We start from the raw sequence: 72,089 nt of genomic DNA, 5'->3' as shown, positions 1-72,089 counted from the left end.
CCGAAGGGATGGATGCCCCCGACGCAGATCGTTCTTCAGGATGAGCTGCTTTGCCGCGTCGGCCTCATACCGGCCCTCGAACAGGGTGAGTGGGGTCGGTGTGGGGCCCACCCTTGCTTTTTATGCTTCTGTGTTTGAACCTTATTTTATTTCTTTTGCTTAACTCCTGCTTCGTTTCTTTTGCAGACCGATTTGGCCCGGAACTGCCTGTCTCCGTCCTCAAGAGGTTGGGACTTGACGAGAACGGGAGAGTTGTTGAGCTGCATCCTAAGGCCGCGCCACGTGATCGCAGACCGGCCCCTCACGAACTTATGGAGCAACGATTGAAGGCACTTTGGATGTGGCGGCGGCTCAGCGCAGATTGCCGTGCGTCGCACGGAGACCAAAAACAACGTCTACGGGCGGCAACGGCGTCGGCTCGGCTCGATCTTGTCCCCGTAATCCAAAAGGAGCGGTGGTCATCGTTGATGTTGAAGAGGAGGTCACCGTTGCGGAGGGTCCTCCTCCTTCAAACAAGAGAAAAGAGGCAACGCCTTTCGCATTCTTTATTCCGATCTTAGGGAAAGAAAAGGGGTCAGGCCCCTCCAACCAAGAAGGCCAAGGCTGGTACGGATCTAACCTACGGCTCGTATTTAGCAGGTTCATTAGGCATTCCGATGACGGGCTTTCGACATGTCAATGAATATTGACATGGATGCTTTGTGCGGATTTTTGTAGATCCACGCCGCCACTGTCGCTCTCACCGAACGACAATTGGAGAAGCGGCTGTGCGGACGGGTGATAAAAATGCCACCGTCGACTCCTCATCCACGAAGCCTTCCCCCTTGACTTTGGGTGGAAGGCATAAGGTTGTCCAAGAAGCTGGCGAAGTGGACTGAACTAGCCGGCGCTCATATTATGGAGCAAGAAAAGGTCATGGCTGAAGCTGCCCCTGCGCTTGAACGGCTTAGGCTCGAGCTTGCTGCCTCTAAGAAGGAGGCCGAGAGGTCGAAAGAAGACTTCCAGGCCGCCAAGAAGGACTTCCTCGCTGAGCAAAAGCTTAGGGAGGACGCTGAGAAGGCGGTCCTAGCCGAGAGGGCCAAGGTTGAAGCTGCATTGGCTGATGCCGCTAAGCTGCGGGAGGAGCGGGACAAATTGGAGGGCGGCTATAACGCCGTGGTTGGGCAAAAGGAGAGGTGGAAGACTCTTCATTCGGTTGAGGCGAAGGAGCACAAGAACACAAAGGCTATCCTTGCCCAGGGGGAGAAGGACATTGAGACGCTTAAAACCGTCATTATCCCTAACATGTGAGCCCAGTACCGGGACCAGGCCGAAGATGCTACCAGGGATGTGATCAAAAAGCTCCTTCCGGAAGGCGACTTCCCGTGGCAAGAGTTTGACCGGCTTCTGGATGAGAAGGCCGCTGCTGCAGAGGCAGAGGCTGCGGAGAAGGCAAAGGCGGCGAAGGCCGCTGAGGAGGCTGTGGAGAGGGCGGCCCGGGATGCCAAGGTGAAGGAGGCCGAGAGAGGAGGCGAGAGGGCAAGGGCACGTGAAGCGCAAGCCTTCTTTCGGGCCGCCCACCAAAGATGATCTGCTGCGCTGCCGGTGGCGAGCAAAGAACAGCATAGGGAGACGGGCGGTCATCACAGATTCACCCGGCCCTTCGGATGACTTTAGTCTGTTCGGGGGCCAACTATTGAGCCTTTCCTCCCGCCATCCTTTTGGCGCTTCAAGTCTCTATGTCTCGTAACCTTTTGTTGTTCCTTCTTTTTGTAAGCTTAGGTAGGTTGTGTTTAGGCTATCCCTATGGGGACGGCGTCGACTTGTTTTGTATCACCGTAAACATTTTTAGTAAAGTTTGTCCATTTGCCTTCAGTTGTCTTCTTACGTTTTTAATTGAGCGCTTTTTTTTTTTTTTGTTTCTACCTTCGGCTTGGCCGAGGCAGTTAGAATGCGTAACTCAAATGTACTTAACGTTTTTAAACATGTTGGAATGTCGGTCGCTTCCTCCCTTCACTCTCGGTGGCCGAGGCGGTTGCGCTTCCCAACCGCCGTTGTGAACATGCTAGCGTATCGGTCGTTGTGTCCCCGTCACTCCCGGCTTTGGCCGAGGCAATCGAGGTTACGGCTCGACGGCGTTCGTATCTGTAGACATGTTGATCGCTTCCTCTCGCCACTCCGGATTAGCCGAGGCGGTCAGATTTGCGTTTCTCAACTGTACTTATACGTTCCTAAGCATGTTGGTCGCTTTCGCGAGTATCAACTGCTGTTGGCAAATCGCGTTTCCCTCGTCACTCCCGGCTTTGGCCGGGGCAATCGAGTTTACGTTTCGACTGCTTTCCGTATCTATAGACATATTGATCGCTTCCTCCGCCACTCCCGGATTGGCCGGGGCAGTCGGATTTGCGTCTCAACTGTACTTATACGCTCTTATACTTTGGTAGTGACTGCCCGGCTTTGGCCGCGGCGTCTACTCTGGTACGACTACGGAGGGGGCTCTTCATTTTGATGGAAAACTTGGATCACTCTTCATTAGATATAATCACGCATTGGGATGCCCACAACGGTCTCGGACATCTCCGCCGCTATATGAAGTATTTTCTAAGGTTGTCTGTGTTCCAGTGGCTCATTAGAGGCACTCCCTCCATGTCTTTCAGCCGGTATGTCCCCGGCCTCATTTCTTCAACCACTTTGTAGGGTCCTTCCCAGTTGGCCGTCATTTTACCATGGATGTTTCCTTTGTTTGTTGCGGCCGACTTTCTTAGGACTAGATCTCCTACTCTTAAGTCCCTTTTGTGGACCCTTCGGTTGTACGCTCTTCTCATTCGGTTTTGATAGACTGCCAAGTTGAGCCGTGCCGTGTCTCGACTTTCTTCGACCAGGTCTAGGGAGGCTCTCAGGCCTTCCTCATTTTCGCCTGGGTCAAAGGTTTGCGTTCGAATGTCGGCACCGCTGCTTCAATTGGTAGGACGGCCTCAGACCCATAGACTAGGTGGAATGGACTGTACCCTGTTGCTTCTTTTTCCGTGGTTGAAGTGACCACGGGGACGCGGGTAGTTCATCAGCCCATCTTCCCTTTAGATCTTCAACCTTCTTTTTCAAACCGTTCAATAATGTTTTATTAGCTGCCTCCGCCTGCCCGTTGCTCTGAGGGTGGCAGACGGAGGAGTATGCGAACTTGATACCGAGCTTTTCTAGCCAGTTCATCACCATGTCACTCCAAAACTCTCGGCCGTGGTCAAATACCATGACTTGGGGTAACCCAAAACGAGTTATGACGTTCTCCCAAATCACCTTTCTTACGGCCGCCGTGGTCTTGGCAGGTACCGCGACAGCCTCGACCCATTTGGTGAAGTAGTCAACAGCGACGATTAGGTACTTCCTTCCTCCGGAGGCCGTCGAAAATGGCCCTAATAAATCCATCCCCCCCTTTGTGCAAATGGCGGGGGCTAAATCTTGGTTGAAAGTTTCGGGAAGGTGCGTGTATCAGGAGCATGCATCGACAATTCTTGCACTTCTTGGTCTTAGCTCTGGAATCCTCAAGCATGGTAGGCCAGAAGTAGCCGGCTCGGAGAGCTTTGTGGGCTAGCGTTCTTGCCCCAATGTGATGTCCACAGATGCCTTCGTGAATCTCTCACAAGTATGAGCTCGCGTCGGCCGGGCCGACACATTTCAAAAGTGGTCTTATCACGGACCTTCTCTATAGTTCTCCTTCGAACACCAAGTACCTTGCGGCGATCCTCTTTATCTTCCGAGAGAGACTGCGGTCCTCCAGTAACTCTTTTGTTAGTTTGTATTTCATTATCGGAGTCATCCACGTCGTCTCGGCCGATGTCGCCGCCCACCATGCCGACGGTCTCGGTGATGCTTTTAGCATTCCTGATATCCACCAGCACGGTTCGACCGACATTCTTGATGCTTGAACTGGCAAGTTTTGAGAGAGCGTCGGCTCGGTTGTTCTCGGACACTGGGACACATTGTATTTGGAAAAATTTCAATTTTGCGGTGTCGCTTTGACCTTTTCGGGTATCTCACCATCCCGTCGTCTCGAGCCTCATACTCTCCTCGATTTGATATGTCACTAGGAGTGAATGTCTTCAACACAATATGCTCCGCCCGTGCACTCTAGCTAACTCGATTCCGTTATCACCGCCTCATATTCGGATTCGTTGTTTGAGGCCGAGAAGGTAAACTTCAAGGCGTACTCAAACTCGTCCCGTTAGGGGCTGGTGATAAGGATGCCGCTCCCGAGCTGTTTGCCGTGGAGGACCCGTCGCTGTATACTTCCCACACACCGGGATGTGATTCTTCTTGATATGTGCACTCGGCCAGGAAGTCTGCAAGTGCTTGCCCCTTTATCGAAGGTCTTGGTTTGTACTGAATGCCAAAACCGGAGAGCTCCACTGCCCATTTGATAAGTCTCCCTGATTTTTCGAATTTTTTTAAGGCTTTCTCCAATGGCTGGTCGGTTAAGACCGTCACGGGATGTGCGTCGAAGTAGGGTTTTAACTTCCTTGCGGCAACGACGACGGCGAAGGCCGCTTTTTCAATTAGTGGGTAATTTCTTTCGGCGGGCAGCGTGATGTATGGTGATAAAGTAGATTGGGTGTTCTTTGCTTGTTTTCTTCCGGACGATTACAGACCGACCGTGGCCGAGGTAATCGCTAAGTATAGGTATAGCGTCTCCCCAAAGATCGGCCCGGACAGGGTCGGCGGTGTAAGAAGGTGAGCTTTCGGTTGCACGAAAGCGTGCTCTGTTGCTCCCCCGGCTAAAGTCTTTATTCCCTTTCAAAGACCGTAAAGAACGGAGTGCTCTTGTCGGCCGACCGAGAGATGAAGCGGGCAAGAGCCGCCATTCTCCGGTCAGCGTCATAACCTCTTTTCGATTTCTCGGCTCCGGCAGGTCTAGTATCGCTTGGACTTTCTCTGGATTGGCATCAATTCCCCTGGCGCTGACAAGCACGCCGAGGAACTTGCCGGCCCGGACACCGAAGTTGCATTTCATTGGGTTAAGCTTCATCTTATATTTCCTTAGTGAACAAAATGTTTCGCTCAAGTCGGCCAAGTGCTCGCTGTCAGACTTGCTTTTTACAATAGCATCGTCGACGTAAGCCTCGATGTTTCGCTCTTTTTGATCTTGAAAGACTGTTCTGCACCCGCTGACCGAGTCAACATATTGAGCAAGGTCAAAGACATCCACAGCAAGTCAACGTGTTAGACAGCCTAACCGACGCAGCCTGTCGGCCTGTCACTTGGGTCTCAGCTAGGCAAACTAGCCAGCCGGGAGGCATATCCGCGTACTCACATCCAAGTCCCCTCGGCATGGAGTCAACTAGGCCAGCCGGCCTGCCATGGGTCCCTCGGCCGAGGGTAGAACAGTCTTTTCACCTGCTAGCCACTTGGCCACTTGGCCACTACGTGACAAAAGGTGAAAGTCTATAAATACTCCTCAATCCTCATTGAGAAAACGATCCACAATTCATCCTAAAAATCACTATTAATATGGTATAAACTCCCTTATCTCTCTACAATATACTTTGCCAAGTAACACACAACTTAATCTCTTTAAGTTTACTGACTTGAGCGTCGGAGTGAGTACGCTCGGTACCAAGCCGAGTCCTCAGTTTGTTCATCTTTACAGGAGAGACCGAGAGGAAGAGACAAGCAAGGACATCATTCAACAAGCTTACGTAGTCACAAATCCTGCTCCGGAATCACACCCGGAAAAGTCATCTTAACAATCATGAAGATCATCATGACTATAGCGTATTAATGCGCTTCTAGTGCTACTTCGTTAAAAACCTTGCTAGGAAAAACCCATTTGGATAAAAAACCTAGTCGAAGGGAAAAAGAGTGCAACTATCATTTCTGAATTCATTCTCTTCGGGAGAATCAATCTGATTGACAATTCATCTTTGAAAAAACATCGATCTTTCTTGCCAAATCTTATTACTGTATGGATTGACATCCTTATTATAGATTTTCGCTACTGAAATTCATTCATATATGAATTTCCATATGCTCAACTACAGGTTGAGACAACCCAATTTATTCAAATAAACTCTTTAGTATTTTGAATATTCCCTTATGGAACTAATCACGATAATCTTTCAATCGTATGATAGAGGTTTATATTTATAACCAAGAGTTTTCAAAACTCAATTGATCAAGCATCATCATTTAATGGTCGTTTATAAGAGGTTCCTACAGAGAGTTATCCTCGTTGGAGTGTCTTATAAGATAACATTTCTGCTTTTAATAATATAACAAGTTAAAACAATATTATGAAATATGTACATGCATTCATGACAGGAAACCTATTTTTTAAATAATATTTATAAAATAATGCAATGATGGATATATATATAAAATCTAATATACAAATAATGTGTGGGAAATATCGGTATACTTCCTCTATAAATTTTAGGATTATAACGAAATTATAATAATAAAAAGCGAGTCATAAATGAAATTACATAAACAAAAGAATAAAGATATGAATCAACCTTTGGTCCTAGCAAATTTGGCCTAAGAACAATATCGAATTGATATTCTCCTAATTGTTGCACCCAAGATGCTCCGAGAAATGCCTCTCAATTTGCTAGAATGAGATCCCCAAATTCACTAATTAATTTTAGGGTTTTTGTGTTTTTTTGATGAGAGAATTGTTAAGAAAAATTAGGTTAAAAATAATCTCCCTACTCACCTATTATAACCGAAATAGGAGAGATTGAGGGAAGATATTTTTTTCCTTCTTTTTCTTGTTTTGACCACCGAAAATAATAAGGAGAATTATCTCCTTATTTTTGGTTTTCACCAACTACCAAAGTGAGGAGAAAATCTTCTTATTTTGGTAATCCTCAAAATGTATAAAATGTGTATTATTTTCTCAATTGTCTAATTTATGTCGACATGTATTAATAAGTCTACACACAACAGTTTGTAGTCGATTTATTAATACCGGTCTGTCAACATTTTATTATGACAATCTCGTATAATATATACTTTAACTATAAATATCGCATATTTATAATTAGCTAATTAAATATAACCGATTACGTTTAATTACGAATTAACATCTTAATTCGTTCAAGGTAACATTATATACATTAATTAAATATAACAGTTTATATTCAATTTACGAATTGACAGTTAATTCGTCTCAGCTAATATTATTTAATTGTATTAAATAATCGTCTCATCATCACATTGACTAACTGTTTAGTCAAATACATGGACTGACCTTTTAGTCATATAAGGCATCAATGTGATTATATTTCCATAATCACATCTCTCAAACACATCCTTTACGTGTGACTTTTAGGGACCAGTTGATCACCGCCATCAGAATGATAATAACGTCAAACTTCTAGCAAGCCAACCGTTATTAAGTAATCGTTAATCAACTGATAAAATACTAAGTATACCCTTGAGAACCTATAAGAGATTTATAAATGTTATCACACTAATTGTGGAGGGCACAAGCTCCAACAATCTCCCACTTGTCCTCACAAGTGTATGTGCGATAACCGATTCTCATATCCTATAATTTCTCCCACTCAATGTAAAACAATTTGCAAAATCCGTATTCACAAAGGTCGTTTTTACAAGTGATCAATATCAAGAGTGGTTTTCCCGACTAGAGAGTAACTTAACTGATAAACGAATCATCATTCGAGCATGGCCATGCATTTCAGTTACAACTCCTCGAGTGGCCCTAAGAAATAACTAAACCTGATAAAGGTTGGATATTTTCTTCAACTCGAATCCTGCAGATTTAAGCACAGTATGAAATGACCAAAACAAAAAATCTGATTAGCCTCCTGTTACGGCAGACCATGAGAAAGAAACCAAAGTCACCCAAAAACTGCCTTAATCTCAAGAGACAGTCGATAGTCAAAAGAATCGACTCTAGGAACACAATGGATGCCAATCCATGACCTGGCACCGAATGTTTTTAAACATTTAGGACTCCATTACGTTGTCACAATGTCCTACGAGGTATCGTTATAACTCGCATCTGTGATCGATCAGCCAACCGTTTGACTTATGGCTCGTTGAACCCACCATCAATCAACTTCACAAAATAATAGCCAGAGTTATCAGCTCATGTAGGCGATTACGGACCAAAACAAATATAATGTAATTCAGTTCACTTTGTGGCGTTCAATGTTGTCGTACAAACCACATGAAACCAAAATATGAAATAAAACGATGAAGTTATAAATAACATATGAAAAAGATAATGTATCGAATTCATAATCAACTACTACAACTCAGGAACACATTTAATTCTCATGGAAATAACGTGCCCTATATGCTTATCATATGTTAACGGTTTAGTGAGAGGGTCCGCGATGTTGTCATCCGAAGCTATCTTGTCAATCACTATCTCCTCTTGCTCCACGTAATCACGAATTAGGTGAGCCTTCCAATGTACATGTCTAGACTTGTTGCTAGACTTAGGCTCCTTGGCCTGGAAGATGGCACCTCTATTGTCACAATAGATGGTGATCGGATCATTCGAACTAGGAACTATGGTTAGTCCTTGTAAGAATTGACGCATCCATATGGCTTCCTTTGCTGCTTCCGAAGCGGCATAGTACTCGGATTCAGTAGTAGAATCTGCTACAACATCCTGTTTGGAACTCTTCCAGCTGACCGCAGCACCATTAAGAGTAAAGACGAATCCAGATTGAGATTTAGAATCATCTCGATCTGTTTGGAAGCTAGCATCTGCGTAACCGATTGCACATAGCTTAGTGTCTCCTCCATAAGTCAATACCCAATCCTTAGTCCTCCGTAGATACTTTAGGATGTTTTTAACAGCTATCCAGTGTGTTTCACCTGGATTCTTTTGGTACCGACTCGTCATACACAATGCATATGGCACGTCTGGACGTGTGCATATCATGGCATAGATGATTGATCCTATGGCTGATGCATAAGGAACACGACTCATGCGCTCAATCCCTTCAGGTGTCGTGGGTGATTGAGACTTGCTCAAATGCATTCCAGACGTCATTGGAAGGTTCCCCTTCTTGGAGTTGGTCATGCTGAACCTTTCAAGAATCTTATCCAAATAAGACTCCTGACTCAGTGATAACATCCGACGTGATCTTTCTCGATAGATACGGATTCCCAATATGCGTTGTGCCTCACCCAGATCTTTCATCTGGAAATGGTTCTTCAACCATCCTTTAACCGAAGATAAGAGAGGAATGTCATTCCCAATCAAGAGTATGTCATCGACATACAATATCAAGAAAACAATCTTGCTCCCACTCGACTTGATATATAAGCATGGTTCCTCGACTGATCGAGTGAAACCATACTCTTTTATCACCTGGTCGAAACGATGATTCCAACTCCGAGAAACTTGCTTAATTCCATAAATGGAACGCTTAAGCTTGCACACTTTCTTAGGATTTTCAGGATCTATGAAACCTTCGGGTTGTACCATGTACAACTCTTCCTCCAAATAACCGTTTAAGAAGGCGGTTTTCACATCCATTTGCCAAATTTCATAGTCATGAAAAGCGGCAATCGCTAAGATTATCCGAATGGAACGCAGCATAACTACGGGTGCAAAAATTTCATCATAATGCAATCTGTGCACTTGAGTGAAACCTTTTGCCACTAGTCGTGCCTTATAGGTATCTGGTTTCCGTCTACAGAATGCTTTATTTTATAAAGCCATTTGCACTGTAGAGGTTTTACCTGATTAGGTAAATCAACAAGATCCCATACGTTATTCTCATACATGGAGTCCATCTCGGATTGCATGGCTTCAAGCCATAGCTTTGAGTCGGAACAGGTCATGGCACCTTTATAGGTAGCGAGTTCATTACTCTCTAGGAGCAAAACGTCATTCTCCTCGACCATACCAATGTATCTGTCTGGAGGATTAGAGACTCTACCCGACCTCCTAGGTTCCTGAGGAATGTTAACCGTATCATCAGTTGAAGGAACAACTTCCTCCATCTGTTCCTCGGTTGTTGGTTCTTGAATCTCCGACAGCTCGAAGGTTCTATTACTTGTCTTGTTCTCGAGAAATTCTTTCTCTAAGAACTTTGCACTAGCTGATGAGTCATAATTATATACATATTTATGCCTCCCCTTAATTGCTTTTGATACGGTTTTCGTGGTAGTTTATAGCATTTACATGCCTTTTAAGTTAGAATGTTGATACTTCCGCCTTTTGATGTTTAATGCAGGAATAATGCATTTGAGGAGCAAAAGAATGAAATGGGCATCGCGGAGTGAGCATGAAGGGATACACGAAGCATGGCACGAGAATCCATAAGAACGAAGGAAGAGAAGTTAAGAAGAAAACACGAAGAAAAGAGCTTCTTATTACAAGTGCCTACTTTGAAGAGCCATATCTTGAGTTTTAAAACTGATTTTCAAGTGATTCCAATTGGAGATGACAGCCTATCCTCTTAACTTTCCAACGCCGCGAAAATCACTTGTTTCTGACAAGTAACGAAGAAATGGCGTCCGTTTGAAGTTCAGTGCGCGAAGCAGGAAATTGGTGCCTCGATCGAGTCAGCCTTGACTCGATCGAGGAACTTCATGCTCGATCGAGTCACTCTCGACTCGATCGAGGAACTAACCTAATCAACTAAATTTCGCAATGTCGAGAGTTGGGTGTTCTTGAACTTTGGTGCCTCGATCGAGTCACTCTCGACTCGATCGAGGAACCTTCCAGTTTTATAATTCCCGCAACTTTCCTTAAGTCGGTTATGTATTGCTATAAATACCAAAACTCGTACCCTAAGTTATTTTATGCCTTATTTTACATAGGTTTAGTATAGATACCTTAGAAAACTCTCTCAAATACTTAGTTTAGTTTATTTATTGTTCTTAGTTTCTTACTTCCGGATCTAGCTATTTACGGTATTGTTCTTAATCTTTCCTTTATTATTAATCATTTATTTCATTGTTCATCTTTTATGCTTGCAATCATGTTTCTTATTATTGTTATTGTTGTTCTTATTTCTATTATGCGTAGCTAAATCTCTTATCTAGGGTGAAAGGGGATCTAGGTTATTAGAAAAGGGGTTACTTATGAATTGATTGTTAAAGTGCTTTCTATTGTTGTTCAATTATCGTATTACTTCTAATTAGTTGATTACTGATCAGAATTGATTAATTAGTCTTGCATAAACTAGGATTATCACCGACCGGGTTAAGACTAGTATAGGCCACGATAATTGAATTAGACCAACTTAATGATAGCGATCGCATGTTAAGTTAGATCTAAAAAGACATATTAGAATCGACCGATCATATGACTTTCGACAATATAAATTGCTCAATCAATAAATTAAATCCTACCCTTTGATGACTACCTAGTGAACCCAAATCCCTAGACTCTTTAATATTATTGTTTATCATCTTTATTTAAATTGCTATTAGTTGTTTAGAAATCAAACTCAATCAAACCCCATAAAATTGTTACCTTTAAGACATATTTAAATATCAACAAACTAGATAATCACCGCCTCCCTGTGGATTCGACCCTAACTTACCACTAGCTATTTTGTTAGTAGTAGTATAGGATTTATTTTGATTAAGGCAAACGACTGAAAATAACCTTATCACTAGCCGCAACAAAAACTCGATGTTCGGTAGGCGAATAGAAGTAATGACCAAACATTCCTTTTGGAAAACCAATAAAGTATTTCTTGACCGATCGCGGGCCGAGCTTATCCTCGTGTCTCCACTTGACATAAGCCTCGCAGCCCCAAACCCGAATAAAGGACAAGTTAGGGACCGTTCCCTTCCACATTTCATATGGAGTCTTGTCGATGACTTTAGATGGACTTGTTAAGTATAAGAGCGGTGACAAAAGAGCAAAACCCCATAATGAATCAGGTACTACCGTGTGACTCATCATGGATCGAACCATATCAAGTAATGTTCGATTTCTCCGTTCGGACACACCATTTAATTGAGGTGTTCCAGGTGGAGTTAACTGTAAAACGATTCCACAGTCTTTAAGGTGTTGATCAAACTCATTTGAAAGATATTCGCCACCCCGATCTGAACGGAGTGCTTTAACCTTTCTTCCCAGTTGGTTTTCAACCTTATTCTGGTATTCCTTGAATTTTTCAAAGGACTCACTTTTATGCTTCATTAAGTAGACATATCCGTATCTACTCAAATCGTCCGTGAAAGTGATAAAATATCTATAGCCATCTCTAGCGGTAATTGACATAGGTCCACATACATCAGTATGTATGAGTCCTAATAGGTCACTAGCGCGCATTCCAACACCTTTGAAGGAAATTCGAGTCATTTTGCCGATAAGACATGATTCACACGTGCCAAATGTAGAAAAATCGAATGCGGGAATAGTCCTATTCTCGACGAGTTTCTTTACACGTTTTTCATTTATGTGTCCCATTCGACAATGCCATAGATAAGTTCGATCTTTGTCACCAACCTTTAATTTCTTATTATTCACGTGTAATATATCTGTGGTTTGATCTAAGATGTAAATTCCATTCATGGAAACTGCTTTGCCATAAATCATTTCATTAAAAGAGAAAATACAGCTATTATCCTTTATTGAAAATGAAAACCCGTCTTTATCAAGTACGGAAACAGAAATAATGTTCTTAGATAAATGGTACATAGTAGTGTGATTATATAAATATAACTCAAAACCACTTGGGAGTTGGATTACGTATGTTCCCTTTGAGACTGCAGCAACTCTAGCTCCATTCCCGACTCGCAGGTCCACATCACCCTTTCCGAGAGGTGTGATGTTTTTTAGGCCCTGCAAATGATTACACAGATGAGAACCACAACCAGTATCAAGTACCCAAGTTCCGAAACTTGCATTGTTAATCTCAATCATATGAATATAAGATGACATACCAACAGGAGTGACGCGGCCTGCTTTTATGTCCTCATGGTACACGGGACAGTTCCTCCTCCAATGTCCAGTCTTGTGACAATGGTGGTACTCAATGTCACCGCTCTTGCTCTTTGTCTTGCCTTGTTAGCCACTAGTCTCACCAGGCCCACTCTTACCATTTCCTGGCTTCTTAAACTTTGGCTTTCCTACAGTTAGGTCGCCGGGAGCTTTGCCCTTACCCTTATTCTTGTTGGAAATCATGAGAACATCTTACTTCATGCTCCCACTCAATTTCATATCCTTCTCGGTCTGTACGAGAAGTAAGTGTCATTCATGTAGTAATTTGCCCTGAAGAGGGCAAAACCATCATGAAGTGAATGAAGCATACGGTCAATGACTATGCTCTCACTGATTTTGCAATCAAGTGCCTCCAATTTCTCGACATTCTCAATCATGTTAAGAATGTGTGGGCTAACCGGTTGGCCCTTCTGGAGTTTCGCATTAAAGAAGCGACAGGTATGCTCATAAGTAACGATTCTCGGTGCTTTTGAGAACTTATTAGTGAGCGTGGTGAAAATCTTGTTTGCAACTTAGGCAATGAAGCGTCTTTGCAAATTGGTTTCCATTGCAAAAATGAGTACGTTCTTTATCGCACCCGCTTCCATGACGAAGTCACTATAAGCAAGTGACTCGTTAACTCCTGCATTGGGGCCTGGGTTTATCGGTATTGGCTCAGTTAAGTACTTGAGCTTACCGTCAGTAATGGCAGCATTCCGTAATGATGCCTCCCAGTCCGCAAAGTTGGACCCATCATTCTTCAGTCGTGTGAACTGATTCATGTGGTCCATGAAAGCTTTTAGCCAGGACTCGCGTCCAAGTGTGGCACTTGGCATAGGGATTTCGTTATTTCCAGCCATTTGTTGTAACAGTATTATCAATATAAACGTATTCTACACTGCGAAAAGAAGAATAAATATAATAAGCATACTCATCGTTATGATTTAAGTCTAATGCAATACTGTTATAACGCGAAGACTCAAGCATTTATACAATTGACCTCCCTCAAGAATTATATAAATGATCCCAAGACTCAATTATCTGTAAATTTATAAGCCAACCTTTTGGCTAATTCTATTTTTAGAATTCTTGGTTGATAAATTTCTGTAAATTCTATCTATAGTCCATCATAATCACGAGAAACTCTTCGGATTCTAATGTTGAGGTAAACTAAGTCAACACAAACTACGTACCCAACGTAGAAGGGGTCATATGGAGAGTAAGGTCCTATATGCCTACCGACGAAGAAGGGATTCATAGTTGTTTGCCCTTATAAAGACTAGTCTCAATTTCAGTTTGAGAGGAAGATCCCATCAACTTTATTTTAATTCATTTTAAGTGAACTAATATCTAGCATGCGAGACTGAATAAACTAAGGTGATGGCTTAAAAATGTGTGACATCTATATGTCTATGAAAACTAACATACAATCTATATGAGTCAATTTTCATGCATATTAGTAGGTGGCTTGATTTAGGCGGAAAATGATGCACTAACTATCATGTGAATGAAAAGCAATAAGAATGGAAAGACGTAAAACAAAATAAAGTCCTAGTGTGGCCTATCTACCAAAATGAACATAAATACAACTTTGGAATTCATCCTTGGACCCGAGAAGCTTGTCTTGATGTTCCATCTTGGTCCATGTAGCGGGAGTGAGCAATCCAATCTCCATCTTTAGTCTTCTCAAAATTACAATTTAAAAATTACATAATAAACCTATTTACATTCTAATTTCAAAACCATAATACTTAAAGAAAACCAAAAGGAGATACGAGATCTCAAATTACATAAAAATTATGTTTCCATCATTACGAAAACATAATTAACTAAGGCCACACTAGGTATTACAAATTTACAACCGATTGCAAAAGTACGTAAATAAACCATTCAACAAAACATTCAACTAAATAAAAATGCATCAACTATAAATTAAACATTCAAGACATAATTCCTTAATTATGTAGAGTAATTTATCCAAACCACCTATTTAAATGATCAAATTATGTGACAATTCCTCAATTACTCACAATAAATTTAATCTTAATACATATTAATCTTGTAATATGAATTAATCCACCATTATTTTAAACCTCTTTAAAATAATTAGGTATCTTTAATTTATGAACCTTTTCACAATAATTAATATTCATTATAGATAATAATAATAATTGACCAAAATAAACAAATTTTTTTTTATTTGCATACGGCATTCAGCCAAAAACAAAATAAACAGTTTTTTTTTTCTTTGGCTCTCGGCATAATGCAAAAAAAAGCAGTAATAAATTTTTTTATTTCGGCAATTGCCACAAAAACCGAAGGAAAAACAAAAATTTTTTTTTATTCCACTCGGCATTAAGCCCTAAAAGGCGAAAAAAAAACAGAATTTTTTTTTTTTTTTTTGCTTTCGGCATTCATGCCCTAAAAGAAAAACAAACAATCCTTTTGAAATGAACAAATTTGTTTAATGTTGCTACTAGAACAAGATTGGCATAATCATCAACATATGAATTAATGATACATGATTCTTAAACAACAATTTAATCTCATGTATGCCAAAAACTATATAGCAAAAACAAATCATCAACAATCAAAACGATTTCCATTTACATTTTAATTTAATCCTCATTAAATCAAAATATCTACAAATTCATCATCTTATCATTTTAACTTATTAAAACAACAATATTAATAAATCAAAATGGAACAAAAACATCAAAAAAAAAAACAAAATTCATCTCGGCTAAAAAGAAAATGCATTCGGCAAAAAAAAAAATTCGGCCGATTGTTTTTTTTTTTCCTTTTTTTTCGAATTTTTTTTTTTGTTTAATTCATTTATGAAATCATATAAAATAATTTCGTGGCCTATGCTCTGATACCACTTGTGGGAAATATCGGTATACTTCCTCTATAAATTTTAGGATTATAACGAAATTATAATAATGAAAAGCGAGTCATAAATGAAATTACATAAACAAAAGAATAAAGATATGAATCAACCTTTGGTCCTAGCAAATTTGGCCTAAGAACAATATCGAATTGATATTCTCCTAATTGTTGCACCCAAGATGCTCCGAGAAATGCCTCTCAATTTGCTAGAATGAGATCCCCAAATTCACTAATTAATTTTAGGGTTTTTGTGTTTTTTTGATGAGAGAATTGTTAAGAAAAATTAGGTTAAAAATAATCTCCCTACTCACCTATTATAACCGAAATAGGAGAGATTGAGGGAAGATATTTTTTTCCTTCTTTTTCTTGTTTTGACCACCGAAAATAATAAGGAGAATTATCTATTTATTTTCGGTTTTCACCAACTACCAAAGTGAGGAGAAAATCTTCTTATTTTGGTAATCCTCAAAATGTATAAAATGTGTATTATTTTCTCAATTGTCTAATTTATGTCGACATGTATTAATAAGTTTACACACAACAGTTTGTAGTCGATTTATTAATACCGGCCTGTCAACATTTTATTATGACAATCTCGTATAATATATACTTTAACTATAAATATCGCATATTTATAATTAGCTAATTAAATATAACCGATTACGTTTAATTACGAATTAACATCTTAATTCGTTCAAGCTAACATTATATACATTAATTAAATATAACAGTTTATATTCAATTTACGAATTGACAGTTAATTCGTCTCAGCTAATATTATTTAATTGTATTAAATAATCGTCTCATCATCACATTGACTAACTGTTTAGTCAAATACATGGACTGACCTTTTAGTCATATAAGGCATCAATGTGATTATATTTCCATAATCACATCTCTCAAACACATCCTTTACGTGTGACTTTTAGGGACCAGTTGATCACCGCCATCAGAATGATAATAACGTCAAACTTCTAGCAAGCCAACCGTTATTAAGTAATCGTTAATCAACTGATAAAATACTAAGTATACCCTTGAGAACCTATAAGAGATTTATAAATGTTATCACACTAATTGTGGAGGAAACAAGCTCCAACATAATGTACTTATCTCTAAATGCACATGGTGATGACTCAATAATGCAACTGTACAGTTTATTTTCCAAGATTCATAACATATATTGACCTCAGGTCAATGTATGGACTTCATGTCCATGAGCTCATTTAATAAATGATTATATGTCGACAATTAAAATGGACTTAAGTAGAAGATCCCCATTACGAGTCCATAAGATATCGCGCAAAAATATATATATATATATATATATATATATATATATATATATATATATATATATATATATATATATATATATATATAGGATCCTATAAGTCCACCCTTTTAGAGTGAGTCCTTGAGTCCTCATACAAGCCCTTAGATCTAATAAATGAATGGTTGAGATTAAATCAAAATAAAGGGATGAGATATAAAAGCCAACAAACCCTAACATCTTACATCTCCCACTCTCATTTCACTGCCTCCCCAACTCTCTCTCTCTCTCTCTCTCTCTCTCTCTCTCTCTCTCTCTCTCTCTCTCTCTCTCTCCTCCTCTCCTATTCTCTTTCCCTTTAATCTTCATCCACCAACTCGGTTGTACCTCGCCGCCACCACGTTATGCACTATGCCACTAGTCATCTTCTCACATCTCCTCCACCACGACGACCCACCGCCGCCGCCACTGCCCTTCCTCTTCCCATTTTCTCCTCTTTTCAGATCCGTGTTTTTCTTTTCTTTTTTTTTCGTTTTTGTCGCAGATCTCGGTTTGGTGGAGGATTTGCAGCACCGGTGGGGAAGTTTGGCAAGAAAGGAGAGATAAATGAAGCAGACGGCGTTTTTAGGCAATGGTGGTGGTGGTTGTTGGTTATTTATGGCAAAAGAGAAAAACGAGAGAAAGAGAAAGAGCGGTGGTGGCGGCGTTTTGAGGATCGTTTTTTTTTTTTAAAGATCCTTTTCAGATCTCGGTTTTTTGTGAGTTGGTGGCGTTTTTTTTTTAAAAACGAGAGAAAGAGAAAGAGCGGCGGTGGCTGCGACTTTTTTTTTTTTTTTTAATCTTACATCATGTTTTAGTGGTGGTGGGGTGTAGATATGGCGATAAAGGACGATGGTCGTGGCCAGATCTATGCTTTTTTACGTTTTTTTTCAATTGAAGAAGTTATAGATGGTGCCCAGAAGCGGTAGGGTGCGTGTTGTGGTGGTCGGTGAGAAAGGAGGGTGGTGGTGGGGGTCATGTTTGTGCACAAGTAGGTTTGGCTAAATTTACACCCGTGCAGTACTAAAGTTACACTCGTGCAATACTGAAGTTATACTTCTGTCGGACTAAAGTTACACTTTAATTGGACTAAAGTTGTACTCTGGACTAAAGTTACACCCGTATCAGACTAAAGTTACACTTGTGCAATACTGAAGTTACACATCTCTTGGACTAAAGTTACACTCGTATCAAACTAAAGTTACACTCGTAAATGACTAAGTTACATAGATTTAGTATTAAAATTATCAAAAAATAATCTATAATAAAAATTACATAAATTTAAATTTTTACATAAAAAATGACTTTAAAATATTAAAGTTACATTCTTAAAATATTAAAGTTACACTTGTATAGTAGTAAAGTTACACTCATAAAGTGTTGAAATTACACAAATCGTTAAAATTACATAAATTCAAAAGTGTTAAATTACATCAATGATTAAAATTACATAAATTCAAATTTTTATATACAAAATAAAGATGTATAACATAAATTCAAATTTTTATATAAAAAATGTCAAATTTTAATTAAAATTACACTCATAAAGTATTAAAGTTACATTCATACACTAAAGTTACACTCATAAAATCAAGTTACACTCAAAAAATGATTGGCTAAGATTAGGACTTAGGGACTCAACCAAATTTGTGGACTTATAAGAACTCATCTATATATATATATATATATATATATATATATATATATATATATATATATATATATATATATATATATATATATATATATTGATATAATTTATCATCTTTTGATAATATCAAGATCTTGTTCAATGATATCTGAATCTGAATATATATTTGGTACCATTATATTTATCTAGGCCATCTATTATCATTCAGATATCTGTGTCACTTCAGGAACACTCCAAATATAGCATTCTTATTTCATACAAACTGCTTCATCTTGCTATTTATCATCTATTTCATTTTCATAGTGGAACCGTCAATTCATCTTGACTTTTATTGAATTACACTTCAGGTGTATATGTATCAATCTGGTAAAAAATATTTTTTTTTGTTATATCAAATTCAAAACCTCTACTCAATGAATTTGATGTATAACATTATCTGAACTTATCACGATAATCATTCCATATTTGTTTCTACCAACTTTTAACTCACTTTTCTCCCCCTAAGGTGGTAAAAACTATAACCAATATATAGTCCAAAATTTATCATAACCACCTTAGACATCAATTTCTCATATCATCGATGAGATTTCACAAGGGCATTTTTGTACAATAACAAAATATTGTGGGGAGTAACATATAATGCAATTGGATTTTATATGTGCTGAATCACAATGCCCAACTCAGGATATCATCGATTACATATAATAATCAAAATGTGATTTTTAATCACGAGAACTACTCGAAAAATTCAATATGCAACTATAAGCCACTTCAATATAGCGTCAATCCATACATGAACATTTAAGTTATTTATTCAACTCCGAGTAGTGCTTAGATCTCCAACATCACATATACTCAATCTTAGTGTAGTGGCTTGCCTTTAATAAAATTTCTACCCGAGAGAATTTCAGCACTTATCTTTCTTTATGATAAACTCCGGGTTTATGAAAACGGGTATAATATGAACCCGGATGGTCTTAGTTGTCACATCTAACCATTTCATGTCGACTTTATCCTTTTGCTCAGAATCTGTGTCAATTTCATAAGCATTGGCCGTGTTTCAAAAACTTCATCACACGCCGCATTTTAAGTTGCTATAATTCCTCATGCTAATCATCTAGTTAGTAATATTCGTATCATATAAACTCAAAATAAAAATTTCATATCTGGCCAGATAAATGATGTGACATAGGACACAACAAGTGTCTCATACATGTAGGCAAGACTCATCAATATTCCTTCAGGGAACATGACTATATTACTCTTTGAGTATTTTGTGATATATAATTTTATCATAAGATCAACAATTATAATTATCAATATATAATGATGACATACACATTCATGTAAATTGATTATAATCCAACTTACGAATCAATTATTCTCTTTAGGGGTGATGCAATATTCAACAACTTTCAAATTATTTGTATTATTCAGCCAATTACTTCATAATATATCATAAGTTGATCAAATTATCACTTTTATTCCAAGAGTGAAGTAATATCCACTTCTGGTGGGAAAAAGCAGTGTTTTCAAATGAACACATAACTCATGAAAATATCTACATGCTCATACTTAACCACTATCGTTGGTATATTTCGTCCAATCAAATATATTTTGCGGGCAATTCCATATGCACTTCAAGGAATAATGATGGTAACCAATAGGACAAGTCCCACGACGATATTATCTCATTAGTTTGCCGAGCCACATGTGAAACAAGATTTCACAATAAACTGTTTTAAGCCACTTACACCATATATAATGCGTCGATATGACTACATTATTTTTATGAAAGATAAAATAATTCCATCCTCATAACATGATATCTCATTCGTTACAAGGAAAGATATTGAATCGGTTTGATATGGTTTTCAAGTTTTAAGAGTATCTCATATTTTGCAAATATCCATGTATAATCCCGAGTTAATATTGCTCAAAATATATTCATTAAATGAAAAGTGAAAAATTTGTACACACTATGAACTTCCGGTCTCAATTTCAATATATATCTATAAACACAATGAACTTCTGGTCATAGTTTGAATATTTGTAAATACCATGAATTTCAGGTCATCGTATGAATTTCAAATTTTAACTCGTATATAGTATTCCTCATACCAAACGTTTAGCGTATATGAGTCTCACATGACTTTTCATGAGATATTTACTTTCATGAGATATTTTATTTCAACGGTGGACGAAATTAGCTCAATAAATGTCGCATCATTAGGCTCATTAAGGATTTCTTATTTGGCTCACCAAATGCCACAATATTCGGCTCAATTAAGGCCGCATCTTTAATTAGACTCATTCTTAAACCACGCCTTCTATCTCTACTTCAGGTAGAGTATTTATGAGATATCACATTCACTATTGGGAATGGATCAGATTTAGTTGGACAGGATTTATGACTTTTCAATCAGATTTCATTAATTTGTTCAACTAAAGGCGAACATGAAATCAATTTCGAAATAATTTTTCTTTAATAAAGACAGCTTTAGCCATTTTAAACTCAAATATAGTTCATACAATCACAGTTGTGAATTTCTGGCCACTATCATTTATATGCGAACTTCTGGCCACTTACAATTAAACAAAATTCATATAACGTAATCAAAATGTGTAATCATAATTTCCAAAGTAAGTTGCATAGAAATCAACTAGATATAAACTTTAATGCACAATATACCACGGATACCAAGGAGGCGCGTCATATAAAATTTTACGAATGAAATCATGTTGTTACTAATATAACATACTGCAAGTCACATACTTAATTCTCACGATTAATGATTAAAGCCCTCTATCAAACAAATGCAATATGTTACATGAACATAATTAGCAAAGAAGAGGATAAATATGTCGCAACGATGGAATTATGTGAAAGCAAATGCTAATTTACTTACACAAACCGCATTATAATTTAACATGTGAATCAAATGGACAAAATAATTTGGTCAATATAACAAGTCATTAATAAAGATATATAAGAGTAATGTACCAATAAAAACTGGAGGAATTTATAAAACAATTAAAGATTGAGAAATAGTGACCAATATTTATTATCAAAACCCAAATTGTCGTTGGACAATAGAAAACTCGTCAATTAATTAACAATGTTAATGCGAAAAACATGCTAAGATGATCCCATATATGAATTACCTTGCAAATTAAAAATCATTAATAGTTATACCGAAATTCAAAAAAAATCAAAGATTGTCGAATTACTAACATTTTTGAATATAGATTCAAAGATGCAAATGAATAATATCAGTTAGACATGATCTTAAAATATCATATACGTTATAATTCACACATGACAAATATATTTAAAGGTTCTATTATTCTCCAAACAAATACAACAATCACATAGTGCTCCTAAGCATTCGATCATCATCGATTTCGAGGCAACAAAATATTGACTCATGCATAAGAAAAATATATATACCTCGCACATCTACTATGGAATATAAAATGTTTTAACTACGTTTAAACATTATGATTATGTGCATGAAATGATTATGTGAACAAATGAATTCAAATATACAAGTGAATACATACAAAAAAAAAAATGTATCATAATCATAATAATATAAATTTAGTATAGATAGAAATACTTACAAATTAATTTGGTAGAATTGTTAAGTATGAATCGAAATCAAAGTTGAATAAATATAAGTTTGCAATAAACCTAAATTTGATGGTTCTCCCAAATTTGTCATCAATCTTGAATAGAGAATCGTGCTGATAACGTTTTATAATTCTAATTTGATAAGAGAAGATAATATAAATAGAGAGAACAATATAAGAGAAAGTGAGCATTGTTATTGTATATTATTCCATGTACATGTGCATATATATAAAGAATACAAAGAGATCTTTTGGTGAAAGGTAACAATGGTTTCTAAAGGATAAGGAGATGAATAGATACAATGGTTGGGAATAGATACAATGGTTGGGAATGTAAGGGTATAATGGTCATCCACTATACATATTTTATAATAAAATGAACCAATACAATAATTTTCCCTACGTACACTTATTTTAATGTAGGAATTAAACTCTCGTGCATTGCAAATTAACACGTCAATGTAATTCCCGTATCAACCAAACGAGCCCTTAGATTTTTTTTTCTTTCGCAATGTAAATTAAAAAATTTCAGGTAAGTAAATGCATTTTTTATTTTTAGGTAAAATATTTTTTGAAGAAAAAGGTATGCCCAAATTCACCTTAATATTCTCTTTTGCACTCAAAAATTTATTATTCTAGAAAAACATATATCTAGATAAAAAAAAATAAAAAAAAATTTGAGATCGAAAAGTAGCTTAATACACAAATCACCCAAATACTCTCTTGTTTTGACCATGAATCGGAATTGACCAAAAAAGTGAGAACAAACGTACATTATTAGATTATCACCAAATCAATTTAGTTGAATAAATACAAATGAACCAATACAATAATTTTCTCTATGTACACTTATTTTGGTGTATGTTTGGAGTGGGGAAGATGGGGAATGAGTATTGAGATAATAACATACACGGTCCACACTCCACAGCAGACCCTGCTAAATCTTCTTTTTAAAAAAATGCTAAAACTCACACAAACTATGCTGGCAATTGAAACTAACAACTCACAAAAATACGAATAACACATTCCGAAATCTGAATAAATTACAACCTCGATAGAGTAATCTACCATATCCTGGAGGTGATCATGGCTTGAACCGATGGGAATTTGGGGCGAACACGCTCACATAACGATCTCAGGCTTCAGAATGCTAGTTTTGATCTCCTTGTGAGGCAACACAACTCCGCCATTACTGTAAACCTCATCCGAAACATGGACATCTTCTCCGAGAAGAGTCATGTTCTCTACACGTGCCCACTGCCCTACAGTAGAGTGCCACCCGATAATGCTGCTAGAGATGCAAGCATGTTTCTTGATCCGAACCCCACGCATGACTGTGCAGCGAGATAGTCTAACCCCTGACTCAATCACACAGCCTGGCCCAACTGCAACATCCGGCCCAATCAGACACCCTTCTCCTATCTTTGCTGTTTCATCAACCAACACATTTCCGATAATGTGGTCCCCACTGGCCAATTTGGGTGATGATTTCTTCCTCAGTGAATCAAGGTAGAGCCTGAGACCTGTGATGTAATCTCTTGGCTGTCCAATGTCCATCCAAAACCCAGGTAGAACCATAGCATACAGCTTTTTCTCGGCTGCAATTTTCGGGAAGACTTCTTTTTCAATTGAAGTAGGTCTAAGTTCAATTTTGTCAAGAACAGATGGGTCCAATAGATAAATCCCAGCATTGATCTTGTTGCCTACAAATAGTTTAGGTTTCTCGACAAACCTCTCAACCTTTCCAGTTGATTCCTCCATCACAACAACACCGTATTTTGATGGCTCATCAACCTATCAGATTATGAGAATTTTAGTTGTTTGATGAAACACAAAGCTTAAGATTTCAATTTCAGTAAAGCCGAAGAATTGCTGATTCTTTGGTTTTAGAATATAATGAAATAGAGCAAAATGGCTCATTAAACAGTCTGCGGTTATAGTCAAGTAACGGCGGGTCACGGCAATAGCAACAGCAATTTTCATTACGGGTCATGCAAAAACAACCTCTGTGTATTTAGATTATTTAAACAGATAGGTAAGGTTGTTTACATAACACCCATATCCCTATCCATGGGCAAGAACCTTTGAGGTACTAGGATGATGTAATGTTGTTAATGATAACACCGAACAAAAATCTAAAGATGAATTGAAAAGAAAGTCAGATGGAAGTACCTTTGTGACCATGATTGAAGCCTCACCATCGTGAGCTTTGTGGAATTCTATCATCTCTTTCAGGGGGTACTCACTGATTACATCACTGTTGAGAACAAAAAAAGGCTCGCCAGAATTATCAATAAGTTTGTCCCGAGCCAATGCCAAAGGACCAGCAGTACCCATAGGTTCCGTCTCTTGGGAACAAGTAATTTTGATCCCAAGCTTGGCCTCAAAGTCCTTCAAGAAGTTCAACATCACCTGTTGAAAGATGCAACGGTTTATATACTCGTATTTATTTTTATAATAAGAGTCATATGCAACCAAGATCTTGAACATAAAGTACCTCTGGTTGATAATTGATAGCCAAAACCACTTCGGTAACCCCAACAGCCTTCAGAGCTTCTATCTGAGAAAATTTTTAAAGTAACTATGAGGAAAAATTCAGATTGTTCTCCAAATGCTGCGAAAACGGCAGCATCATCAGAAATTGCAGGTAACCTATTTTTGCAATTCCATCATTCCACAAACAGAACAACTTCTTAAATTACGATCACAAAATACTTGTATCGGACTGTTTTAATATTTGAAACCAATGCATACGAATTTGTATGAGACCGTCACATACAAGAATCGCGGGAAAGTAAAACCATGAGCTAATACCAATTACCAGATCTTAACATCGAAAAGAAAATTATATGAAATGTCACATATTTACAAAGGATCAATTTTTACAATTAGTTAAGTCGGACACATTGATCAAAACATGAAATCCATAAAGCCAAGGTCTAGTTGAGAATGGAACCTGATGAAGGATCATGGGCTTGTTAGCGAAATCGACGAGAGGCTTAGGAAAGCTGAGTGTAAATGGCCTGAGCCTTGTTCCAAACCCTCCAACAAGAATCAAAGCCTTCATTTTGACTCTTTTTGAGTTGTGCTACTACCTGGTGATCAGTAATACCCAAAACAAGCATATAAATATGAGTATCATCTAACTGAAAGTATATAAATTTAACAAAATAATGGATCCATTTACATTACATTAAGCTCAAAGATCCCAACTTTATTAAAATCCATTAAGATCAAACACCATCATTGAAAAAAATCACGCAGAAAATGAGATGACAGCACCGGGTGGTACCGAGTCTTATGGACTCTACATGTTGCATGTGAGAGGATGATATACCGAGATTGGATGGTGTAAATATCACATTTCCCACCTCATGCAACAATCAAAACATATGTAATCAACCAGCAAATCAACAAAGAAGCAAAGATCCATAGAAAAGCAAACCTGATAATTTAATGGGGGATTGGAAAATAGAAGAATGCCCCCAACAAAGAATTGTCAGGGATTCAAACTTGAAGGTGTCGGTGTGGATAGGAAGGGGAAGAAAGGATGGTGGGTCGAATAATAAATAAATAGAGAAGAGTATAATTGGATTTTGATTGGAAATAAGGATGTTCTTAATCAAAGTTAATTGGTGGGGATGACTTGAGTTACGTAATATTACTTGTGTATTTATAGTTGGATTGAGTCCTAGAGAGCACACAGAGTTTGGACGGACCTTTATCTTCCTCGCAATCACAAACTCCCGAATATTCCCACCAGATCTCTCGTCTTGCCCAAATTCTCGCTTTAAACGGACACTATCCGTCTAAAGTTGTAAACGTTGTAAACAGCTCAATTTTCATACCACTTTTTATAATAAAACAAGCGGGGAAGTGGCAAATAAGCCCCAAACGTTTGCCACTACGTGCAAATTAGCCCCATAACATTTTATACGTGCAAATTAACCCCATTAGTTATATCCGATGTGCAATTCGCCCCAATTAGAGATTTCCGAGTAAATTTCTAGCCGAAAAATATTGATGTTTCACCGGAAAGATGACTAGGATAGATTAAATTAAATAATAAATTAAAAAAAACGTGATTTTAAATATTGGCATATTTCAATTTATTGCTTCTTATCTTCTTCATCGCCATTGTTAATTTTTAGTTCTTACCGCCTTCTTTCGCCTTTTGATAATAAATTAACCCCATTATTTTTATTTCTTACGTCTGTTTATTGCTTCCTATCTTCTTCATCGCCATTGTTAATTTTCGAGCTCAAACCGTGTAAAAATGGCGGTATATAAATGTACTGTGCATAAACTCAATTTTCCCCAAATTTCAATTTTTATGATACTTGCTAGACTTTAATTACAAAAATGGTGGATGATATATGAGAATTATTAGTGTAGGCTACGACAACAAACAACAAAATTGTGATGAAAAAAATAGAAAAAATGGATCGGATGGAAGGAGCTTAAAATATATGAGAGTGGGAGAGAAGAGGGAGGAAGCAACGAGGGATAAAAGTGACGGTGATAATTCTTTTTTTTTTTTTAATTTATTATTTCTTTAATCTACCCTAGACGTCTTTCCGGTGCCATGTCAATATTTTCCGGCGAGAAATTTACTCGGATATCTCTAATTGGGGCAAATTGCACATCGGGTATAACTAATGAGGTTAATTTGCACGTATAAAATGTTATGGGGCTAATTTGCACGTAGTAACAAACGTTTGGGGCTTATTTGCTACTTTCCCGATAAAACCAGTAATGAGTGAAATATCACCACTTTGTCTTATTATGTAAAGGGTGACATATTTAATTCGTCTACCCTTTAGACGGATATACCCGTCTAAAGTGAGACTAATTATAAGTCTTAATATTACTCTCTCCGTTTAGTCATTTGTATATCTCGGTGAATTGCCTTTCTATTTTTTGAATGACTTGGATAAGCAATTTAATCATCCCCACTAAATTTGGTACACTTGTCCTCCAATAACTGGTTCCCTCCTCTTTCCTTAATCTTTGTGCCAAAACCAAAAATAAACAAATGAAACGGAATCTTGGTCTTTGTGCTGAAATCAAAGAGAAACAAATGGCCGGAACAAACGGAATAGAAAACTTTGTTAATTTTTTCTGCATGATGAAGTTATTGCCACTTTGTACGAAGTATATTTTTTACCATGTGATACATGATGGCTTGCAAATTACGTATATTAGCTCAATAACTATTTTTATTGGGGTGATAGAATAGGAGTCTAAAGGCAAAAAGTTACAACCTAAAGTCATAAATGAGTCTTACATAATCGTTGTCTTTTGTCACACTTTGGTATAGGCCATGTTTCGACTTCCCATCATAAATAAGAAGAGAGTGGAGTTTTAAAGTATATTCAACATGATCTTCAAAGGAAATCAAAATCTCTAATATTAAAAAACCCAAATCTTAAAACTTCTTGCCTGTGTATCAACACATCTGCCTCCTATCCATCTCACTCCCCTGATTTCACAACCGTTCGCCGAAGATGTGGATGTGCTTTAGCCCATCTCATGCGAACCTTCATGTTACTCTCGATTAACGCCATTGTTTCTTCCAATTTATGTCCCTTTGTCTCCAGGGTTGTGATCCCAATCTGTTTCCTTTGCCACTCTTTCATCGATGTTTATTCCGACTTTCCTACTTCATCGCGTTTTTATTGTGAGACGCGCTTTTAGTCGTTGGGTACTTACAAACTGTCGTCATTGTCATCTGCCTCTCCGTCACCGCCGCCGTATTTCGAGTGTCGGCGTTTGGGACTCTACCTACGGGGTGTTCCCCTAGCCCGTCCCTTCCCCCATCTTCTATGGTAAGTTCTGTCTTTTGATCCGGCCATTCGAGTGGTCTTTCTTTGTGTCGGTTTTTTTTCTTGTTTATGGTGTGTTTGGGGTATGTCTTCCTCATGGTAGTTGTGCATGTTACTAATTCAGTGTTCCCCTTCCCCTCGCCCCTTCTCCCGGCCCATCGACTGGTCTTTGCATGTCTGTTTGGAGCGAATATTTCTTTGCTTGTCGATTGTGTGGTCTTGTGTGGCATCTTAAGGTTACGTCGGTTTGTCTGGGGTAGAGTTGTTGTATGGACGGTCTGTGTGTATGGCTGGCTTGTCCTTATTTTGTTAGTGTTTCGGTCTTAGTCTTGTTTTTTAGGTGTTGTTGGTGAAGTCGGTGAAGTCGGATGTGTATGTATCTAGTGTAAAGTTTGCCTTACGTCGGAGGGTTGTTTTCCTCCGCGATGGTTGGGGACTCCTTTTGGTTGCTTTGTGTTAATCAGTGTGGTTGTGTTGGTTTGGGTTGTGTTGTGTTATTAAGAGGTAGTTTGTGATGTTGGGAGGGTTGGATGTGGTGGTTCTCCTTCAAATCGAATGCTGTTATTTAGCTTTATTTTCGTCATGTTTTTACTAATAATCTCCCTTTACGAGAGTCTTTTCGATAGGATTAGTTATGTTCTATGGAATAATGGCCTCTCAAAGGCTTTGTTGGAATTGAAAGTGACTATGAGTTGTGTTGGTGGTGGGTGCATCTCAAATCCTCCTTCGAGGTTCCTGGCTGGGAGATTGGTTGGGGTCGCTCTCTTGCACATCTTATCACCTTACTTGACTTCTTGGGCCGTTGGTCTTTGGAACTGTCGGGGTCGATCATCACAGTGTAGAAGAATCTTCTCCACTGAAGGCAAGCTTTGTAACACCCCCATATTCAGAGGAGCCTTAACTAGGCCTTCCTTAGCATATAAGGGCATTACCATCTCGGTTGCCCGAGGACAGTAATAATCAAATGTCGATAAAAGAACTATTATGTTATATTACAAGTGATTTAAAACCAACAAACGTATAAAAGATACAACTCAAAGGCTACTCGCTATAACTATCAAATCTTGTGAAGACTCATCCCTGCCCGGACTCCAGCTATCAACACCTGCTAAGACAGACTGCTCACCATAAGGGATCACGGCAGACACATAAACAACAAGACAACCACACAAGGTCAGTACTGAGATAAGACACAACAATACCAACAACATCTAACAATACAATACAACATAATCAGTCACACACACAATCACACCCACTCCAATCAATCTCCATCACCGACTGTCCACTGGACAAGCCCTGCCAGTGGGGGACCGCAGCCGTACCCACCAAATCCCCGCTCATCATACCGAGCGATAACCCTGTCCCATTAATGTGCACATCCCCTCCCGTGGCGGGTTCCACGGAGGGCGAAACTAAGGCGTGAAGCCACTCCCGCAAGTGACTCCACTCAGCCGAGAACGCATCTCAAGAACCAGAGACAAACAGTCACAATCAACAACCGTAAATACGCTGCCACACCAACACAACCACAATACAACAACACGATACAACAATCGACACACTAGACTATCCACAGAAACTGAGTAGGCGAACCTACCTTTAAGCAAATGCAACCAATCCATGCCAACATACGACATATCCAGCAATCAAGCAAAGCCTATAACCACAACACAATCATCTATTACTATCAAGTAAACCCTAATTGTAAAGACAAGGATACAGATGATGATGACAACATACCTACAAGGAGAAACCCGGTAAAAGACCGCTACCCGACTCAAGCTATGCTCTCCTAAGGCACAAGGACCTTCAAAAGGGCTTCCATGGAGGTTTTATGGTGAAGGGAAGGGAAAGAGGCGACTAAAGGATAGAAAGAATGAGGCGGAAATGATTTGCGGATTTAACAAAACGCGATTAAAAACCCTCGCTAAAAACCCGATACTCGATCGAGTATCCCACATACTCGATCGAGTGACACCCTACTCGATCGAGTGTCCAAGCTACTCGATCGAGTAGCCTCTACTCTATCGAGTACCACTCGTAACTCGCAACCCAAGATAATTTTGGCACGCACTTCTAAAGACTATTACCGCTCCCAAGGTCAGTCAACGCTGGTCAAAGGTCTCTAAAAGGGCGGGTATCACAGTCTTCCCCCCTTAAAAAGAACTTCGTCCCCGAAGTTCAACTCACCTAACTCAACGCACAAGACACGGGGAAAACACGACATCACCATTCTTCCTACTCAAGTCACTACTCCCCTGAAATGCCATCCCCCATGTCATCATTGTAACACTACGGATTCTCTTTCGAGCCTACTCGACCGAGTAGAGCCTACTCGGCCGAGTAGTGCTCTGGGTGCGTGTTATTTTGGTTCTGCCGAGGAATACTCGGCCGAGTATAGTGAATACTCGACCGAGTGTCCGGTTTGGCGGAGTGTTATTTCGACGGTTTGATTAGGGAATGTTTAGGGTATTTTATACAACTGCGTCAGTTTCTAATATCATTTCATAAGCGTTATCATTTCTACGTTAACCTAAACACACCCAAATCATTCCATAATCCTCCTCTTAAGCATTTCGTAGCGTCATTGTGTGGATAATCGTCGTGGTCCTTGCGTATAAGTTCTCGTTGCACTGTTGAGTTCGTAGAGGAGCCATTTTGATTTTTCGTGTTGCATACTGCTGTTGTTGCTAAGGTAGGGTTTCCCTACTCAGTTTACTGTGCTTTACATGACTTGTTGTTGTGATTATCGTCGTCTATTGATCATCGTAGAATGAAGGTTTTTGTGACGGTGTTGGTGTGAGGGGATTGAGATGGCTGGAATGTCATGTGATTGTGATTGTGGTGGAGTCACTTGCGGGAGTGGCTTCACACCCTAGTTCGCCCTCCGTGGAACCCGCCACGGGAGGGGATGTGCACATTAAGGGACAAGTATCGTTGTCGCTCATTGAGGAGCTGGACTAGGTGGGATCGGCTGCGGTCACCCACTGGCGGCGAGGATTACCTGTTGCGATGGGTAATCTGGCAGGGCTACACACTTTAGTGTGTAGTCGGTTACTATGTGAGCTTGGGTGATTGGGAGTTGATGATGATCAGACGAATATTGCATTTGTTTGTCTTGTGATTTGCATAATACTGACCCCGTTGTTGTTTGTGGAATCTGCGGTGATCCATTCGGGGATGGTGAGCAGGCTTGACAGGTTTTGCTAGTGAGAGCTTGGGGATTATCTTGGGAGATTTGCCACCACGAGTCATAGCATCACCGTCTGAGTTTTAGCGAGTTTTCTTTTAATGTTAAGACTTTAAATTTGTATTTCGTTAGGCAGTATTTGGTTTTGGATATTGTAAACTTTGCATTTTACATTACTTTAATAATGATGCTCAATTCAGACGCTTTGGTATATACTAACCTCGGGAAACCGAGATGGTAACGCACTTTCATGGTAGGGTGGTCCTGGTAAGGCACCTTGGTATGAGGGGGTGTTACAAAGTGGTATCAGAACCGAAGATTCCGGCACCTAAACAAATGAATTTAATGAACCTAGGGAGTCTAAATAAAATGAACCCGGGGAGAGTCGTTTGGAGCTACCGCAAAGACTCGGGAGACGTCCCGAAGTCGCACATTGGCCCTTACTAACTCGAGCCGGTAACATGGGGGGAAAGTGTGAGGTGAACTAGGCTTTGTGTGTGCACGTATGTGAAGATACATGATGGTAAAAGTCGATAGTTGCATATATGTGTGGTGACGTTCTTAACTGTTGTGATGGGAGGAGTAGTAGATGAAACGGGTTGTGATTTCAACGTTGGATTTAACATATGTGCAAATTGGATGCTGATATGGTTACAATATGGTGTTAAAGTTTTAATATATGCATTGCATGCTGAAGTGATTATAACATGGTTTTAAGTCCTTAAGTATTTGTTGCGGGAATAGTGAGCATGATAGGGGAATCATAATCTGTAAATCTGTTTATAGCGTAACTCGGCCGAGCAGGGTAGGTACTCGACCGAGTATGGAGTACTCGGCCGAGTAGCCAAAACTCGACCGAGTGTTGTTTGATGAAAAGTAACATTTGCTACTGTTTGTGATAACTCGACCGAGTATGAGTGTATACTCGACCGAGTAGCGTCCACTCGGCCGAGTGTTGTTGCACTCGACCGAGTGTTCTTTTTGTGTTTTGACGTTTGTCTCTGGAGTCGATGACCGATTATCTGGGAGGATACTCGACCGAGTTATCTTTACTCGACCGAGTATGATGTATACTCGGCCGAGTGTTCTTATGACGGAAGGGTGTTAAATTTTGAGCATGTGTTTACGTTTCTTTCTTTCTTATCAGCTCAAAATGCCGCCCAAAAGAACTCCCGCGCAGATCCAAGCTTCAGAGATGACTCTTGATGAGGTTGCTCGCATGATTGAGCAACAAGAGGCTCTCCTTGAAGCTCTCAAAAATGTGGGAAAAGGAAACGAAAAGACGATGGATGCAACCCAGCTTAGCATCAACATTGCTCGTTTCCACCCTCCCACATATGACGGGGTAGGTGAACCAAAGCTGCTCGAGAAGTGGCACCGTGAGATTGAAGCTCTCATGGAAATGGTTAAGTGCCCCGAGGACATGATTGTTGAGCAGGTAGTGTACTACCTAAGAGGAGAAGCTGCAGTTTGGTGGCAGAACGTCAAGGATGATGCTAGAGCTTACTATCAGGCGGAAGGGGCTATTCCGTGGTCTGGGTTGAAGAGTGCTATGAGAGAGCAGTTTGTGCCGGAGCATATCCGACACAAGATGAGATCCGACTTTGATTCTTTCACCATGTCTGAGGAGATGACAGTCACTGATTACTATCATCGGTTTTTGGAGCTATCTCGTTATGTGGAAGATATGCAGCTCGGACAAAGAGGTTTGGCTCTCCGTTTTGAGAGGGGTTTGTCTGCTAAGATCGTGAGTCATATGCCTACATTTGGGGTTGCTACGACCTCAAGGAAGTGTATCTCGAGAGCGGGTCAAGCCGAGAGAATGGTGGATCTCTCAAGGGAGATCGAGGAGAGGACTCACGAGAAAGAGGAAGGTGATAAGCGGGAACAACAATCAGCCAACCAACAAGAAAGGGAACTTCAATCATGCCAAGGCTTTCTCTAGTGGAGCTGGTGTCTCTGGAGGTTCTCGTGGTTGAGGAAAGAATGGAGGTCGGGCTGTAAGTGACAACACCAACCTTACGTGTTTCAACTGCGGTGGGATAGGCCACAAAAGGCGGGAATGCACGAGCTATAAGCCCGACAATGGTTCAGGAGCTCGATCAGGAAATTTCTCTCAGGGGCCGACTCAGAGTTTTGCTAGCAACCGACCGGGAGGTTCATGGGGCAACAGAGGTGGACAGGGTAACCAGGGCGGTTACAACCGCGGTGGTGGTGGATCTTATCGCGCCAGAATAACAGTGTCACCCAGATTCGGCGGCTAAGCCAAGTACCTCCAATGCTTGATTCGGGGTGGAGGACGAGAAGAATAGTAGAAAGCTCTTCATGATGGATAAGCGGGAAGCACAAGATGATGCTCATGTAGTTACGGTACCTTTCTTGTTAATAATGTACCGTCCTTTGTTTTGTTTGATTGGGGCTACACATTCTTTTGTGTCTAAAAGTCATGTTGTGTCTATGGGTTTGGGAAACTTTGAGGTTGTAAAAGATGATGTGTTCATACCTTGGGAGGAGTCTGTCGTGTCTCAAGTTATATAAGGGTATATCTATGGTGATTGGAGGGGTAGATTTACCAAAGAGACTGTTAGAGTTTCCTAAGGATGGGTTTGAGGTGATTGTCGGGATGGATTGGCTAGGTAGGTATGATGCCAGGATAGATTGTAGACAAAATAGAGTGTCTTTAAAGGGTCCCAAGGGTGTTAGGGTGTCCTATAGAGGGTTTGTGGTAAAGCCTAAGTGTAGGTTTATAGCAGTTATGACTTTAAAGTCATGTTTAAGGAAGAAGTGTCCCTTAATTCTTTGTCATGTGAGAGATCACCGAGTAGAGCCGCCGACAACTTCTGAGATTTCCGTGGTGAAAGAATTCGAAGATGTCTTTCCTGAGGAAATACCGAGTTTGCCTCCCAAGAGGGATGTCGATTTCAGCGTGGAGCTTAAGCCGGGAACGGGTCCTATATCTAAAGCACCTTATCGTATGGCACCTAAAGAGTTGGCTGAGTTGAGGAGGCAGATACATGAGTGGTTAGACAAGGGTTATATCAGGCCTAGCGTGTCACCGTGGGGAGCCTCAGTTCTTTTTGTGAAGAAGAAAGATGGGAGTATGAGACTGTGCATTGATTACAGAGAGCTCAATCGGGTTCTGAGTGAAGAATAAGTATCCGTTCCGAGGATTGATGATTTGTTCGATCGCTAAGTGGAGCTGGTGTGTTCTCTAAGATTGATGCGAGGTCGGGGTATCATCAAGCGAGGATAGCGGATGAGGATATTCCTAAAACAGCGTTCCGATCTCGTTATGGTCACTACGAGTACGTAGTGATGCCTTTTGGGTTGACCAATGCGCCAGCAGCTTTTATGGATTTGATGAACCGGATCTTCACACCATTTTTGGATAGGTTTGTGGTTGTTTTCATCGATGATATCCTAGTGTATTCTAAGACTAAGGAAGAGCACGAAGAGCACTTGAGGATAGTTCTGCAGACTTTGAGAGAAAATCAGCTCTATGCCAAGTTATCCAAGTGTGAGTTCTGGTTAGAGGAAGTGGCTTTTCTGGGCCATGTAATATCCAAGAAGGGGGTATCTGTGGATCCTAGTAAGATTGAGGCCGTTACCAAGTGGGAATCGCCGAAGAATGTTGCTGAGATTCGGAGTTTTTTAGGCCTTGCCGGTTACTACAGAAGATTTGTGAAAGATTTCTCTACCATAGCACGGCCTATGACATCCTTGATGAGGAAGGAAGTCAGATTTGTTTGGGATGAGAGTTGTGAAACGGCGTTTCAGACCTTAAAGGAACGCTTGACCACAACTCCTATCCTAGCCTTGCCAGAGGGTTGTGAGAACTTTGAGGTCTATACCGACGCTTCAAAGAACGGTCTTGGTTGTGTCTTGATGCAGGGAGGGAGAGTGATAGCTTATGCTTCGAGGCAGTTGAAGCAATATGAGGAGAACTACCCTACTCATGATCTGGAGCTGGGTGCAGTTGTGTTCGCTCTTAAGATTTGGAGGCACTACCTTTATGGCGCAACTTTTAAGGTGTTCTCTGATCATAAGAGTCTAAAGTATATCTACACTCAGAAGGAGCTTAACATGCGACAGAGGCGGTGGATGGAGCTGATTGGAGATTATGATATGGAGATCATCTATCACGAGGGTAAAGCTAATGTTGTCGCAGATGCATTGAGTAGGAAGAGCGTTCATTCGCTATGTACATCTATGTCCTTGCTGAAGTTGAGAGATGAGATGTCTAGATTGGGGATCTTTATGATTCGAGAGGGGAATACCATCGGGGATTTGACGATCGAGCCAGAGTTGTATGAAAACATCAAAAGTAAGCAAGAGCTTGATCCTAAGATCCAGGAGTGGAAGTCAAAGGTAGAGAGTGGAGCAGCTTCCAGGTTCTCTATACATCCAGATGGGAGCATTCGTTTTGATGGGAGATGGTGTGTTCGACGATGCGAGTTAAGGAGAATGATCTTGTCGAGGCTCATTGCACTCCTTATTCAGTTCACCGGGTGGTGACAAGCTTTACGAGAGACCTTAAGAAGACTTTTTGGTGGCCGAACATAAAGAGAGATGTAGCTGAGTTTGTGGCTAGATGTTTGACATGCCAAAGGGTCAAAGGTGAACAAAGGAGACCTCAAGGTAAGATTCGGTCTTGACAAAGGTGCCCGAGTGGAAGTGGGAGTCGATCTCCATGGACTTTATTGTGGGGTTACCTAGGTCACAACAAGGTAACAACATGATTTGGGTGATTGTGGATCGGTTAACCAAATTAGCCCATTTCGTCCCCATGAAGGATACTTGGTCTAAGATGCAGCTGACATTGGGTTACAGAAAGCATGTGGTTCGGTTACATGGTATTCCGAAAGATATCGTTTCTGATCGTGATGCGAGGTTCATATCAAAGTTTTGGCAAGAACTGCAAGAGTTGATGGGTACAACGTTGAAAATGAGTACGACTTTTCATCCCAACCGATGGTCGGCATTAACGGACCATCAAGACCTTAGAAGACATGCTAAGGGCATGTGTTATGGACTTTGGGGGCAGTTGGGAAGACAGACTTGATTTGATCGAGTTTTCATACAATAATAGTTATCATACAAGCATTGGGATAGCACCTTTTGAAGCTTTGTATGGCCGGAAATGCCGAAGTCCAGTTTGTTGGGATGATAGTTCCGAGGCAGTGGTTTTAGGGCCACAATTGGTTCAAGATATGGTTGAGCAAATCCAGTTGATTCGCCAAAAGATGAGAGCAGCTCAAGATCGCCAGAAGAGCTACGCCGACTTACACCGCAGGGACATTGAGTTTGCGGTAGGTGACAAGGTGCTTTTGAAAGTGTCACCTATGCGAGGTGTTATGAGGTTTGGGAAAAAGGGTAAGCTAAGCCAAATTTTTTTAGGTCCTTATGAAATTCTGGACCGTGTTGGCGAGGTAGCCTACAGGTTAGCTTTACCACCAGCTTTGGATAGAGTGCACAATGTTTTTCATGTGTCTCAACTCCGGAAATATGTGAGTGATCCGTCGCACATCCTCGAGATGGAGAACATCGAACTTGATGAATCCTTATCCTATGCCGAGATTCCTAAGGAGATTCTTGATCGCAAGGTTCGTAAGACCCGGAATGGTGAGACGGTCTTACTCAAGGTCCTTTGGTCTAATCATAATGTGGAGGAAGCCACATGGGAACCTGAGGAAGCTATGCGAGAACGTTTTCCTAACCTTTTTAATCAGGTATGTTTGGTTACGGGGACGTAACCGTTGTCTTTTTAGGGGGGTAGGAGATGGTCGCGATGGTGTTTTGTTTTTCTTTTCTTTGTTTGGTTCGAGTCGGGAGATGCATTTGGGGTAACTTGTTGTGATGCTTGTATAGTTCCTTGGAGTTGTCTCATGTGATTGTTATAGTGTTGTGCTTGCTTGTGTAGTAGAGTGTGAACTTCGGGACGAAGTTCTTTTTAGGGGGAAAGATTGTAACACTACGGATTCTCTTTGGAGCCTACTCGACCGAGTAGAGCCTACTCGGCCGAGTAGTGCTCTGGGTGCGTGTTATTTTGGTTCTGCCGAGGAATACTCGGCCGAGTATAGTGAATACTCGACCGAGTATTGGACACTCGGCCGAGTATGCACTTACTCGACCGAGTGTCCGGTTTGGCGGAGTGTTATTTCGACGGTTTGATTAGGGAATGTTTAGGGTATTTTATACAACTGCGTCAGTTTTTAATATCATTTCATAAGCGTTATCATTTCTACGTTAACCTAATCACACCCAAATCATTCCATAATCCTCCTCTTAAGCATTTCGTAGCGTTATTGTGTGGATAATCGTCGTGGTCCTTGCGTATAAGTTCTCGTTGCACTGTTGACTTCGTAGAGGAGCCTTTTTGATTGTTCGTGTTGCATACTGCTGTTGTTGCTAAGGTAGGGTTTCCCTACTCAGTTTACTGTGCTTTACATGACTTGTTGTTGTGATTATCGTCGTCTATTGATCATCGTAGAATGAAGGTTTTTGTGACGGTGTTGGTGTGAGGGGATTGAGATGGCTGGAATGTCATGTGATTGTGATTGTGGTGGAGTCACTTGCGGGAGTGGCTTCACACCCTAGTTCGCCCTCCGTGGAACCCGCCACGGGAGGGGATGTGCACATTAAGGGACAGGGATCGTTGTCGCTCGTTGAGGAGCTGGACTAGGTGGGATCGGCTATGGTCACCCACTGGCGGCGAGGATTACCTGTTGCGATGGGTAATCTGGCAGGGCTACACACTTTAGTGTGTAGTCGGTTACTATGTGAGCTTGGGTGATTGGGAGTTGATGATGATCAGACGAATATTGCATTTGTTTGTCTTGTGATTTGCATAATACTGACCCCGTTGTTGTTTGTGGAATCTGCGGTGATCCATTCGGGGATGGTGAGCAGGCTTGACAGGTTTTGCTAGTGAGAGCTTGGGGATTATCTTGGGAGATTTGCCACCACGAGTCATAGCATCACCGTCTGAGTTTTAGCGAGTTTTCTTTTAATGTTAAGACTTTGAAGTTGTATTTCGTTAGGCAGTATTTGGTTTTGGATATTGTAAACTTTGCATTTTACATTACTTTAATAATGATGCTCAATTCTCACTCTACGGGGTCCTCTCCCCAACTTGGGCCTCTCCTCCATTACCGCCGCCTTCTCTCCCTTTTTCGGCTCGGGCATCACCTCAAGGATCGTGTCATCAATGAGGTAGGTCTGCAACTGGCGGGGCACGTCATCATCCTCCTCCTCCTCGTCGGATTCAACAGCTATCACCACCGGCTCTAACGGCTCGGTCGGTGGAAGGTGCTCAGGAGTCGGGATTCCCATCCAACTCATCCCCCACACTCTCCAGGCTAGGCTACCGTCGGCCAAGGTTCTCAACCATTTCAGGTCGAGATAGTAGTCACGGTCCATCATAGGCACCGGTGTAGCCAGAGGCACATACTCCGAAGAAGCCTCAAAGGAGGTTAGCTTTTCAGCTAACCGAGTGGCGATAGCGCCACAACTCAGGTACCGGGAAGAGGCAGTAGCCATCAAAGCAAGGCTAGCGTAGACGATGGCAGGAGCATTAAAGACCACCTTCCTGGCCCGTTCCGGGTTCAAGTAAGACATCAGAAGCAACACCTCATGGTTGTTCAGTTTACTGATATCCGGTCTATCATAAAGGAGGTTCGAAAGAGAACGAAGAAAGATCCTCAATGTAACATGCTGAACATCATTAATCAGCATGTTGCTTGAGGTGGGAGCTGGTTTCCCGGTAAGACAAGGCATTAGGTGGCAGACACCGCACTCAGCAGGAATATCAGTGATGGAATCCTTGGGAGGCTTGGCCAACCCAAGGTGAGAAGTGAAAAGGTCCATGGTAAGCAAGAAACTGGTGTTCATCAACCGAAACTCAACGGTCTGGGCAACTGGGTCATAACTAAAGGAGCTCATAAACTCCAAAGTAAGAAAAGGGTAGGAGTGTTTCCTCAGCCGATACAAACCCGTAAAGCCCAAGGTCTCAAATATGTGACGCACATCCGTCTCTATTCCCAAATCAGTCAGAAGGGTGGTATCCACACACCTCGTTGGTCTCATTTTGCGTTTTTGCAAAGCTACAAAACGCTCCCTCTGTTTAAAATCTACAAACACAACCGAAGGGTACTCCGGTACCGCGGGTACCACGGGTCCACTCCCTTCCCCAGTCTCAGGCTGTGTAACCCTTCCCCGCTTACTCTGACGGGTCCCTACGTTCGGTCTCGGCATCTGTTTCAGCATATAACTTAAACAACTTGCAAAAACATGTAAAGCATATACTTCATGCAATTGGATTTTACATACTCAGCTAGGTACACAAATTCACCAACAAGTTCCCAATTTTGAAATGCAAATTCAGTTTATAGCAACTCATAATCGATAGTTGTGAAAAGTTTAGCATGATGTACATGGTTTACTCAACCCATTCTAACATCCTAGCATGATTCAAATGCTATTCTATACATATGCTTTAATAACATGTGAGATATGTATACATGCTCATAGAAACGTAATGTAGAACATATCATCATCAACCTTCAATATTAGAAACAAAACAACTCAGTTAGACTTGTCAGACGGTCTCTACAGCTGTAACTATTTGAACATATCCACCATCAATTAACATCACTACTATCATATTGAAGTTTATCCCTTACCTAAAAATTCATATTCAACACCAAATTTCAAATATAGAAGACAAATTTCAATTTGGGGCACTTTTAAGACGGAGTTTTAAGGCAAATTTTAAGGTGAATATCATCAAAATTCATCCTTCAACATGATATATATAATGTATAGCACTCAATTCCATCATCTAATCAATGTAAAACATCCAAAATAAATTTTTGATTTCGTAACCCTAGAAATTTCGGCCCCCAAATTTCGTGATTTCTAATCTATTTTACAACAATTAATCACCAACAATCAAGGAAAGAAGGCATGTGAATCATATTACAACAATTAAAAGCAATAATCTATCCATATGAATCGAAAATTTCAGATTACTTCATTATTCTAACACATCCAAATTGATAAATCATGTAAATAGGGAAGAAAATCATACCTTGATTAAGTAGAAAAGTAAGAGAATGCAAACAAATAAGAATAACCAACCCAAAGAATCACTACTAACACAAGATGAAGAAAGCTTTTGAGAGGGATGAAAGAGCTTATGGTTCGAATTATAGAAGAAGAATGAGGAGAATAAGAAAGAATAAGGGTTTTAAGAAACCCGTAAGAATCACTGTACAGTAACCTACTCGATCGAGTGTCTAGGGTACTCGATCGAGTGCCCTCTACTCGATCGAGTAGGCGCTATTTCGTCGAGTATCTGCAGAAAATTTCCACATCCCGACGCCATAGCTTCCTAACGAGATCGAGTGAGGTCTACTCGGTCTAGTAAGCACTCGCACTCGGTCAAGTATAGTTAAGTACATGGTCAAAACTACGAAGTAGATCGAAGATTCCTGCAAAAAACAATATCGCGTGTCGATTCCAAACTAAGTTCGGAATTCGGCACTAATTATCACACTCGTTCACGCATTACTATTATTACTCAAGCATCCCATATCGTTCAACAAATAAGGTTTATGTCATACTATGCTACAGTAAATTACCCAACTCGGGGTACCTGCTACCGAGTCATCCCTAAGCATAATCAAGTCATCATACCATACTTAAACTTATCTTACCACATTACTACCAAACTCGTGTTCACATCAACATGAAACATCTAATTAACGTTAATTCATTCTTTCATATGTCATAAAAATATAATGTATACTCTACATAGCAATTTAAAGCTTATTATGTTCAAATTCGACATAAACAAAGTTTTGCTACTCAAATCGATCGTCACGCAGCGGAAAGTTTCTACTAATAAACAAGGCATATACGTATTACTATATGCTATGTCTCATATTATAACTATACACTTCTTTAACTATCATCTTTATAGCTACAGTAGGAAATATAAACTTGTTCCGGGTGTAATTTCGGAGCAGTATTGTGACCACGTAAGCTTGAAGAATGATGTCGTTGCACGTCTCTTCCTTTCACTCTCTCCTGTAAAGATGAACAAACTGAGGGCTCGGCTTGGTACCGAGCGTACTCACTCCGACGCTCAAGTCAGTAAACTTAAAGAGATAAGTTGTATGTTAACTTGACAAAGTATATTGTAGAGAGATAAGGGAGTTTATACCAATTTATTCAGTTGGTTTTGGGATCGTTTTCTCAATGAGAATTGATGAGTATTTATAGACTTTCACCTTTTGTCACGTAGTGGCCATGTGGCCAAGTGGCATAGCAGGTAGAAAGACTGTCTTACCCTCGGCCGAGGGACCCATGGCAGGCCGGCAGGCCTGGTTGACTCCATGCCGAGGGGACTGGATGTGAGTACGCGGATATGCTTCTCGGCCGGCTAGTTGTTTAGCCGAGACCCAAGTGACAGGCCGACATGCTGCGTCGGTTAGGCTGTTAATATGTTGACTTGCTGTCTTTTAGCTTTGACCTTGCTCAATATGTTGACTCGGTCAGCGGGTGCAGAATATGCCTCATCAATTTGCCCCTAGCATAGTCTATGCCGTGGTATGGACCTTCGATGAGTGTTGAGCGTATTCTGCGCATGTTGAACTTCTTCCTCGGCTTGGTCCTGTTCAGGCCGTACCATATCCCCCTCCACATGGTTGTGTAATGGACATCGAATGTGGAAAAGAAAATGGCGCTGGCCGAGACCAAGGTTGAGAGTGCCGTGTGCTTTTGATTGCCCCCGGCCGGCGCTGCCAAGCTTGGTTGATCAGCTGGCCGGTGGCAAGTAGATACCAAGGAGCGTGTCGAAGAAGATTGGTAACTGTATGTTGATTGACATTCCGTGGCTGCATGCTTGACACGTGGCTTGGCATTGATTGGTGGACGTTTCATGGGCTTTGCTCTGATTGGTCCGCTTCATGGGCTTTGCTCTATAAATAGAGCAGTGTGCCCCTCAATTTTCCGCACAATCTTCTTTTTCTTAAAAAAATTTTCTCTCTCTAGTTTTTGAAGAGCTTTCTTTCTCTAACTTTCGAAGCGTTACTCGGCGTAACACTTTCTTCCAAGGTAAACAAACAAATTTTTCCCAACTTTTATTTGTTAAGTATTTATTGTCACCATATCTTCTGTTGATGCTCAACCAAGTACCTCTGCGCCGGGGGGCGAACCGTCGCGTCCTGATGAACAGGAGCCACTGGTTGTCACCTCGATAGGGTTTGGGGGTCCCAAGTCGCCTTCTCCTGAAATTGATGAGAAATTTTTGGAGGGTTTTGATGATGACGATGATGAGGCGACCCAATCTGATTCGGAGAGGCCGCATCTCTTGTGGCACGGCGAAGCCTGCTCGATCAATCCTGGTCGCGTTTGGACAAACAAGTTCGCCTCTGTCTCCGGGCCTGAACTTTTTGAAGACCATTACTTTTTCGGCAGGGGGTATAGAATTGTTGTCCCTCAGGGTGATCAGGCAGTCTGTTGCCCTCTTGAAGGCTGTATCGGCGTGTACATCAGACATCTGGAGTATGGGCTCCAATTTCCTCTTAATGAACACGTCGCGGCCATAATTAAAGCCATGAACGTCGCCGTGGCACAACTGCATCCGTTGGCCATCAGGACGATTATTGGCTTCGTGTGGCTTTGTCTCTTTAAAGGGGAGGCCCCAACGGTGAACCTTTTTCGCCGGCTCCACCATCTTCGGCAGACTACCCTAGGCGGCATGGGGTGGTACAGCGTGCAGACCGAGCCGGGTTATGTTACCGTTTCCAAGCTGACATCTTGCAAAGACTGGAAGGGGCGGTGGGTATATGTTGAGGTTCCGGAGGACTATCCACTGCCTCGGTCCTTCCAGAGCCGCGTCAATTTGCGGTGTGAGAGTCAGGGGGAGCATGATAGATATGTCTCCCGTAATAAGATTAAGATGGACGCCAAGAAGGTCTATCTTAAGGAGAACGAAACGCGGGCAATGAGGCTGTTTGAGGCTGAGAAGGATGGCACGCCGAAGGGATGGATGCCCCCGACGCAGATCGTTCTTCAAGACGAGCCGCTTTGCCACGTCGGCCTCATACCGGCCCTCGGCCAGGGTGAGTGGGGTCGGTATGAGGCCCACCTTTGCTTTTATGCTTCTGTATTTGAGCCTTGGTTTATTTCTTTTGCTTAACTCCTGCTTTGTTTCTTTTGCAGATCGATTTGGTCGGGATCTGTCTGTCTCCATCCTCAACAAGTTGGGACTTGACCAGGACGGGAGAGTTGTTGAGCTGCATCCTAAGGCCGCGCCACGTGATCGCAGACCGGCCCCTCACGAACTCATGGAGCAGGCGATGAAGGCAATGGATGTGGCGGCGACTCAAGCGGAGATTGGCGGTAACGTGCCGCGACGGAGACCAAAAACGACGTCTACGGCGGCCACGGCGTCAACCCCCACTCGATCTCCAATCCCCGCAGTCCAAAAGGAGCAGGTGGTCGTCGATGTTGAAGAGGACTTCACCGTTGTTGAGGGTCTTCCTCCTTCAAATAAGAGAAAAGAGGCAGCGCCTGCTGCTGCTGCTGCTGTTACCGAGGCCGGGAAAGAAAAGGGGCCAGCCGGCCCTCTATCCAAGAAGGCTAAGACTGGTACGGATCTAACCCATGGCTCGAATTTAGCAGGTTCTTTAGGCATTCCTGATGACAGGCTTTCTGATATGTCAATGAATGTTGACATGGATGCTTTGTCTGGGTTTTTTATAGATCAGCCGTCGCCGGCTGTCGTTCCTACTGAACGACAATTGGGGAAGCAGCCTGTGCAGACGGGCAATAAAAATTTCACCGCCGACTCCTCATCCCAGAAGGTTTCCTGTGTTCAGCTCAGGGAGGACGGCGTAAAGTTGGCCAAAAGGCTGGTGAGGTGGGCTGAACTAGCCGGTACTCAGCTTATCGAGCAAGAAAAGCTTATGGCTCAATCTGCCCCTGCGCTCGAACGGCTTAGGCTTGAGCTTGCCGCTGCTAAGAAGGAGGCCGAGAGGACGAAGAGCGACTTCCTCGCCACCATGCAGGACTTCCTCGCTGAGCGAAAGCTTAAGGAGGAAGCTGAGAAGGCGGTCCTAGCCGAGAGAGCCAAGGTTGAGGCTGCGTTGGCTGATGCCGCTAAGCTGCGGGAGGAGAAAACCAAATTTGAGGGCGGCTATAAGGCCATGGTTGATCAGAGGGAAAAATGGAAGTCTCTGCATTCGACTGAGGCAAAGGAGCACAAGAGCACAAGGGCTATCCTTGCTCAGAGGGAGAAGGATATTGAGATGCTTAAAACCGTCATCATCCCTGAGATGTGTGCCGTGCACGGGACCAAGTCAAGATGCTACCAGGGATGCGATTAATGAGCTCTTTCCTGAAGGTACCTTCCCGTGGCAAGATTTTGACCGGCTTCTTGATGAGAAGGCGGCTGCTGCGGAGGCCAAGGCTGCGGATGAGGCGAAGGCGGCGAAGGCTGCTCAGGAATCTGAGGCCAAGGCGGCCCGGGATGCTAAGGTGAAGGAGGCCAGGGAGGAGGCTGAGAGGGCAAAGGCAAGTGAAGCTGCCAAGTCATCCTCTGGGCCGCCCATCGTTGGTGATCTTTGCTCGCTGCCGGTGGCGAGCAGAAACAGGCATAGGGAGACGGGCGGTCGTCACCAGATTCACCAGGCCCTTCGGACAGTTTCAGCTATTCGGGGGCCAACTATTGAGCCTTTCCTCCCTGCCATCCTTTTGGCGCTTCAAGTCTGAATGTTGTAATCTTTTGTTGTACCTTTTGTTTTTGTTAAACTTTGGTAGGTTGTGTTTAGGCTATCCCTATGGGGACGGCCGTCGACTTTGTTTTGCCTCACCTGTAAACATTTTTCAATAAAGTTTGTTTATTTGCCTTCGGCTTGGCCGAGGCTTTTGATCTCATCCTCCATTAAGTTGTCTTCTTACGTTTTTAAACATATTGAGCGATTTTTTTTTCGTTTTTACCTTCGGCTTGGCCGAGGCAGTTAGATTGCGTATCTCAACTGTACTTAAACGTTTTTAAACATGTTGGCATGTCGGTCGCTTCCTCCTCCACTCCCGGTCTTAGCCGAGGCGGTCAGATTTGCGCTTCCCAACTGCTGTTGTGAACATGTTAGCGTATCGGTCGTTTCCCCGTCACTCCCGGCTTTGGCCGAGGCAATCGAGGTTACGGCTTGACAGCGTTCGTATCTATAGACATATTGATCGCTTCCTCTGCCACTCTCGGATTGGCCGGGGCAGTCAGATTTGCGTTCTCAACTGTACTTATACATTCTTAAGCATGTTGGTCGCTTTCGCGAGTATCAACCGCATTTGTAGTGACTGCCGTGGCGTCTACTAAGCATGTTGGTCGCTTTCGCGAGTATCAACTGCCATTGCGGTGACTGCCCGGCTTTGGCCATGGCGTCTACCTTGGTACGACTACGGAGGGGACAAGCATTTCGATGAAAAACTTGGATCACTCTTCATAAGATATAATCACGCGTTGGGGTGCCCACAACGGTCTCGGACACCTCTGCCGCTATACAAAATATTTCCTAAGGTTGTCGGTGTTCCAGTGGCTCATTAGAGGCACACCCTCCATGTCTGTCAGCCGGTATGTCCCCGGCCTCATTTCTTCAACCACCTTGTAGGGTCCTTCCCAGTTGGCCGTCATTTTACCATGGATGTTTCCTTTGTTTGTTGCGGCCGACTTTCTCAGGACTAGATCTCCTACTCTTAAGTTCCTTTTGTGGACCCTACGGTTGTATGCTCTTCTCATTCGGTTTTGATATACTGCCAAGTTGAGCCGTGCCGTGTCTCGACTTTCTTCGACCAGGTCTAGGGAGGCTCTCAGGCCTTTCTCATTTTCGACTGGGTCAAAAGTTTGCGTTCGAATGTCGGCACCGCCGCTTCAATTGGCGGGACGGCCTCGGACCCATAGACTAGGTGGAATGGACTGTACCCTGTTGCTTCTTTCTCCGTGGTTCGAAGGGACCACAGGACGCCGGGTAGTTTATCAGCCCATCTTCCCTTTAGATCTTCAACCTTCTTTTTCAGCCCGTTCAGTATTGTTTTATTGGCTGCCTCCGCGTGCCCGTTGCTCTGAGGGTGGCAGACGGAGGAGTATGCAAATTTGATACCGAGCTCCTCCAACCAATTCATCACCATGTCGCTCCAAAACTCTCGGCCGTGGTCAAATACAATGACTTGGGGCAACCCAAATCGAGTTATGACGTTCTCCCAAATCACCTTTCTTACGGCCGCCGTGGTCTTGGCAGGTACCGCGACAGCCTCGACCCATTTGGTGAAGTAGTCAACGGCGACAATTAGGTACTTCCTTCCTCCGGAGGCCATCGGAAATGATCCTAATAAATCCATCCCCCACTGTGCAAATGGTAGGGGACTAAGTACTGGTTGCAGGTCTCGGGAAGGTGCATGTATCACCGGAGCATGCATCTGACAATTCTTGCACTTCTTGGTTTTTGCCCTGGAATCTTTCAGCATAGTAGGCCAGAAGTAGCCGGCTCGGAGAGCTTTATGGGCTAGCGTTCTCGCCCCCATGTGGTGTCCGCAGATGCCTTCGTGAATCTCTGTCAGTATTAGCTCCGCGTCGGCTGGGCCGACACATTTCAAGAGTGGCCTTATTACGGACCTTCTATACAATTCTCCTTCGAACACCAAGTACCTTGCGGCGATCCTTCTTATCTTCTGAGAGAGACTGCGGTCCTCCCAAGCAACTCTTTTGTCGGTTTGTATTTCATTATCGGAGTCATCCACGTCGTCTCGGCTTCGATGTCGCCCACCATGCCGACGGTCTCGGTGATGCTTTTAGCATTTTCGGTATCCACCAAAGACGGTTCGATTGACATTCTTGATGCTTGAACGGCAAGTTTTGAGAGAGCGTCGGCTCGGTTGTTCTCGGACACTGGGATGCACTTTGTATTTGGAAGGATTTCAATTTTGAGGTGTCAGCTTTTACCCTTTCCAGGTACCTCACCATCCCATCGTCTCGAGTCTCATACTCTCCTCTTATTTGATTAGTCACTAAGAGTGAATCTGTTTTCACCACAACATGCTCCGCCCCGGCAGCTCTAGCTAACTCGACTCCAGTTATCACCGCCTCATATTCGGATTCGTTGTTTGAGGCCGAGAAGGTAAACTTCAAGGCGTACTCAAACTCGTCCCCGTTAGGGCTGATGATAAGGATGCCGGCTCCTGAGCTGTTCGCCGTGGAGGACCCGTCGGTATATACTTCCCACACGCCGGGATGTGATTCTTCTTAATATGTGCACTCGGCCACGAAGTCTGCAAGCGCTTGCCCCTTTATCGAAGGTCTCGGTTTGTACTGAATGTCGAAGCCGGAGAGCTCCACTGCCCATTTGATAAGTCTGCCGGATTTTTCGAATTTTTCTAAGGCTTTCTCCAATGGCTGGTCGGTTAAGACCGTCACGGGATGTGCGTCGAAGTAGGGTTTCAGCTTCCTTACGGCAACGACGATGGCGAGGGCTGCCTATTCGATTAGTGGGTAATTTCTCTCGGTGGCCAGCAGTGTATGGCTGATAAAGTAAATTGGGTATTGCTGCTTATTTTCTTCCTCGACGACACAAGACCGACCGTGGCCGAGGTAATCGCTAAGTATAGATATAGTGTCTCCCAAAGATCGGCCTGGACGGGGTCGACGAGTGTCGAAGGTGAGCTTTCAGTTGGCTGAAAGCTGTGCTCTGTTGCTCCCCCCAGCTAAAGTTTTTATTCCCTTTCAGCACCGTAAAGAACGGAGTGCTCTTGTCGGCCGACCGAGAGATGAAGCGGCCAAGAGCCGCCATTCTCCCGGTCAGCGTCATAACCTCTTTTCGATTTCTCGGCTCCGGTAGGTCTAGTATTGCTTGGACTTTCTCTGGATTGGCATCAATTCCCCTGGCGCTGACAAGCACGCCGAGGAACTTGCCGGCCCGGACACCGAAGTTACATTTCTTTGGGTTGAGCTTCATTCTATATTTCATTAGTGAACAAAATGTCTCGCTTAAATCGGCCAAGTGCTCGCTGTCAGACTTGCTTTTTACAATAGCATCGTCGACGTAAGCCTCGATGTTTCGCCCTTTTTTATTTTGGAACACTTTGTCCACCAGCCTAGTGTATGTTGCGCCAGCGTTCTTCAAACCGAACGGCATCATTTTATACATGTATGTGCCGTGTATGGTGATGAATGCGCATTTAGGCATGTCTTCCTCGGCCATGAATACCTGATGATACCCTGAGAAGGCGTCTAGCAGGCTCAGCATAGTGTAGCCTGCCGTGGCGTCAATTAAACTATCTATTCGAGGCAAGGGATAGCAATCTTTGGGGCACGCTTTATTAAGATTGGTAAAATCAACACACATCCTCCACGCCCCTGATGACTTCCTCACCATTACAACATTTGCTAGCCACTCAGGGTAAGTACAAGGCATGATAAAGCCCGCCTCTAATAATTTGTCTACTTCAGCTTTGATGGCCTCATCCTTCTCGGCCTAGGAGTTCCTCATCTTCTGCTTGACAGGGCGAGCGGTGGAGAGTACGTTCAGCTTGTGAACGATCACCTCCCGGCTCACGCCTGGCATCTCGGCTGCTGAGTATGCGAAGACATCTTTGTTCTTCCTCAGAAGGTCTATGAGGTCAGCTCTGAATTTTGGCTCCAGGTCGGCACCGATAGTTACGGTGCGCTCTGGGTCAATTTCCACTTCCTCGGTCTCGGCTCCTTCGACCATGCCGACATTAGTATCCATCGACTCGCCCTCCTGCTGTAAGGATGGGCTCTTCCTTTTCTCCGATTTCTTTGCCACTTTGAGGGATTGCATGTTGCACCCTCTGGCAGACACTTGGACATTGACTATTTCGTCTCTTTCGTCCTTTGAGACGAGCTTTTGTGCTTCCTCCCGGTCCGAGACATACATTAATGTCAGGGCCCGGATGGACATCACTGCATCGGGCTCGCTCAAAGTGACCCAACCTATGAGAACATTGTAGGCAGACGAACCGTCAATAACCACGAACTCAGATAAAACATTTTTGGCCGCATCCGCCTGGCCGAACATCACCGCGATCGATTGACCCTGGGCTACAGGCCAGGCCCCGGAAGAGAAGTTGTATAGCGGGTTGGTGCAGGGGCTCAGGTCTCCAATCTTCAGACTGAGATTGAGAAAGCACTCTCTGAACATGATGTTCGTGTAGGCGCCTGTGTCAATTAGGCACCTCTTGACCAAGTGGTTGGCTATATCCAAGTGGACTACAAGCGGGTCGCTGTGCGGGGCAACGACTCCTTCGTAGTCCTTCTTTCCGATGGTTATATCGGGGATGGTGGAAGCGGGGATCGCTGTTTTGGGCACAAAGTTGATGGCTTGGTACAACTTATTTAGGTGCCGTTTGTGCCCATTAGCTGACCCACCGTTCTCTTTTCCCCCGATGACAACCTGGATCACTCCCATCCTTTGGAATACTGATTTTCTATTCGCCTCGTCGGAGCTTGTTTCTGGGCCTCCAGCTACATACTTGCTGAAGGCCCCCTTTCGGATTAGCTCCTCGGATGCGTTCCTCAGATGCCGACAGTTGTCGGTCTTATGGCCGGTGTGGCCGTGGTACTCGCAAAACTGGTTAAGGTCACCATCCCCCGTCGCCTTGGGGGGCCTTGCCCATTTCTGCCCTTAATTCTTGCTTAGGGCAAAGACCTCGACCGGTGATTTGACCAGGGGGGGTGAGACTACTGTACCGCTTCTGGGTGTATGGTCCCGAACTCCCCCCGGCCCCCGCCGAGTGATGTTTCCTATTAAATCTCTCAGGCCGTGACCTATTCCCGTCACGGCGTCCTTCATCTATATTGTCCCGACGGCTCCTCCTCTCTGGGTGCCCAGCTTCACTGTGGCCTACCCAGTTCTTGTGATAGTCCTCCACCTTTACGGCTCGGTCGGCCATCTTTCTGGCGGAGTCTAGGTTGAGGTCCTCGCACTTGATCAGCTCGTTTTTGAACTCTCCTTTCAGGAGGCCTTTTATCAGTGCGAAGGCCGCGAGTTCGGTGTTCAGCTCACGGATCTGCTGAACCTTAGCGTCGAACCTCTTCACATAGCTTCGGAGGGACTCGTCCTCCCCCTGTCGGATAGTCAGGAGGTCTGATGTTTCCACGACCCTTCTCTTGTTGCAGGCATACTGGGCTAGGAAATTGTCTCTCAGGTCGGCATAACAGTATACCGAGCCATTAGGTAGCCCCTTGTACCAACTCTGAGCCATCCCATGCAGGGTCGTTGGGAAGACTCGGCACCACACCTCATCAGGTTGCTCCCATACCGACATGTAAGACTCGAAAGCCTCGGCATGGTCGGTTGGGTCTCTATCCCCTTTGTATGATAGGGGCGGCAGCTTCAGTTTAGTCGGCACAGGGACTTCGAGGACATAGGCACTGAGGGGCTGTCTGACCACGTGTCGAATGACACGCGGCGATCGGCTCCTCTCAACCTTAGTCCGGCTTCTCTCCCTGTGGCGGGAAGGGCTTCTTGTCTGACTTTGGTGAGTCGGACTTCTTTCATTCCTCCGGGGGTGGCCTCGTTGTTGCCGCGGCGACGTTGTCCTCCCGCGAGTGGGGGAAGGATTTAGGTCTGCCACTGGCACCACGGGCTCCGCCGGTGTCCTTGCATGCCCAGCTCCTTGTATTACTCCGGTCAAGTTGTTCGGAGTCACTTTATGGGCCCTGGTCACCTGTGGAGGCACTGCCGCCCCTGTCGCCGTGACAAGGGTAACCGGCGTACCACCCATCAGGTCCAGGAATAGCTTCAATTTGGCCGCATCGACCACATGTCCTATGACAGTGACTTGACCGGTCGGCAGCGGTGTTTCTGGCTCTCTTGGCATCCCGTACTTCACCGGCTCAGTGACTCGGCCGGTGGGGGACTGCCCGATCTCAGAATTAGGGAACGTGTCATCCTGGTAGAATGCAGTTTCTTCACTCACAATTTCTTGTTGTTTCGACATCCTCTTAGCTCTTTGAATGGTTTTTGGTTTTTTTTTTTGTAAGGTAGATGATTAGCTTTTAGTATCTGTTCCCACAGACGGCGCCAATTGTTCCGGGTGTAATTTCGGAGCAGTATTGTGACCACGTAAGCTTGTAGAATGATGTCGTTGCACGTCTCTTCCTTTCACTCTCTCCTGTAAAGATGAACAAACTGAGGGCTCGGCTTGGTACCGAGCGTACTCACTCCAACGCTCAAGTCAGTAAACTTAAAGAGATAAGTTGTATGTTACTTGGCAAAGTATATTGTAGAGAGATAAGGGAGTTTATACCAATTTATTCAGTTGGTTTTGGGATCGTTTTCTCAATGAGAATTGATGAGTATTTATAGACTTTCACCTTTTGTCACGTAGTGGCCAAGTGGCATAGCAGGTGGAAAGACTGTCTTACCCTCGGCCGAGGGACCCATGGCAGGCCGGCAGGCCTGGTTGACTCCATGCCGAGGGGACTGGATGTGAGTACGCGGATATGCTTATCGGCCGGCTAGTTGCCTAGCCGAGACCCAAGTGACAGGCCGACAGGCTGCGTCGGTTAGGCTGTTAATATGATGACTTGATGTCTTTTAGCTTTGACCTTGCTCAATATGTTGACTCGGTCAGCGGGTGCAGAATATGCCCCATCAAAACTCATATACGATTACCGTTATTAACAACCTGAAGTAAACATTATCACGATCACCTTCATATTACGGCATACACTTTCACATTTTCACGCATTTCTATCAAATAAGCTCCTATCACGGTTCTCATAACCATCAACCAGCTCACTAATCACGCCAAAACTGCACTATACTCCATCCAAACGCAACTATTATACCCATCTCTATGTTAACAAAGACTCGACCACAAATAACTCCGACACAATTAACATACACATCACATATATACACACGGACTCCACATTCCCATACCCTGTGACTGGCTTAAGTACCATGGGGCCAAGATTATGAAATGAGGGCGCCTACTCACCCAAAATCTAGCATCAGCGGGGCTCCCATTATACATACACCAGGTTCATTTTATTAGACTCACTACGTTCATTATTTTCATTGGGTTACAGGTTCCAAAATCGTCGCTCTGATACCACTTTGTAACACCCCCATATTCAGAGGAGCCTTAACTAGGCCTTTCTTAGCATATAAGGGCATTACCATCTCGGTTGCCCGAGGACAGTAATAATCAAATGTCGATAAAAGAACTATTATGTTATATTACAAGTGATTTAAAACCAACAAACGTATAAAAGATACAACTCAAAGGCTACTCGCTATAACTATCAAATCTCGTGAAGACTCATCCCTGCCCGGACTCCAGCTATCAACGATATCAACACCTACTAAGACAGACTGCTCACCATAAGGGATCACGGCAGACACATAAACAACAAGACAACCACACAAGGTCAGTACTGAGATAAGACACAACAATACCAACAACATCTAACAATACAATACAACATAATCAGTCACACACACAATCACACCCACTCCAATCAATCTCCATCACCGACTGTCCACTGGACTAGCCCTGCCAGTGGAGGACCGCAGCCGTACCCACCAAATCCCCGCTCATCATACCGAGCGATAACCCTGTCCCATTAATGTGCACATCCCCTCCCGTGGCGGGTTCCACGGAGGGCGAAACTAGGGCGTGAAGCCACTCCCGCAAGTGACTCCAATCAGCCGAGAACGCATCTCGAGAACCAGAGACAAACAATCACAATCAACAACCGTAAATACGCTGCCACACCAACACAACCACAATACAACAACACGATACAACAATCGACACACTAGACTATCCACAGAAACTGAGTAGGCGAACCTACCTTTAAGCAACTGCAACTAATTCATGCCAACATACGACATATCCAGCAATCAAGCAAAGCCTATAACCACAACACAATCATCTATTACTATCAAGTAAACCCTAATTGTAAAGACAAGGATACAGATGATGATGACAACATACCTACAAGGAGAAACCCGGCAAAAGACCGCTACCCGACACAAGCTATGCTCTCCTAAGGCACAAGGACCTTCAAAAGGGCTTCCATGGAGGTTTTATGGTGAAGGGAAGGGAAAGAGGCGACTAAAGGATAGAAAGAATGAGGCGGAAATGATTTGCGGATTTAACAAAACGCGATTAAAAACCCTCGCTGAAAACCCGATACTCGATCGAGTATCCCACATACTCGATCGAGTGACACTCTACTCGATCGAGTGTCCAAGCTACTCGATCGAGTAGCCTCTACTCTATCGAGTACCACTCGTAACTCGCAACCCAAGATAACTTTGGCACGCACTTCTAAAGACTATTACTGCTCCCAAGGTCACTCAACGCTGGTCAAATGTCTCTAAAAGAGCGGGTATCACAAGCTTGTTCAGCTTTCTCTTCCCCTTTTCCTTCTACGCTCTTGTGGCGTAAGTGCACCTGGTTCGTCCCGTTGGTCAATGGGAGTTGTTAGTATTGCTGATGACGTGGATGAAGTTGCTCGTGGCCAATTTATTCGTCATCATCCTGCCCTCGTTGCTCCAATTTGTTTTGTTGTAATTTTAACTTTAATAAATGTGTGTGTAGTTTTTAAGTTTAGCTTTGGTGCATTAGATTGACTAGTCGGGCTTTTAGTGTAACTTAGTGGATTAGCTTGTTCTGTAAACGTTGGTGTATAATAACCCTTTTTCACTCTGATAAAAAAAAATCATGTTGAATACTTAAATGTAGATTATTTTAAGTATTATTTTGAGTGTCCTTAATGTAGATTATTTTATGTGTAGTTCCCCTTAGTTGTTAGGTTACATTTAGACAACTTTAAGTTATTTTGGCAGAATCGATTGACTATAATTTTGGGTTAGGTTATATGGGTGAGACAATTACTAGTCAGGTATTGACTTAGTTTGAATTAACTGGGTAAAATTCTTGTAGGTTGGGGTATATTTTGCGCCTTGAATAATAATTAAGTTAGTTTGTTGTATCACGAGAAAAAGTTAATACTACTACATTTTAGAATAAAAAAAATGAAAAAAAATAAATAGGGGTTTCTATTTTAGCCATATATAGAAGAAATTTTTTAATTCATTAAAATGTGATCATCTTAATAATGTATATATCGTTTTCACCTTTCACATATTGAAATATCTTGTAGGAAATTTTTGTTAGTTTGGCTCCCTACACCTTATATTTTCTTAAAGCCGAAATAGGTGACTTTATTTTACTAAGCTAAAATAGACGACTTTTTTTCCTATTTTTTTTTTTTATCAATTTAGGCGCAAGATTAATATAACATATAAGGGGAAGGAGATTCAACCCGTAACCTATTGTAATAATATTTTGGTTTTAATCATTTGACTAAGACATTTTAGGTGGAATAAGTGGCTTTAGATGGTGGAATCTTAGATGCAAAAACCTTGCTATCTTCACTTTTTATTCTCCTGTTTTCAACATTTGTTAGGTAGATTACAGTATTTGTTTGGTGTAGCCGTGTAGGTTGCCGGGGCCAGATTGTGGTGGTTTATTATATTGAGACTTTGACTTTACCTTATAATATTAGAATACAATAGATTCATGTTTAAGACACTTATTCAAGATTTGTAGAAAACGTCGTTTTTTTTCGTTTTAACAAATTTTTTATTTGTGGTTCCGTTTATATTACATTAGTGTAAAAAAACTCTCGGTATGATGTAAACTAGTTTAGAACCCATGTAAAATTGCACGGACATATATTGGAATTTATAAATAAGTTTTTGGAGTTTTATTGTTACAAAATCATATTAATTTGATTGTACAATATTATAATTGATTTGAATTAATAAGATGCAAATGTTTTAAATTCTAAGAAAAATTCACATAAAAATCAATAATACAATCTGTATTACCCGTCTAAACACTGGATCTAAGGATCCGAAGTTGATCCTACCTAAATGCTTATTGTCTGAGTATGACCAATATCTCTATATCCCTCGATAACTTGATAAGAATAAACTCGGAAATGACTCAACACTACTACAAATTTAGGCAACTACAACGCCCCTTTAACAACGATTATTCACGAAAATCACAATAGACGTTGTAGAATGTATAGCGCGAATTTTACTAAAATCAATTACAACGGGTATGGTTATAAACACCGTTGTTATTATTTTTAACAACGGGTCACACATGCGGAACCGTTGTTAATAATTTGGCGCAAAATTGGCGCAAAGTTAGTGAAAAGTAATCACAACGGTTGTTGATTGACAACCGTTGTTAAAACTTATTTGACAACGGGTGTTTTGTACAACCGTTGTTAAAACATATTTCACAACGGTTGTTGTTTAATAACCGTTGTCAATACCTTCCATACTATAAACCACACAAACAGAAGTCTGCTGCAGCCACAAAACACAACCCTTAATACACAAACACAAACACAGCAGACAAACAAACACAAAACACATACACACTCTCTTTCTCTCTTTCTCTATTTCTCTCTTTCTCATCGTCGCTTTATCTTCTCGCCGTCTTCGTGATTTCATCGTCTATTACGTTCTGTATTTATCAGGTAAATCTCGCCGTCACTGTTAGTTTCATCGTCATTATTTTCTTTTTCTATTTATTTCTTTTGCATATATGTGTTTTTATCGACCATTATGTTATTTGTTTAAGTATTGTTCGCATAATTAGTTACTAAAACAATGAAGAAGCAAGATGAAGAAGTAAGATAAACATAATTAATATATATATATATATATATTTATAAATACATAAATTAAAAAAAAAAAATTACATATGTAAAAATGCAATTCTTATATTTTCATGAAGGATCTTATTGTGCTCTATCGTATCCATCCTCTCCTCCTTGGCTATTTGAAGGTTCCGTTCAGCGATTGCTATATCGTCATATAGCCGCAAGCGCTCGCGCTCAAATCAAGCCATCTTCTTTGGCGTGCTTCGGTGCGGATCGAGCATCCGCAAGGTAGCTCCTGAAACTTTCCTCAATATGGAGGAACCGGCGGATGAAGTTGTTGTTGTTCTCGATCATGGTAAGAGTCTTTAGGATGAAATCATTCATTTTGTTAGAGTTTTTTGAGTTTGATTTGAAAGATTAAGTAGAGTTTGTTTTAACGATTAGAGTTTGGAGATGAATATATGAGATAATGGAAATGTTAGTTGAGATATGCAATGTATTTATACTAAGCAATGTGTGGGTTGAGTTAATTGCTTTTTAATTAATAAATATGTTAGGAAGTTGTGCCATAATCATCATCATATCTCTCAATAATGCTGCTTGAAATCCTATTACTAACCCTTCTCATTCCATATTATCCGTTCATATGTACAGTGATGTCAGTAATAATGCATGCATCGAATTCTAACAGCCGTAATTATGCATGCATCTAGTAATATTTAATTTAATTTTTTTATTTTTTAAGAACAAACAACAACGGTTATTTTATAACAACCCGTTGTCTTTAGTTATAACAACGGTTTTGTATATTAAAACCCGTTGTTATAACTTTCCCCCAAAATTGAGTCACACTTTCCACAACGGGTTTTTATACATAAAACCGTGGTTAATAGTTTTAACAACGGTTTCCTTAAGTAAGCCAACCGTTGTTAAAACCTTCTACAACGGACGCTTTAACAACGTCCGCTTTTTTATATAACAACGGTTTTTGACCGTTGTTATAGCCTGTATCTGTAGTAGTGCAAAAACCCGCAATGACCAGAATTCACACAACGCGACTCGAATGGTTACGAACCTTAAATTACCTCGCCCCAAATGACCCGACCTAGTTGACCCATTTGCTAATTCTACTCTCCCCATAACCATGACGGCATGATGCTTTATATATATATATATATATATATATATATATATATATATATATATATATATATATATATATATATATATATATATATATATTGGAGTTCTAATGAGTCCACCACTTTCATTGAGTCCCTAAGTCCTTCTAAGGGCCATTGGATGGACTCAATGGATGATTGAGATGAAATTGATTAAGGCCTATTAAAAAGAAAAGGAAAAAAATGTGGATGGTTGAGATTGAAAATAACAAAAAAAAAATTATCACTAATAAATTTCTATCATATAATTAATTGTTTTTTTACTCTTTAATCACTAATTTAATCACTTTTGAGTTTGAGTGATTAATAAGTGTAAATATGATATTGTAGGAGTTTTACGAGTGTAACTGTAACTTGCAGAAGTGTAAATGTGATATTTTAAGGCGGTTTTTTGTAACTCTGATATTGTAGGAGTTTTATGAGTGTAAATGTAAGTTGTAGGAGTGTAAATGTAATCTTTTAAGGCGGTTTTTAAAACATACATGGTACCCCTAATTGTTATCATTATCAGTAAGTATACCCCTAAACTTTATTGTTCGTCAATTAAACTTAGTTTTAGGCGCTAAGTGATGACTTGGATGCGTAACCAAGCATGTCATTTATTATCCCATGATATAAGGACTCTATATGCTCAATATCGATCTCGATCCTAATATTTATTGATATACACGGGCTAAAAAAAATTCGACGAAAAATTTATTGATTTCCTGCCAAATTATCATGTCTAAAGATGGATATTGAGCCTAATAGAGTCCTTATGTCATGGGAATGATAAATGACAAGCTTGGTTACACGTCTAAATAATCACTTAACGCCTAAAATTAAGCTTAATTGACGGAAAATAAAATTTAGGGGTACACTTAGTGATAATGACAATAATTAGGGGTACCATGTATGTTTTAAAAAGTGTAGGGGTACCATGTAGAAAGTCGAAAAATTGAGGGGTACCATGTAGAATATCCCTAAAATGTTTGAATTTATACAAATTTAAAATTCTACAAGTGTAACTCTAACATTTTACGAGTGTAACTTTGAAGTTTTTCGAGTGTAATTTTGATTTTGTTGTAACGGAATTTATATAATGTTGTATGAGTTTTATGAATGTAACTTTGATTTTTTTTTTTGTGACGGAAATTTTGATTTTTTTTTGTGACAGATTTTATGGCGGTATGCAAAAAAATTGAATTTATACAATTTTAACATTTTACGACTGTAACTTTGATTTTTTTTGTGACGGAAATTTTGAATTTTTATAATTTTAACATTTTACGAGTGTAACTTTGATGTTTTACGAGTGTAAATGTAATATTTTATGAGTGTAATTTTGATTTTTTTGTGACGGAAATTTTGAATTTATATAATTTTAACATTTTAAGAGTGTAAATTTGATGTTTTACGAGTGTAAATGTAGTATTTTAAGTGTAAATTTGAAGGTCTACGAGTGTAAATTTGAAGGTCTATGAGTGCAAATTTAATGTTTAAAATATAAATTTGGTCTTTTAAGTGTAACTTTGGTCCTTTAAGAGTGTAACTTTGGTCCTTTATGAGTGTGACTGTAGTCTGACCATCGACAAACACCACCACCGTCCTCCACCATCAACCCACCCTCATAAAAAATGTAGACCTATTAAAAAAACCTGAAAAATAAAGAAAAAAAACTAGATCTGAAACCAAAAAAATAGAATTGTGGAAATACAAGTGTAAATGTAATTTTAACGAGTGTAAATGTAAAGATATACGAGTGTAAATGTAAAGAAATATGACTGTAAATGTAAAGAAATACGAGTGTAACTTTAATAAAATATGAGGGTAAATCTGAAAAATGCGTGTAAATATAAAGAAATATGAGTGTAAATGTAAAGAAATACGAGTGTAAATGTAAAGAAATAAGTGTAAATCTGAAAAATGATTGCAAGTCTAATGAAATACGAGTATAACTTTAATAGAGTACGATATTAATTACGAAATCTGAAAACAAAAATATCAAGACGAATATTAACGAGACGAGATTTAAAAAAATATATAACAAAACGATATTTACAATATAAAAATATAAAATAAGATCTAAAAAACTACAATAACCCACCATAATAACAAATTAACAACCACCAAAAAATTAAAGGAAATTAGATCCTATTAATCTGAAAACCAAAAAAAGAAAAAAAAAAATATTGTTAAAACAGTCGATATAGAAGAAGAACAAACAACAATGACAATTTTTATTAGAATCTGAAAAATGAAAACCCATTTATAAAAACTAGATCTCAAAAAAAAAAAAAAAAAGATGAGAAGGATGGAGGCGGCACTCAGCAGGCGTGAGGGCGGCGTGGTGACTTAGTGTGGCGGTTTTCTTCCCAAATCTGAAAAAAAAAAAGAAGAGAGTGGCGGTTTTTGGTGGGTGTTGTGGCGGTTTTTGGTGGGTTTTTGGTAGGACGACGGGGTGGCGAGGAGAGGTGGTGGTGGTGGTGAGATCAGAAAGGTGGAAGTGACGGTTGTGGCTGGTGAAGTGCGTCGTGCGTGGTGATTGTCGGTTTATGGTGGTGGTGGTGGTTGGAGAATGAAAATAGTAGGTTGTCGGGGTTGTCGGGTTGCAGATCTGGGACGGTTGTGGTGGCGGCAGTGTGAGTGGGGGGGTCGTGAGTCGGGTGGTGGTTGTCGGTTTATGGTGCTGGTGGTGGTTGGAGAACGAAAATAGGAGGTTGACGGGTTGCAGATCTGGGACGGTTGTGGTGGCGGCAGTGTGAGTGGGAGGTGGTGGTTGGGTCGGGTGGTGGTAGTGAAGTGGAGGGTGGTCGGGTGGTTGAAGAGAGGGAGGGTGGATTTATTTGTTTTTTTTGATGATTTTTTTGTGTTTTTTTTTTGGGAGGATTTTTTTTGGGATTTTAGAGAGAAGAGAGGAAATGAAATTGTGTGGGATGAGAGAGAAATGGATTAGTGGAAACTATATATATTAGTGTTCCGGGTGTAATTCCAGAGCAGATATTTGTTACCACCCGTGGCTTTGTAGAATGATGTCCTTGCTTGAATCCTCCTTGCGGTCTCCTGAAACGATGAACAAACTGAGGGCTCGGCTTTGACCGAGCGTACTCACTCCGACGCTCAAGTCAGTAAACTTAAAGGATTAAGTATGTGTTGCTTGGCTAAGTATATTGTAGAGAGATAAGGAAGATAATACCAGATGAATAGTGATTCTTAGGTTAATTTGTGGATCCTTTCCTCAATGAAGGTTGAGGAGTATTTATAGACTTTCATCTTTTGTCACGTAGTTGCCAAGTGGCTAGCAGCTGGAAAGACTGTTCTACCCTCGGCCGATGGACCTATGGCAGGCCGACCGAGGGGTCTTGGATATGAGTACGCGGATATGCGTCCCGGCTGGCTGGTTGCCAGGCCGAGACCCCAGGTGACAGGCCGATTGGTTGCATCGGCTAGACTGTCTAAGTCGTTGACTTTGCTGTGGATATCTTTGACCTTGCTCAATGTGTTGACTTGGTCAGTGGTGCAGAATATGCCCCATCAATTTGCCCCCAGCGTAGACTATGCCGTGGTATGGGCTCCGATGTATGTTGAGCGTATATTCTGCGTAAGTATTTTGCAAAAATTTTCTGTGTCGGCCTCTTCTGATGCATCGGCTTCTTTTACCTCGGCCTCGGCCTGGTTCTTATTAGGCCGTACCATATCCCCCCTCCACATGGATGTGTAAAGGGGCATCCGATGTGGAAAAGAGAGTGATGCAGGCCGTGACCAGGGTTGAGAGTGCCGGTTGTTTTTGATTGCCCCCGGCCGGTGCTACCTAGCTTGGTTGATCATGTGGCCGGCGGAGAGCAGGTACCTAGGAATTTGTTGAGGAAGATGAATAGGCGAAGGGATGTGAATGGGCGTGTTGAAGACGCTTGGTCACTGTTGCATTGATTGACGTTCAACTGTTGCAACGATTGACATTCCGTGGTTGCATGTTCGACACGTGTCTGTTCGCTGATTGGCTGACGCTTCATGGGCTGTGCCCTGATTGGTCCTTCTTCATGGGCTTTTCCCTATAAATAGGGCAGTTATTCCGTGATTTTGGCCACCAATTTCGTTTTCTCAAATTTTCTCTAAAATCTTCATCTTTCTAAACTTTCAAGGGCCTCCTTTTCTTCCGATCTTCAGAGTCTTTAATCCGGCGAGTGTTTTTTTCTTTAAGGTAAACAAACAAACTTTTTCACTTCTTATTTTGTTACGTAATCATCGCTATCATGTCTTCTGCTGATGCCGGGACCAGTACCTCTGCGCCGGGGGGTTCCCCGTCGCGTCTTGATGAGGAGGGGATACTAGATGCCATCCCGATAAGATTTGGGGGCCCTAGGTCTCCTTCTCCCGTAGTCGATCAACCAATTTTAGAGGAATGGGGGGATGAGGATGATGATGCCGATGATGATGAGAGGACTCCTTCTGATGGTGAGAGGCAGTCTATCCCGGATCATGGCGTGGCCTGCACGACTGGTCTTGATCGTGTCTGGTCCAATAAATTCGCCGGCTGCTCCGGTGTGACTCTTTTCGGGGGTCATTTCTTTTTCGGTGAGGGGTATAAAATTGTTATCCCTGAGGAGGGTCAGGCGATCTGTTGCCCTCCCCCGGGTCATATCGGCGTATATATCAGGCACCTGGAGTATGGGCTCCGGTTTCCTTTGAACGAACACGTCGCGGCCATTATCAAAGCTATGAACGTTGTCGTGGCCCAACTGCATCCGTTGGCCATGAGGACGATAGTCGGCTTTGTGTGGCTCTGTCTCTTTAAGGGGGAGACCCCTACGGTTAACTTATTCCGCCGACTCCATAGTCTTCGGTCGTCAATCGCCGGTAAAGTGGGGTGGTATAGCGTGCAGACGGAGCCAGGCTATGTCTCTGTGAACAAGCTTACTTCTTGCAAAGACTGGCAACGGCGATGGGTGTACGTCCAAGTGCCGGAGGACTACCCATTGCCTCGGTCTTTCCAGAGCCCTGTTTACTTACGGTGTGAGAACCGAGAAGAGTATGAGGAATGTATCTCCCAGGGTAAGGCAAAGATGGATGCTTCGATGGTCCCTCTTACTGCGGATGAGCGCGGGCGTCTGTTGTTCGATCTTTGGGAAGGGATGGCTGCCCCCGACTCAGATTATTCTTCAAGATGAACTGCTTTGCCGCGTCGGCCTCATACCGGCCCTCAACCAGGGTGAGTGGGGTCGGTGTGAGGCCCATCTTTGCCTGTTATGTTCCTGTTTTGGAGCTTTGTTTTACTTCTCGTGTAACTTTTGTTTGATTTCTTGCAGATCGGTTTGGCCAGGATCTGTCTGAGAGGACCTTGAAGAGGTTAGGGCTTGACAAGGACGGGAAGGTCGTTCAGCGGCATTCTACGGCTGACTTTCGTGATCGTAGACTGGCTCCCAACGAACTCATGGACAAGCAGACGAGGGCGTTGGATCCGGAGGCGGCCCAAGCACGGGTTCTCGGAGGCGTGCCGAAGAGATCAAAGAAGGCAGCGTCCAAGTTGGTAGCGGCGTCAGTGTCCACTCCCTCCTCGACCCCAGTGGTGCAGAAGGATCATGTGGAGGTTATCGACATCACTGACAAGGTGGTGACCGTTGCTAAGGATCCTTCTCCTCAAAAGAAGAGAAAAGGGGCGCCGTCTGCTTCCACCGTTGCCGGGGAGAAGCCTACTTCAGCCGGCCCTCCAACTAAGAAGGTCCAAACTGGTACGGATCTAACTTGTGGTTCAGATTTAGCCATTTCGTTGGACATTCCTGATGACAGGCTTTCTGACGTGTCAATGCATGGTGACATGGACGCTCTGTGTAAATTTTTTGTAGATCCACCATCGGCAGCAGCCGTTCTCACTGAACGGCAATTAGGGAAGCAGCCTGAGAAGGTTATTGAGAAGGCGGGTGATAGAAATGTCACCGTTGACTCCTCAGCTCAGAAGATTCCTCCCACCGAGCTTGTGGCAGAGGGTGTGAAAATATATAAGAGGCTGGCGAAGTGGACCCAACTAGCCGGCTCCCACATCATGGAGCAGGAGAAGGCCGTGGCCCAAACTGGGCCGCTGATCGCAAAGCTTAAGCTTGATCTCTCTGCTGCGAAGGGGAAGCGGGAAGGCTAAGCGGGATCTCCTTGCCGAGAAGCGTGTGGAGGAAGCTGAGAAGCGGCTAGTGGCCGAGAGGGCCAAAGTTGAGGATGCTGATGCCGCCACTGCCAAGATGATGGGGGAGCGGGACAGGTATAGGGGCGCTTACGACGCCGTGGTTGCCAAGAGGGAAGAGTGGTAGGGTTTGTTCCAGAACCAGGCGGAGGCGCTCAGGGACGCACAGGCTATCCTTTCTCAAAAGGAGAAGGATATTGAAATGCTTCAGGATGATCTCCTCCCTAAAATGTGCGTCCAATTCCGGGACCAGGCCGAGGAGGCGACCAGGGAGGCAATCAGAAAGCTCATCCCCGACGGCTCCTTTCCATGGGAAAAATTTGACCAGCTCCTGGATGAGATGGCTGATGCTGCGGAAAAAGCAGCTGCGGAGGAGGCAGAGGCGGCGAAGGCGGCTCAGATAGCTGAGGCCAAGGCGGCCTATGATGCAAAGGTGAAGGAGGCTGAGAGGCTAAAGGCGCTTGAAAACGTCGAGCCTTCTTCTGAGCCGGCCACCGAAGATCTTCTTTGCCTGCGATGGAGGGCGACAACGGGCATAGGGAGACGGGCGGTCGTCACCAGACTCACCCGGCATCTCGGATAGCTTTAGCTGTTCGGGGGCCAACTATTGAGCCTTTCCTCCCTGCCATCTTTTGGCGCTTCAAATGATATGTCTGTAATCTTTTGCTTTCCTTTTGCTTGCTTTGTTGTAAAAACTCTTGGTAGGTTGTGTTCAGGCTTATCCCTACGGGGACGGCCGTCATCTGTATTCCCCTTTCAATTATTTTTAACGAAGTTTGTCTTATTGGCCTTTACTTGTCCTCTTGCGTTATTAATTGAGGGCCTTCGTTTTTACCTTCGGTATGACCGAGGCAGTTTGAATACATATCTCAACTATGTTTAACGTCTTTAGCGTATCGACCGATGTGTCCCCGTCGCTCTCGGCTCTGGCCAAGGTAATCGGGTTTACGGCTCGATAGCGTTTCTTCTAGCATATCGGTCATTGTGTCCCCGTCGCTCTCGGCATTTAGCCGAGGTAATCGGGGTTATGGCTCGATAGCGTTTCTTCTAGCGTACCGGTCATTGTGTCCCCGTCGCTCTCGGCATTAGCCGAGGTAATCGGGGTTATGGCTCGACAGCGTTTCTTCTAGCGTATCGGTCATTGTGTCCCCGTCGCTCTCGGCATTAGCCGAGGTAATCGGGGTTATGGCTCGACAGCGTTTCTTCTAGCGTATCGGTCATTGTGTCCCCGTCGCTCTCGGCATTAGCCGAGGTAATCGGGGTTATGGCTCGACAACGTTTCTTCTAGCGTATCGGTCATTGTGTCCCCGTCGCTCTCGGCATTAGCCGAGGTAATCGGGGTTATGGCTCGACAGCGTTTCTTCTAGCGTATCGGTCATTGTGTCCCCGTCGCTCTCGGCATTAGCCGAGGTAATCGGGGTTATGGCTCGACAGCGTTTCTTCTAGCGTATCGGTCATTGTGTCCCCGTCGCTCTCGGCATTAGCCGAGGTAATCGGGGTTATGGCTCGACAGCGTTTCTTCTAGCATATCGGTCATTGTGTCCCCGTCGCTCTCGGCATTAGCCGAGGTAATCGGGGTTATGGCTCGACAGCGTTTCTTCTCTTTGGGTGGCAATTATGGAGGGGACAAGCACTTGGATGGAAAACTTGGGTGATTCTTCATTTATGATCACGCGTTGGGGTGTCCACATTGGGTTTTGGACACCTCCGCCGCTATACAAAGTACTTTCTTAAGTTGTCGGTGTTCCAATGGCTCATCAAAGGCACACCCTCCATGTCTGTCAGCCGGTATGTACCCGACCTCATTTCTTCAACCACTTTGTAGGGACCCTCCCAGTTGGCCGTCAGTTTACCATGAATATTTCCTTTGTTGGTGGCGGCCGACTTTCTTAGGACTAGATCTCCTACTTTTAAGTCCCTCTTGTGGACTCTTCGGTTGTAGGCTCTTCTCATCCGGTTTTGGTATACTGCCAAGTTGAGGCGTGCTGTATCTCGGCTTTCTTCGACCAGGTCCAGGGAGGCTTTCAGGCCTTCCTCATTTTCGATCAAGGTTAAAAGTAGCCGTTCGAATGTTGGCACCGTTGCTTCAATTGGTAGGATCGCCGGATCCGTAGATTAAGTGGAAAGGAGTGTACCCCGTTGCTTCCTTCTCCGTGGTCCGTAGGGACCACAGGACGCCGGGTAGTTCATCGGCCCATCTTCCTTTAAGGTCTTCCACTGTCTTCTTCAAACCGTTGAGGATCGTTTTATTGGTCGCCTCGCTTTGTCCGTTGCTCTGTGGGTGGCAGACTGAGGAGTATGCAAACTTGATGCCAAGCTCTTCTAACCAGTTCATTATCAGGTCACTCCAAAACTCTCGGCCGTGGTCAAATACCATGACTTGGGGCAATCCAAAACGGGTTATAACATTTTCCCAGATTACCTTTCGACGGCGGCATTTGTGGTCTTCGCCGATCGCTACGACTTCAACCCATTTGGTGAAGTAATCAACGGCGACGATCAAGAACTTCCTCCCTCCGGAGGCCGTTGGAAACGGCCCAAGCATATCCATCCCCCACTGTGCGAAAGGAAGGGGGCTAAGCACCGGTTGTAGGTCTCGGGAAGGAGCATGTATCACCGGGGCATGCATCTTGCAGTTTGTGCACTTCTTGGTTTTCGTTCTGGAGTCTTGAAGCATGGTGGGCCAGAAGTAGCCGGCTCGGAGAGCTTTGTGGGCTAGAGTTCTTGCCCCCATGTGGTGTCCGCATATGCCCTCGTGAATCTCTGTCAGTATTAGCTCTGCGTCGGCTGGACCGACACATTTCAAGAGTGGTCTTATTACGGACCTTCTGTATAGTTCCCCTTCGAATACCAAGTACCTGGCGGCGATCCTTTTTATCTTGGCCGAGAGATTGCGATCCTCCGGCAACTCGCTCGTAACTTTGTATTTCATTATCGGAGTCATCCACGTTGTCTCGGTCTCTACGTTGCCCACCATGCCGACAGCCTCAGTGATACTCTTCGTATTCCTGATGTCTACCAGCACGGTTCGGCTGATATTCTTGATGGTTGAGCTGGCAAGTTTTGAGAGAGCGTCGGCCCGGTTGTTCTCAGATTTGGGAACGCATTGGATTTGGAAGGATTTCAATTTTGCTATGTCAGCTTTTACTCTTTCCAGGTATCTCACCATCCCGTCGTCCCGAGCCTCAAACTCTCCTCTAATTTGGTTAGTAACCAACAGTGAGTCTGTTTTTAACACAATGTGTTCTGCTCCGGCAGCCCTAGCTAGTTCGACTCCGGTTATCACCGCCTCGTATTCGGACTCGTTGTTCGAGGCCGAGAAGGTAAATTTCAAGGCATATTCAAACTCGTCCCCGTTTGGGCTGATGATAAGGATGCCGGCTCCCGAGCTGTTCGTCGTGGAGGAGCCGTCGGTGTAAACCTCCCATACACCTGGGTTTGGTTCTTCTTGATATGTGCATTCGGCCAGGAAATCTGCAAGTGCTTGCCCCTTTATCGAAGGCCTTGGTTTGTACTGAATGCCGAAGCCAGAGAGTTCCACTGCCCATTTGATAAGCCTACCGGATTGTTCGAATTTTTCCAAAGCTTTTTCCAATGGCTGGTCGGTTAGGACCGTCACGGGATGTGCGTCGAAGTAGGGTTTTAACTTCCTTGCGGCAACAACGACGGCGAAAGCCGCTTTTTCAATTAGTGGGTAATTTCTCTCGGCGGGCAAAGCGGTGTATGGTGACAAAGTAGATTGGGTGTTCTTTGTTTGTCTTCTTCCCCGATGATCACAAGACCGACCGTGGCCGAGGTAATCGCTATGTACGGGTATAGCGTCTCCCCCAAGATCGGCACCGGGACAGAGTTGGGAGAGTCTGAAGATGAGCTTTCAGTTGTTTGAAATCCGTGCTCTGTTCCTCCCCCCAGCTGAAGTCTTTATTCCCTTTCAACACTTTGAAGAATGGGGTGCTCTTGTCGGCTGACCGAGAGATGAAACGGGCGAGAGCCGCCATTCTCCCGGTCAGCATCATAACCTCCTTTCGATTCCTTGGTTCCGGCAGGTCTAGGATTGCTCGGACTTTGTCTGGATTGGCATCGATGCCTCTGGCACTGACAAGTACACCGAGGAATTTACCTGCCCGGACACCGAAGTTGCATTTCATTGGGTTGAGCTTCATCTTGTATTTCCTTAGTGAACAGAATGTCTCGTGTAGGTCGGCAGGTGTGCTCATTTTGCCGCGGACTTGCTTTTCACAATAGCATCGTCGACGTAAGCCTCAATGTTTCGCCCTTTTTGACTTTGGAACACTTTGTCCACCAGTCTTGTATACGTTGCACCGGCGTTCTTCAAACCAAACGGCATCATTTTGTACATGTATGTGCCGTTAGCAGTGATGAATGCGCATTTAGGCATGTCTTCCTCAGCCATGAATACCTGGTGATACCCCGAGAAGGCGTCCAGCAGGCTCAGCATGGTATAGCCTGCCGTGGCGTCGATTAAGCTATCTATCCGAGGCAACGGGTAACAATCTTTGGGGCATGCTTTATTAAGATTGGTAAAATCTACGCACATTCTCCATGCCCCCGATGATTTTCTCACCATCACAACATTGGCTAACCACTCAGGATAAGTGCAAGGCATAATAAAGCCTGCCGTAAGCAGTTTATCCACCTCGGCTTTGATGGCCTCATCTTTCTCGGCTGAGGAGTTTCTCATTCTTTGCTTGACAGGGCGAGCGGTGGGGAGTACATTTAGCTTGTGAATAATCACCTCCCGGCTCACGCCTGGCATCTCGGCCGCTGAGTAGGCGAAGACGTCTTTGTTCTTTCTCAGCAGGTCCAGGAGAGCGGCCCTGAATCCTGGTTCCAGGTTGACACCGATAGTCACGGTGCGACCTGGGTCAATTTCCACTTCTTCAGTCTCGGCTCCCTCGACCATGCCGACGGAGTTATCCATGCGTTCGCCCCCCTGTTGCAAGGATGGGCTCTTCCCCTTCTCTGACTCCTTCGCCACTTTGAAGGATTGCATGTTGCATCCTCTGGCAGATACTTGGACATTGACTACTTCACCCCTCTCGTTCTTTGAGACGAGTTTATGCGCTTCCCCCCGGTCCGAGACATACATCAATGTCAGGGCCCGGATGGACATCACCGCGTCGGCCTCACTCAGAGTGACTCGGCCTATGAGGACGTTATAGGCAGACGAACCGTCAATGACCACGAACTCGGACATAACGTTCTTGGCCGCACTTCCCTCGCCGAACATTACGGCAACCCGATTGTCCCCGGGGTACAGTAGGCCCCAGGAAAAAGTCGTACAACGGGCTGGTGCAGGGGGTCAAGTCTTCGACCTTCAGACCGAGGCTAAGAAAGCATTCTCCGTACATGATGTTTGTGTAGGCGCCTGTGTCAATTAGGCACCTCTTCACCAAGTGGTTGGCTATGTCCAGGTGGACTGTAAGCGGGTCGCTGTGAGGAGCGACGACTCCGTCGTAGTCCTTCTTCCCAATGGTCATATCGGGGATATTGGAAGCGGGGGTCGCTGTGTTGGGCACAAAGTTGATGGCCTGATATAGTTCGTTCAGGTGCCGTTTGTGCCCATGAGCGGGCCCACCGTTCTCGTTGCCCCCGATGACAACATTGATTACTCCTACCCGTTCTAAGACGGATTTCTTATTTGACCTGCCGGCATCTGTTTTTTGGCCTCTGGCAACGTATTTGCCTAGGCTCCCCTTCCGGATTAGTTCCTCAATGGCATTTTTCAGGTGCCGACAGTCGTTTGTTAAGTGGCCGGTGTGGCCGTGATACTCGCAGTACTGGCTCGTGTCACCGTCACCCCTCGGCTTAGGGGGCCTTTCCCACTTCTGACCCTCGTTTTTGCTCAGGGTGAAGACCTCGGCGGCGGATACGACCAGGGGGGTGTGATTATTGTACTGTTTCCTGGCGGACTTGTCGGACCGTGACCTATTATCGTCGCGGCGTCTTTCATCCGGGTTGTCCTCCCGGTGGCTCTTCTTCTCTGAGTACCCAGCCTCGCTGTGGCCCACCCAGGTTTTGTGGTAGTCTTCCACCTTGATGGCCTGGTCGGCCATCTTCCTGGCGGCATCCAGGCCCAAACCCCCGTACTTGATGAGCTCGTCTTTTAAGACTCCCTTTGGGAGGCCTTTCATCAGTGCGAAAGCCGCCAGTTCGGGGTTGATCTCCCGAATCTGCTGAACCTTGCCGTCGAACCTCTTCACATAGCTTCGTAGAGATTCGCCCTCCTCTTGTTTGATAGTTAGGAGGTCCGACGTCTCCACGGCCCTCCTTTTGTTGCAAGAGTACTGGGCTACAGACGGCGCCAATTGTTCCGGGTGTAATTCCAGAGCAGATATTTGTTACCACCCGTGGCTTTGTAGAATGATGTCCTTGCTTGAATCCTCCTTGCGGTCTCCTGAAACGATGAACAAACTGAGGGCTCGGCTTTGGCCGAGCGTACTCACTCCGACGCTCAAGTCAGTAAACTTAAAGGATTAAGTATGTGTTGCTTGGCTAAGTATATTGTAGAGAGATAAGGAAGATAATACCAGATGAATAGTGATTCTTAGGTTAATTTGTGGATCCTTTCCTCAATGAAGGTTGAGGAGTATTTATAGACTTTCACCTTTTGTCACGTAGTGGCCAAGTGGCCAAGTGGCTAGCAGCTGGAAAGACCGTTCTACCCTCGGCCGATGGACCTATGGCAGGCCGACCGAGGGGTCTTGGATATGAGTACGCGGATATGCGTCCCGGCTGGCTGGTTGCCAGGCCGAGACCCCAGGTGACAGGCCGATTGGTTGCATCGGCTAGACTGTCTAAGTCGTTGACTTTGCTGTGGATATCTTTGACCTTGCTCAATGTGTTGACTTGGTCAGTGGTGCAGAATATGCCCCATCAATTAGATTAGCAGTTAATTAGGTTGAATTAGTAATTAATTGTGTGATTATGAGAAAGAGTGTTAAATACTTACTAATGACCCCGAGTGTAAATGTAACCTTAGCCCTCTATCTTCCTCGTTCAATGGCTTGGATGGGGACTTATGGACTCAATGAAAAAAGGTGGACTCACTAGATCTCTTCTCTCTCTCTCTCTCTCTCTCTCTCTCTATATATATATATATATATATGTTTTTCATATTATGTTTACTCTCTTACTTGCTTTGTACCGTTGTCCCAAACATTCGTAAATCACTATTCTTGCACCTAATTCTCACGTCGTATTAATAGTTTCGAATATGAGCCCAAAGTGTACTCCTTCCCGAAGTTCTTGATTGTCTTTATGAAAATGAGTTAAAAATCTTAATTGGGAAAGAAAAGGAGAAATTCACTTAGGTTAACAAATGTGATTCACTTATCTAAGTATGCAACCATCGATGAAAAATGAAAAAAATTGAGCCGCCGACGTTTCTAAAAAAAAAGGCAAAAATAATTATGAATAGAGTGAGAAATGTATGTGGTATTATATGTCAAAAATTTCTAAGTTGATTGCAAATCATATATGTAACCACTAAATCATATTAATTTTGAGGGCGCATCAAATTATATGGTTCTCCATACGAAACATAGTCATGCGACTGGTACATTTATTTTTTATTTATTAGAGTAAACTTTTGAGGTTAAGCATATATATCATCATCTCTATATATTCATAACTATCTTAATTCAATTGTCTGGCCGTGATTGCAAGTCATCTTTCACCGTCTTTTATTTTTGACGAATCTGATAATTTATATAACACGCGATATCTTTTATATAAAACCATTATTTTAATAGCCCTTAATATATCATAAAATATGAATAGTTTAAAAATATTTTTATTAACATTCGATATATTGTCTGATAGTCAATAATTTTTACGTGAAACAAAATTTTAAATATAAATTTAATTTGAACATGAATAATTTAGTATTAAATTTCATAATAAAAATTGATTACTAAATTATCTTAAGTCATTGTTAACACATTTGATCCTCCATGTATCATTATAATTATTATTAAGAGTTCTTGTAATTAGGAAAAAAAATGTACAACAAATTTCATATAAAACCGTTTTAGATATAAGTTGATGAAAATGATACAATAGCTATAAAATCGCTTAGTAACAAACATACCAAAATATTTGAGCACATCTTATTTAGAGGAAGGTAAATAGTAATGTCTGGCATACAACCAACGCTTAAGTACTATTACCGTTTAATACTTTTCAATTCCTTTAATCCTTTATATATATAGCCTTTTGATTTGCCGATAATAGATTAAGATATATTTACTTATTTTTGGTAAATACATGTATAAAGAATCCATAATATATGAATTTGACATAGATAATTTTTAAATTGCACTTCTTAGGCAATATAATAATAATTATTATTATATTTCAACAAATATCTGTGAGATTGCATGGAGAATCTAATATTAAGAGCAATGTTTGACGGGAAAAAATTATTGTTAGAGTGACACGTGTCCAATGGTTCTTGTATTATACTTATATATAGATAGATAGATATAGATATAGATATATAGATATAGATATATAGATATATAGATAGATATAGATATATAGATTGATATAGATAGATAGATAGATATATAGATATATAGATATACAGATATAGATATAGATAGATGTT

The 72,089-nt window shown here is 42.5% G+C and overlaps 1 protein-coding gene across 1 annotated transcript; it reads right to left on the bottom strand.

Moving 5' to 3' along the window:
• Positions 1-23,144: 23,144 nt before the first annotated feature.
• LOC141605039 (mannose-1-phosphate guanylyltransferase 1) lies at positions 23,145-26,079 on the bottom strand. The gene is made up of 5 exons (XM_074423665.1): positions 25,832-26,079; positions 25,343-25,481; positions 24,884-24,946; positions 24,559-24,798; positions 23,145-24,180 (listed from the first exon to the last, which is right to left on the bottom strand). The coding sequence occupies exons 2-5, from the start codon at positions 25,451-25,453 to the stop codon at positions 23,509-23,511; spliced, it is 1,086 nt and encodes a 361-aa protein (XP_074279766.1). The 5' UTR covers positions 25,454-25,481; positions 25,832-26,079; the 3' UTR covers positions 23,145-23,508.
• Positions 26,080-72,089: the final 46,010 nt, after the last annotated feature.

Source organism: Silene latifolia, chromosome 1 (assembly GCF_048544455.1).
Source record: "Silene latifolia isolate original U9 population chromosome 1, ASM4854445v1, whole genome shotgun sequence".
NCBI lineage: Eukaryota > Viridiplantae > Streptophyta > Magnoliopsida > Caryophyllales > Caryophyllaceae > Silene > Silene latifolia.
The sequence above is the reverse complement of the archived record's forward strand: the minus strand, read 5'-3'. Positions and strand labels throughout refer to the sequence as shown.

Bases quoted from the DNA above. Each gene is read 5' to 3' on its own strand.
- LOC141605039 (XM_074423665.1), bottom strand. From the start codon at position 25,453: ATGAAGGCTTTGATTCTTGTTGGAGGGTTTGGAACAAGGCTCAGGCCA. The intron at 24,947-25,342 runs GTTCCATTCTCA...AAATTTTCTCAG, and splicing joins AGCCCATGATCCTTCATCAG to ATAGAAGCTCTGAAGGCTGT. The intron at 24,799-24,883 runs GTACTTTATGTT...ATCTTTCAACAG, and splicing joins CTATCAATTATCAACCAGAG to GTGATGTTGAACTTCTTGAA.